We start from the raw sequence: 58,670 nt of genomic DNA, 5'->3' as shown, positions 1-58,670 counted from the left end.
AGAGGGAGTCAGGTACAAGAGCAAAGATTCCATCTTGTTCTTTTAATCAAAATCAGTGTGCTTGGGTTCACTGCCTAAAGATTTTTTTTCAAGTTGAGAACTACACCTACCTCACTATTGAATATTTGTACCTTCTTAACTGGAAAAAAATCTGAAAAATGTACAAAGCTGACTGTATTGATACTTTGCATCTGCAAGCCTTCACATTTGCCTTCACAGGGATACTTGCCTGGTAGACAGAAACTCAGAGAAGCAAGCAGATAAAAAATAGTCTCTTCTCTGGACTGCTCATAGAAAACAAGTCTGACACATTTGGCACTAAACCCAAGAATACCAAGATGCCCACAAAATCTCTCATACTGGTAAAAATGCTGCATTAGCAATCAAAAATACAACCAAACCTTGTTGCAAAAAAACTCGCTAGTACCACACAAATGGTATACAGCTCAAAAAACCAGTTTCAATTCTTGTTATCTAAGACAGAAATTACAAATTAGTGCTAGTAAATTTAAAGCCCTTGATTTAAAATGATGTCATCAAAATCAGGGTGAGGGAACATGTAAAGGAAAATACAGATAAAAGACAACTAAATATCTAAGACAGAAATTACAAATTAGTGCTAGTAAATTTAAAGCCCTTGATTTAAAATGATGTCATTAAAATCAGGATGAGGGAACATGTAAAGGAAAATACAGGATAAAAGACACAACTAAAAACAAAAGCCCAAATTATACAAAGCTCCATAAAATAAAGTGGTTGTGACTTTTTTGTTGTTTTGTGGGGGTTTTTTTGTTTGTTTGTTTGTTTGTTTTACTGAAGAGTGTCCCAGAGACCACTCAGACCACCCAGAGGTTGGTTCTGATTTCCTTATATTTGGAATACCTCCATTATCACTAAGGAGCTGTTTAATTTGTGGCAACACACTTGCAGATTAGAAAATCCCATCAGATTTATGAAGCAGATCTAATCCATGCTTAGGAAAAGCAACAAGGAATGCAACCATAGGAGAAAATCCAAAGATTTGGTGGCAAGACCTGCTGTGGACAATGTTTCCTTTGCATCACCTCAAGGAATTGCTTTACTTAGTATTCAGTATTGACACAGGTTGGCAACTATATTCAGGAAAAAAATAATTTTAGCAAATCAGAAAGCAAAACTCAGTGTATCACTTCAGAAAAGTGGAAGGGTTTACAAAAGAATGATCCTAAAACTGACTGTTCACCTTTTCTTACAAGCGTCCTATGGGATAAGATACATTTCAAGTGGAACCTAAAATAAACTCGACTACATCAGCCTTCAAAGGAAAACATTGTGGTTTCAAAAGGTTTTCACTGTAGCATAAAAAACTGAACGTGGCAAGCAGATTGAGCACACAATGGAGCTGAAATTTAATAAATAGCTTTCCATCAGTCAAGGAACTGTGCAAAACCTTGCTATCAGCACTCACATCAAAGACACTATTGACTCTCCTTTATATCATTTTTCTGTGTCTTCTTCTATTTTTATTTACTCTGGGCAATGATTTAAAGAAAAAAAATCAAAGCTTGCTTACCACCTGTATGTAAGACCTTGCAATCTGCTGCTGAAGGGTCATTTTCACCCTCTTTCACATTGCTGATGTTGTCTTTTTCCAGCAGTCTGTCCACCATGGCAATAACACAGTTTAAACTCTTCCCCACGTTGGCCCACACTCTGTCCTGAAAAGAGCATAATTATCACTGCACATCACTGAAGAAGAAAAAAAGAGACAAGACTAACTTCTTATTAACACCTTGGAGACAGAGATGTGCAAATTACTACAAATACTACTGGAAATTTTAGCTGTCAGACGACTATCAACATTTTTTCATGGAGTTTTATCTTGAAGTGTAAATGACTGAACTGAAACCGTTTTGGTTTTTTAGACCCTGGAAAGCCCATGTGCTTTAAACTCTACATGAAAACACATTCAAAGTTTCAGGTCCATTCCCAATATTGACAATCTCTTTCTGACAGTTTAACATACCCTTTTTTATTACATCAGATATTCTGTTAAAGGAAATGTAAAATTAAAATAATTAGAAAATTGCTGTCATGAGATCTTTCTTAGGTAACACAATTTCAGTTTTGTTCTTCACCTCTCACACAAACTGCATCCATCACACTTAACTGAATTTAGAATAAATATAAGAATTATAGAAGAAACAGAGTAATAGAAGAAATTCTGTACAAGCAGAGAACAAAAGGTATAACGGGGTGTGAAAGAGCTGTTGTGGAACAGAGATGAAGGATCCTTCAGGTGCTGGATGCTGCAGAAGTCAAAGCTCTTGTACCTACTTTTGTAGGGCTGAATAAGAAGAAAGGAGGGAAAAAAGAGCTGTACAAGAAATGAGGATGTATATAAGGCTAGCACCAGACTAAAACCAAAAAATAAACCCACAAAACCCCCTCAGGTGCATGTTTTCATGCTGAGTCATTCTGAAACTCAGGCAGAGCAATTTGAGTTTACTTGAGAGTTAAAAAAGCAACTGCTTTTTTATCTACTTTATGATATAATAGCCTGTTCATGCTGAGTCATTCTGAAACTCAGGCAGAGCAATTTGAGTTTACTTGAGAGTTAAAAAAGCAAGGATAATATCACTGCTTTTCTATCTACTTTATGATAGAATAGCCTGAAGCATTATGTAGACATCAGGCCTTGAGGCATAAAAATGGTGTTGTGAAAGAAAATAAGAGAGAAGGTTAAAGAAAAGTATAAACTCAGAGAAATAGGATAGTTCCATATAAATGGTAACACTTGGACACTGGGTACAGGCAAAGTTCGAACTGCTACTAAGGCAAACATTTAAACTAAGATTTATTTTTCATTACTTGCCACACTTCTTAGGCCATTATTCTGCCTAGAAGGATCTGATCTCTCCCCTCCACGTGAGGGCACATCCTGTGACAAGTGGGCATCCTGCTCTGAGGGACATACATGGGCTTGCAGAGAAAAGATTGTACTTGCTGAATCTAGACAACAACACAGAGCCTCTCCACCAGCTCCCAAACCTGATTCCTGGAAAGGAAATACAGGGCTGCCCTAAGGACAAGTGAGCATCTGGTGTTATAGGTGGGTGTAAAAACTTTATTTTGATCCTCTCCCAAGATAAAACCATGTCTTAACCATGCTATGAAAAAGGTGTGGTTGATTTACAAGAGGCAAAGAGCTGGTTGCTCTCATGCAGAACCTCATTTAATCCACAAATTATTTATTTGTTTTAGTATTGCATTTAAAGTGCACCAAGTGGAAATCTCTGCACCTGTACTCATGAAAAAAAACAAACATTAGACATAGGACTATCTGATATTCACATGCATAGATACAATTTAAAGCCAAAGACAGAGGACAGGTATAGATGCCTTCAAAAGTTTTATCCTCTATGTACTTCCAGCATTCCTAAAAAAAATCTTAGAACATGGGTAAAATGATTAATTTTCATCACTCACAAGTTTTTGGGGAAAAGGATTCTATGAAAGCAATGACATATTGCAAATAGCAGAAATTCTGGCCTCATATAGCTGCAAGTTTTACCAGAGAGTAGCAGGGAACTTCAGACATTCTAGTCACTGAAGTTGCTGAGGTGTATAATGAATTCAAGTTGCCCATTGTGGCTGCAGCAACGTAATTTCCCCTTCCTGCCTCTGCTGAGGGAGTTTAATCTCAATACAAAGAGTCTTAAACTCTTAATGAGCATCTGGAGTTATTGCAAAAGCAACACAAACATGAGCTCTTGTTTCATTTTGGAAAGAACACATTTTTCTTCTCCAACCGACTATAACCCAGCGTTGAGATGTCTATACAATATTCACACAAACACTCCCTGAGGGCTTAGAAGCAAAATTCCAAAAACATCTGTTAACAGAAAGCTTGCTCATTATCCCATATCTGGCTTTTTAACATATGGTCAAAGTGAGAGGGAGCCTGTCCTACAGCTCTTTCTCCACGTAGAAGGTTCCTGGGATTGGAAGCTCTCATTATAGCCAGTCAGAAAAAAATAGATGTCTATCATTTATTGTGACATTATTCTGTCTGCACTAAAGATCACCACATTTTTTCAAGGGAGCTGCTGAAATTCTGCAGTTTGGTCAGATCAGTTCTTGAGCAAAAATACTGTTTCCAATCAATGAAAATTAAGTGACTCCCTGTTCTCCTCTGCGAGAAGAAATCCATCCATTTCACATTCTTTGTTACCTCTTATTGTTCCCATAATGTTGTGCTGGTTTTGGCTCAGATAAAGTTAATTTTTTTCACAGTAGCTTGTATGGAGCTATGTTTTGGATTTCTCCTGAAGAGTGTTAACACAGGGACCTTCTGGTTATTGCTGAGCAGTTGATTGCACAGTCAGGGCCTCTTCTGCCTCTCGCATCACTCCACCTTGGAGCAGGCTGGGGGTGCACAAGAACCTGGAGGGGATGCAGCAGGGACAGCTGACCCCAACTGACCCAAGGGACACCCCACACCATGTGATATCGTGCTCAGCAACAAAAGCTGGAGGAAGGGAGGAGGAAGGGGGAGATGTTTGGAGTGGTGATGTTTGTCTTCCCAAGTAGCCGTTAGGTGAGCAGAGCCTGGCTCTCCTGGGGGTGGCTGAACACCTGCCTGCTGATGGAAGTGGTGAATGAATCCCTTGTTTTGCTTTACCTATTAAACTGGCTTTCTCTCAGCCCCAAAAGTTTCTCATTTCCACCCTTCCAATTCTCTCCCTCATCCCAATGCAGGGGGAGTGAGTAAGTTTAGCCCCACTGAGTGTTTGGCTTCGCAGCCAGCTGAGGTTAAACCATGACAAACTTTTTCCTGTAGCCTAGCAAAATTTCCACCCACCTTTCACCATTTTAAGTGGTCTGTTTTCCATTTGCCTAAGAACTACCTGAGAAGTAATCAGTTTGCAGCATGTGCCAGGTTAAAGGGCTGTCCTGGTATGGGGTAGAACAGAACTAATTCTGTTCAGTGATTTTACTTTTCAGCTAAGTCTCTTCTAAATAACTGCATTTTTCACAGACAGTGTCTGCTTCTAGCAGTGATAATGACCCATGTTTAGAGTTAACACCAAGGGTTGGTGTGCAGAAAGGTTCTTGCTTACACTTGCTCCTATGGAGCATGGTCACTGCTAAATCTTGTGCCCCACAGTGGGAGTGCTGCAAAGAAAGAGGTTGCACATGTGGGGAGGAGCAAACAGGACAGGTGACCCTAAACTGACCAGTGAGGGGTTCCATTCCACATACATCATACTCAGGATCAAGCTGAGGGACCACAAGCATCAAGCTCTCTTTTTCAACGTCCAGCATCTGAGGAGGACTCTGTCCATTCTTCCTTCAGTCCCAAGACATGTTTCTGAATCTGGTTCCTGTCTGCTGCCGAGTCCAGGCTGGGACTTGCACAGTGTCTGCTCCACAGCATCAGTGGTGACAGTGATACAACTGCCACCATGGTGTTGGGTTTGATACCAGTTTTGTATATATTTATATATATTCCATTTTATTATTATCATTGATTTCATTAAATATTTTTCAATTTTCTAATCCATAAATCTCTCTCTCTTATTTCCTATGTCTACAAGTCTTGATACACTGAAGTACTAAGACCCTAGATTCCTAAGCACCATGCTACTCCCCTGATACCAGTTTTTCCCACTAATTGGATGGTTAAGTTTACTACTGCAGTGTGAAAGAACAAGAGAAATAGGATCTTGTGCTCTCTCTCATTACCTCTTCTTTAAGCTCAGAAGTCAAGCCAGTGACAGGAAAGGTGGGAATCTAACAGGGCTTGATCCTGTTGGGACAAGGCAGACTGGGACAAGGCAACAACACATTGACATCTTCTATTTCTCCCAACTTTCAGGAGCCATTTGGGATGTTAAGGAGTCCTGGCACATGTAGCTAGGTGTTGCTCATGGCCATAGTTGCACTTCTCTTGCCACCTCTGCCGTGTCACTGGCAGCCATGGATGCATACTCAGAATGATCTCCATAAAAAGCTGGGTACTTGTCTTAAGACATTAAAAATTAACCTGTAAAATAACTCACTTTTATCAACCCAGGCCATAGTTGCACTTCTCTTGCCCCCTCTGCCGTGTCACGGGCAGCCATGGATGCATACTCAGAATGATCTCCATAATAAGCTGAGCCTTGGCATCACAGAAAGCTGGGCACTTGTCTTAAGACATTAAAAAATTAACCTGTAAAATAACTCACTTTTATCAACCCAGTTCAAAAAATGTAATTTGTTTCCATCTGCTCTCAAAGTATCCTTAAAAGGTAATCCAAGTGTCCCTCATTTCAGAGAACAGGAGTGAAAACTGTTTTCCTGTCCTTGCACCTGACTGGATGTTTTCCTTCTAAACCTGCTGTCCAGTGGAGTCCCTTGGGCTGTCTCTTTGTTTTCAAAGAATTCTCACACCTTCTGAAGTCACTGCAGAGCTCCTCAGTCATCTCTTGCCCTTCCACACACACCACTGCAATTGCATGCTTGACTTGTGCCAAGTATGGCACAGCAACTGCACTCCCCAGTGCTCTGAAGATGCTGTATCTCCTTCATGTGGGTGATCACCTTTTATCACCTTAAGGTCCTTTTGAGGTATGCTCATAAGGGAAGCAATTATCTTATGTGCATGATTAACATCCTCCTGTGATGTGACAGTTCTTTGGGATGGAATATAACACACACAGGTCAGTATTTCAGAGCCATTCCTCAGTACTATGTCAATATTTGTACATAACTTATGACAATTGTCTTTTTATCTGTTCTTTGTAGCTCCGATTACATTAAATAGCCAGAAATGTAAAGAAGAAACAGCTCCAAGTGTCAGTGTGCCCATCTTTTCTTCTATTATACATGACAGCATGTATTGCTCCCATGTGTAGGAAGGTTCTAGGATAGCAGAAGGAACTGGCAAGAGAATATCGACCTAGAGGCAGTCTAGAAGTCTCAGGTTAAATGTTCACCAGGAAAGGGTTAATGTCCACCAGCAATGCTTTCCTGCTGCCCACATCCTCAATCCATACTGCTGGCAGTTCCTCTGGGATGAACGTTTGCAGCTGGCATCAAAGAAGTGAGGGGCAACATGGTATTGGTATTGAGGAGTTGGCTTTTTGGAAAACACTGGTCACTCGGTGAAAGGGCACCCTGCACAGTCAGGAAATTGGAATTTATTCCTTAAAGATATATTTGGATGCCAGGGAAGAGGGTAGATCTGGACAGTTTTTAAACACTGCCCTAAATTTACTGTTGTGATGGCTGTAGGGTAATGAAGTCCTTGGAAGTAGATGTAACAAAGTCAGCTTAAAGAGTTCTTGGATGACACTGATTTAGATTTCAGGCAAAACTAAAATTGAAATTCCAGTTTTAAAATGCAACTCTAGTGCTTAATAATGGGGGAGGTGAAACAACAGAGGAGGATGTAGTACTGTGCACACAGAGCAATGTATCTAAAAGGGTTTTTTCCTTTCTAGTTGACTTTCAGAGTAGATTAAGCCTTTTTTCAAAGTTTAAATGCATTTATTCTTTCTTATTTCATCATGCTAATGGCAATTTGATCATTAAAACTTGCATTATTCATTGCCTCCATTGACAGAAAGAACTGAAAAATAATGGCAACTGGATCTTCCAGATTTAGGAAAAAACAAAATTTCTCTAAGATGTATAGTCTCTCGAGTATGACAGTGACTCTGACTCAGTTTAACTCAGCAAATACTTAAAGAGCCACTTAATTTTTATCAAGTAGGTAATCTTACTAATTCAGCAGAAAAAAAAATAGATACACTTTAAACTAATGTGCTTACATCTTTTAACAGATGAGAATCAAGCCCTTGGCAGAAATAAATTTTTTACAAAATCAATAATGAAATACAGTAAATTTAACTTCTCTGCAGAGGCAGAAGCACTAAATTAAAATACAACTTGCACAAGAATGCCATTCTTACCAACACAAAATTTCTCCCTTTTATCAAACCTATTGTGATATTTATTTTTCCTGAATGTTCCAACAGCTGGAAATAAACATTTCAAGGAATTAAGAACCATTCTGGCCACTCAGGTTGCTGAGAAAACATGAAAAAGTTAATTCATGGCTCTAAAACCAGAAGACAAAAAAAAAGGAATGATTTATTTATTGTTTAAATCTCATGACTACTTAATGCATGGGGTTGGAGATAATTGTCCTTTCTCCAGAAGAAATATATTCCTCTTCCCTTATTTGTGCTATGGATAAAAATTACAGTTCAGGTGTAAGTATTGTAGATCACACAGGTTATTAATTATTTACAATCAAGATTAATATTCTGACATCCTTTGCATTTATGAGAACACAGTGATGAACTGAAAATTTGAGCCTGAACTGAATAAAATAGCTAAAGTTCAGGGTGTATGGAACAAAGAAGCAGATCAGTTATGAACACATGCACCAAAATAATTAATTTAGAAAATCTCAGCCTTATAAATAATACAAAACTTTGAAAGATATGCTAAGAATGTTCAAACCTCAAGTCATTTAATCCTTCTGTGCAATCTCAGACATCTGCTAAGAACTGAGTCGAAGGGAAAACAGCTCTGCTTTGCTGAGGGTTCATTTAATGTGTATTTAAACTATATTCAGTCTTGGGGGGGAAATAAAAGAAATGAAATAAAACACAATGAAATAAAATATAAAATAAAATTTTAGAATATTAAGCAAAATATAAAATAAAATATTTTCCCCCATAATAGCACATGTTCTTCCATTGTCCTTAAACCTGCCTAACTAGCAAAAAGAACCCAAATAAGAGCAAAGGAAAACTACATTCCTGTCTGGGCTAGGAGATACTCCTCATCCTCACTGTTACACACATAACCAAGCAGCCACACAGAAACAGGAAAATTCTTTCAAGGTCGTTTCAAAATATACAATGCATCCAAAAAATATTATTTCAAAGTTCTGCATTCCTCCCTGCCCCCAAATACCACATGATGAGAACACTTAGGGATTGTATTTATGCTGATTTTCAGTGTTTAGAATACCAACCAAGAGTTTCTGAGTACTTACCCACTCTTCCTCATCATACTCTGAATGGTGGGGTATAGAGTCCTGTCTTTTAACCTGGGGAGGGTGCTCCTGATGCTGCACATCACCCCCCTCTTCTGCACTGTTCCTAGGCACAGCTGGTTTCTTAAGGACACAGCCAGGCCGGGCTGTGTATAGTGCTAAAAGGGCACTTCTGACCAGCTGATCCTTAAATGCATGCACAAATAGCTCTGTCTAGGAAGAAAAAAAAGAGAAATAAATGAAAAGGTTCAACCCAAGAACGCAATGCTGCAACATGGTATTATAATGTTGAATTACTCCTGGGCATAATGGATATTTGTTTCAGGTTGGCCTGAGAGGCAGAAAACAAAGGACCAACAATCAGTGAGGAATAATTCAAGAGGTTCAGGGCCATCATCACGTTCTTTATAACGTTGAGTTACTCCTGGGCATAATGGATATTTGTTTCAGGTTGGCCTGAGAGGCAGAAAAAGGACCAACAATAAGTGAGGAATAAATCAAGAGGTTCAGGGCCATCCTCACGTTCTACAACCCCAGTGTTCTAAGGATTAGCACAGAAGTACAGTATCTGTTATAGAGATATCATCTTGTCACGCAATCCTGTTGGATTCCAGTTCCAAATTTTGCCTGCAGAGATGAGCCTCTACAAGCAGCAGCTGCAAGAGTAACCAACCACTGCTCAGTAATTTCAAAGTGTCAGATAAAATGTGATTAACAAACTTGAGGATCTTCTTAAATACAGACTCCTCTACGCTGCTGAGATGTGGTCTCTGCAAAAAGTGTTTCCAGAGGTAAAGTTTTGTACATGTAGGTATCAACCCAGATACCATGGCAGGTGATGACACCTGAATTCTAGCTTTACTTTATTTATCTTTAAAGAAAGAAAACTGTGAAGTAGTTTTTCCAGGCTCTCTGAACATTTCTTCCCATGTAATTTTTCTAAATCATCCTCTCCCCAGTCAGAGGCTTCCATTCACAGATGATATTGTTTTGCATTTCTTTCACAGCAAAATTACCTGAATTTTTTTATCCTGGGTCAGTGGGATACAGTGGGATCCTATTTACCCAGATCAGAGTGGATTGTCCTGTGCAGATTCAGCTGCTGAACTGCCTTTGTGAACACCATCTTAATTAAACAGGCGTGTGGAAAAGCCTGTAGGTAAGAGTCAGAGCACCCTGCCTGAACCAGCAATCACACAAAGCTGCAAATGCTAGAAAAAAAAGGTTGCCCAGCCAAGCTTCATTCAGCCCTTCCATGCTTCTTATGCAAAACCTGGGGAACTAGCAAAAAACCCCAAACCAACAAGTTTCAAGTGTCAGCATCTGTCTTCCTGGAAATCTTTCTCCCAGTTTCTGCACTTCTATTTGTATGACTTGCCTTAGAATTAATACTTGCTCCCTTTTTGTATGCCTCTAACTCCTACTCAACTTATTTTTCTCACTTCCCTGACTCAATACCTCTTCAAAATGTTTGCTGACATTTAGACCATAATGCTCTAAATAATTGATGGTTTCCTTAAAGCTCCAGAGAAGTTTCTTTTTTCTCACATTTTCACCACATTTAGGAAAACAGGTATTTCTGATCCTCAGTGGTTGCACATAGAAAGGCTGAGTATCTGCTGCAAACAAAACTCAAAAGTTTTAAGAACTGTAGGGATAAGGTACCATCTAAGCTAAGTTATGATTTTTTTAAACCAACATCAGGACTTCTGAAAGCTGAGGTTTTGTACCTTCCCTCCCCCTCAAAGACTGCCCGAGATGATTTCAGGTCTTTGCATCAGGCATAGTAGACAAAAAAAACCTTTAAATTTCAGAAAATTGTAAGTATTGGACAAACTGAAGTAAGAAATGTCAACTATGATTGCAATTAGGCAACTATCTGAAAAGTTTCAGTAATTTAAAATAAATATTTTAAAGGGAAAATTCATTTCAAAGAGCAAACTGGTGTGAAAGCAAAGCTTCATTTTTTTTTCCTATAGAGACCAAAATGTTTCTGTAATTAAATTCCTTTCAGGGATTCCATTGGTGTAATAACAATCTACATTCTAACTGCATTTTCTTACAGCTCAGTACAGCTAAATTTGCAGAACATCACTGTTTATAAAATTGTATTGAAATCACAAACCAAGTCTATACAAAGAAGTGAAAACTTTGCAAATTCTTTTAGATACTTGACTGAAGAATATTTCTGCAAACAAAGATAGGCATGGCTGGAAAATGAATTTATCAGGCTTTCTGCAAGCTGCAAATGCTGATAGACTTGTCAACAGCTAAAGGCTTCCTTAATCAATTAACAGGGAGTGTTGATAAAAGGTTAGTCTCAGGAAAACACTACAGTAAATTGCAAATCATATATGGAGAAGTAAAACCATGTTTAATATGAGAAAACAAGCTCAATTTAAGAAGCAGCAGTGGAATTATTTGATGCAATTTTCCACTTTCAATGCATGGAGCCAGTCCTTCCATTTCTAACATAAATACTCAACTGTAATTCACATTATTGATAGCTTAGATACACTCACTGTTATCCAAGGTTTTCAGAAAGAATTATTCTACAGATCAAGTTCAACATTACCTTAAAAGAAAATTATTTGCTTTCTAATAAAGTTGAGAAATTTAATCACCAGGGAAATAATTTTTTGGGACTTCTTCAAACAGCTGATTAATTTCTAAATTTCTATCGAGTCAAAGTGCAAAAGAGTATTTCTTTTTTATATATAAAATGCACACAAAAGGTGGGAGAGCTGAAGCACCTCATATGTCTCAAGAATACCACTAGGCATCACAGAATACTTATTCAGAAGAGCATGTCAGCCTGTCTTAAATACAACCAGGGACTCTCCTCCCTTCTTTCCAAGCAGCTGTCCCTCCACATGAGCTTCCTCAGCAATGGTCCTACCCCCTTTCCCAAGTATCATCCTCTCCACAGAGTAAATTTGGGACTAGACAGGGAAGGAGGTATTCAACCATTCATGCAGCAGTTTTTCAGACAACTGGATTCATCTCTTCCAAGCAAATGGTGGAGGTTAGATAGGAACTATGGGCAGCCATGTAAGGGTGAGACTCCTGCTTCCACTTTGAAATTGTCCATTTCTCCTGCACAGACAGGCAAAGGCAGGAAGAGCAAATGGCTACAGCTAGCAGAAAAACTCCTTAGCAACCAGGTCTTGAATCTCCAAACACCACTTTGCTTGCTTTGCTTTACTTGTGCCTGTGTATTTCTTTGAATTAACCACAGAATCATAGAATCCTTTAGTTGGAAGAGACCTCCAACATCATCAAGTCCAACCATCAAGCACTAACAGAACTGCTCCACTTTTTCTACGTGCAGCTAAAAACGCCCTCCTTCAGCACTACATGGAAAGGTATGCTCTAATTGCCACAAACCCCTACTAAATTCCTCCACTTCATCCCCAGGCAGAATTCTACTTGCCAGTATTACCCCTGACGTTCTCAGCAACTCCAGTATTCTGGGAGTGACTGTGGATTCCCCCATCTGTAACAGAGAGCAGCGTTCATCCCCCCCGTGGCTGCAATGCAGGGATTTCACAGGATGTGCCTGAGCTCAGGACTCAGATTTGAAGCTCTCCCACTGAACGAGGTACTGCTGTGATAATAGTGCTCGACAGACCACAGGGGTTGCCACTTCCCAATAGCTGAAGATATATGGAAATGGTTATTGATAGTGTTATTAAGCCAGATTGAGATCACGCTACAGAAGGTATGGCCCATGAAGCGATGGGAAACTTTTTTCAGTCCCTCTGGTCACAGAGTGCTTAATATTTTGATAGGATAACACATGCTTAAAGAGCTCTTCAGACTTCAGCTAATCTCCAGTATCGCTCCATGAGGCAGGTGGAAAATATTATCTTCCTTAATTTAGAGCTAAAGAAACTAAGATGACGAAGAGCCCTACAGCTACAGAAGAATACCACAGGAGAAAGAGGATTAAAACTTGAGACCTCCTGGTGCAAGCTCCCTAGCTTCTCCTTCCAGACTGCAACACCATTTCTGATCATCCTACTCCTCTCAACCTGGCTTCAACTACCTCCCACAAGAAGCAGCTTGAATATTACAGAAAGAGAAATCAACCAAAATTATTTACAATAATCTATTTTTGATAAACCCCAGTATGTGACCACTAGAGGATAACAGACAGAGGAAATTAAATTAATTAGACTTTCAAATAAAGACAACTTTTACAGATTTCATTAATTTTCTACATGGAAAGCCTACAGAATGCTAAATAATATTCTGTTTCTGATAGCAACATTTTGAAGCTTATTTTAGCAGAGCTTATTTAACATTTCCTGATGCTATAAAAGTCAATTTATGCAGAAAAAAAAAACAACCCAGCAGTTAGAGACTTGGTTATTCCATTTTCCATTGCAGGGAAGATTTGAATCTTACTTTTTCTGAAAGCATCTTTAAAGAATTTTTCAAGCTGTCTGGAGAATGCTGGCTTGCAGAATTAAGCAGCAGGTCTGCATGGCTTGATATGAGAGGTTGTAGGTGATTGATGTTGCTGAGAACTTCTTTTGCCTTGGCTGTGTTTTCAGGGGAATAGTAAATACACTGGTATCCAGTACTGTAATACAGAGAAAGAGTCACATGATGTCAAAATAATTTCTGCTGTTAATAACGATAATTAATAAATCTTACCACAAAAAGATTTGTCTACAATTTTTATTTTATTTCTAAGGAAAAATTTAAAAAAAATAAAATTTTAAAATAAGATTTATTTTTCCAGCTAAACTCTCCATCACACTGTTAACTACCTCACTATGTCTTCCAAAATGAGTCATTAATTAATTGATCAGAGGCACACGCTATGTTTTGATTAGTATCAGTGATGTCCAGGAAGTGCTGACAACCAGAGTGATCTCCAATAAAAAAAAGGTGTCTAATTTGCAAGAAAAGACACAGAAATGGGATGTTGGAGTCAATGACTACAAAAGCACAGAAATTCATCCTGCAAAATTCCTACTTTCCTTTTAACTGTTCACAAACTACTGCAATTCTTCAGCATGACTTCTCTTCCTAACCCTCAATTTCCCCCTAACATTTAATAATATGCAATATCCTTTTATATCAACTGCCTAGCTGGTTCTGTATCTATCTCCCTTCTTCCTTCTTGTGTCTTTTCACCATACATCCTTCAGCCTCTTCTACCTTTTCCCCACTGACTTGATTTCTTTCTTAATTTCACATATCAAGACCTGAATTTTGACACTTAGTGCAATCCTTTGAACTTCAAACACTGCTTTTCATTTCAGTCTTTTTCCAGAGCTCTTCACTTCCCCATTTATCCCCTTTGTGTCTTCTAGTGTCCTTTCCAGTTCCTCCTCATTAGTTCTCTACAAATTAGAAATTAAATTTAATTCAATAAAGGACATAATGCACATTCAGAAGCCCAAGTGAAGTCACTTCCATAAAACCTAAAAAGCTTAAGTCTTTTGGCAAATAAGGATAAATTCAAGCATTCTCAAAATTAAGCCTCTTGCTTAGATACTTCACTGAGTTACAGTCCAAATTCCACAATACCTTGTCCTATTTTTCTGTCTTTTCACCAACGTCTCCATTTTTAGCTACAATTCTTTGGAGAGGCAGTCAGGATGAACAGCATCTGAGTCAGTGAGGCTTTGCCATTATCAGTCATGCTACCAGCCACATCAGAATCACTGTCTCCAATTTGAAGTCCCCTACATGGGCAGCTAGACTGCTGAGTGCAGAGGTCAGAATTCTGAATATTTCAACAAAATGAATTGTATAAGCTGTCTCTCCAATGAATTGGGAGAAAAACCCTCCCTGTCCCTCTGAGAAACGAGGAAACATTGCTACAGCTTTGCCTTCAAGGTGGCGACAGTGAAATGAACTTCCAAAGTTAGATTTGTCTCTACATGCACTGCAACTCTCAAGCCCTTCGACTCAGTAGACAGGGTAGAGAAAAAGAGTAATATTCTGTGCTAACTAGAGCAAAGACAGTCTTAGAAGTCTTGATACTTCACAGTGCTGAATAATCTTCTCTAATTCCCCTTTAGGCTTCCCCCTCTCTTTATCAAACACCCTTTTTTCAGGCTGAATCTGCCTAACACTGTTATCAAGCTCACCATACTCATGCTCCTTTCTGGGATTTCCCCTCAGCCTTTAATTCCCAGATAATTTTCACTGATCTCCCATAGCTCTAAGCTTCACTGAATATTGCAGCAGAAAAGGAACAATGACATAATAAAAGAAAGAAGGAAGAGAGATACTAAACCCATGGGTCGTTCTCATTCTAATCAAGTCAGTCCTTGCTTTTAAATAAAGAAAATAATGAAGAGAGAATGTCTCTCCTCAGAATGGAGTGTTTCTACCAGACCTCATTATTTGGCTAATTTTAACATTTCCTGAATCCCAAAAAGCATGAGAAGACTCAAAATATTCATTTTTTTTTTCAGAATTTGAGGGCAACTTCCCCTGTGCCCTCAAGAATGTGCATAATTATTTTTCAGAAACAGTGTATTTGGGAGCATCTGAGAATTCCAGTTGTTGTGTCTCAACACTGCTGCATCTGAGCCTAGCCTGAGATTTTCTGCTGCCTTACTGTTCATGAAAAAGCATTACTACTTCCAATTCACTGAAATTAGTTTCCTTATAAATAACTACTTTTAGAGCTTGCTGCCACATATAGCTATGGTATATAAGTAGTATTACTTAAAAAAAGAAGCTGCCAATAGAAACTTTTCACACATGTATTAATGCAGAAACCAGATGAAGGGAATTACAAAAAAGAATAAAGTTTTGCACAAGGCCAAAGGCCGCATGGGTAGGTCCAATGTGGGAAATCAGCAGCACTATGAAAACCTACCTTTGGTATGTAAAATACATTATTAGTCCTGTAACTTTTGAAAACCTCTATAATAATGTCTTCTGGGTTCAGTTTCAAAGCTGTCACTGGGCATATAAAATGACACTTAATCATTTCCATATATTAACACCATCATTAACCATGTACATATCTGCCAGTGGTCATTTCAGATTTAAAATTGCTTTAATGACATCGTCACGGAATTTGAATAAAGATTACATTGACTACATCTGCAATTTTAACTCTGAATTAACAAAGTTTTTCCTGGGAAGAAATACTGCAATATGCTAAATGTCTAATTTCTAATGACACCCCGAGTAACTCCACTCCTGCTGTTAACCGAGTAATTTGTGTGACTGAGTTAAATTGTCACCATCTGGGGCTGGCTTAAAAATCTTTCAACAATGAACATTTGACCTCGCATTTTTCACGGTCAGACGTTGACATCAAGAATGCAGTTAAAGCACACACAGCAAGAACATCTACCCCCAGATAACCTCGAGCTTGTGTACATCACTGAAGATATCAATCCAGTGGCTTATTTATGCATCGCATGCATTCTGTCTAAAGTGAGAAGTTATGATCAAAAATAAATAGCTACATAAAAAAAAACCAACAACTTAGGACAATTTACTGCCTCAGGAAATAAAATTAAATTACATATGATCAGTGCTGAGGTTTTGAAAATAGGCTTGAGAGAGATCACAAGTTCAGATTAATTTTTTTAGTTTCCTTAAGATTCCCTTGCCTATGTGGAAATTCCAACTTTGAATCATGAGGAAAAGGAAATTAAGTTATTAGTTCTGTCATCTATCTTTACTCATGAAGTCCAGATGTCCACAAATCCTTATCCTGAAGCAGTGGCTAAGGCCCTATGCACAGAGTTTCATGGATCCACTCTCCTCCTGTCACTCCTGGAGTCCATGGAGATGGAACAGTTTCTTGCTCTCCAAAACACGTGATCCTTTCCAATCTTCACATGCAAAGCCCCCCCAACTCCTCCTTCCCTTCTTTTTTTCCAGCCCCAGCCCCCTTTCTTTTATGCCTGCTTAAGGAAATGCTTCAGGCAATTCTGTCCAGAGAGCCTAGTGGCTGGAAAATACTGTGATGAGATTTTTACATCTCAATGAATAGCACAAACTTTGGCAGCTTTTCAGCCAAAAGAACCAATTTCAACAACCTTAATATACTGATTTTCTGGTCAGTGAAAAAAAAAAAATGCTCATCTCCATGAAGTCTAATCTCTCTTTCTCACACACACATAGATATGCACACAAAAATAAGGGAAAGTGAGCAAAGAATAATGCCTCTGTGAAAAGTGCTGCACGTGAGAGGCTCTGGTTTCCCCTTGAGAATAAAGATTGCAATTTGATCAAACAAATCATTATTTCCACATCTCTGGGATTTTTCCAGGTTCCTCAGAGAATGGAAACACTTGAAGGTTTATACAACTCAATTATAACTGGAACCATGAAGATCTTGGTGTCAATAAAATCTCTGGTAATCATAGTATGTCTGGGCCTCCAAATCTAGGCCTTGTCAAACAAAAAAGGGCCCTTTCAAATGGTTCAAACTGAAAATAAATGATTATGGCATCTCTGGGATTTTTCCAGGTTCCTCAGAGAATGGAAACACTTGAAGGTTTATACAACTCAATTATAACTGGAACCATGAAGATCTTGGTGTCAATAAAATCTCTGGTAATCATAGTATGTCTGGGCCTCCAAATCTAGGCCTTGTCAAACAAAAAAGGGCCCTTTCAAATGGTTCAAATTGAAAATAAATGATTATGCTTTTAAAAAAAACAAACATACAAACAAACCAGAAATAAAATTTCAAAACACAAACAACAGAAAATCCTTTTCAGTACTATTCCAGCCTTAAGCTTGTCCTAACTTAAAGGAGGATTATTTCTAAAAAACTTGCTAGAAATGGTGTACAAAACCACAGTGAAAGGCAGCACCACAAACAACAGAAAATCCTTTTCAGTACAATTCCAGCCTTAAGATTGTCCTAACTTAGAGAAGGATTATTTCCAAAGAACTTGCTAGAAACGGTGTACAAAACCATAGTGCAAGGCAGCACGTGACACAGCTTGTGGGACACCTCTCTTTTTCTTGATAGTCTGGGGCATTAGAAACTTTGTAATCATAAGTCCATATATTTTGGCTAAAACAGAGATCATGAAATTAGAGTTTAAATTTAAAAAAACAGTTGTTGTTGTACTTTCAAAGTGATTTATGAACACTCCAAGCAGTGAGGCATTATGTGTGTATAACTTATGGAATGTCTCCCTTAAACGTTCCTGCACAACTGAGCTCTAAAACTAATAATTTGCTGTGCCATCTAGAGTGATGAGAAGACAAGCCCTTCCATTTGCTGGAACGAGGACTAATCTATACTAGCAAGCCAACAGAAGATTGAATCTGAACAACTGACTGACTTTCTCTTTATCTGGAAATGATGAAGAAAAAAAAAATCAAAAGAATAAACCAATACAGCATTATAAAAAAAAATATTCCAAAATAGAAGTGTCATACATAGATAATTAATATTCTTAGTCTAAGTCTTGCTTTTCATCTGAAAGAAAAACTTTTCTCCCTATTATCTGAGATAATATTTTTAGAAGTGTATCTTTGTTTCCTCTTTTTATACAGCTTGCTTGGTGATAACGAGTGATAAAAAAATCCTGCAAAAATACCAGATTCTTAATATTATTCTATAGAGTTTTCCCTTCTTTTGTCTGCACAAAAAAGTATATTCTATGTAACAGAAAATATCCCAGACCTGCCTTCAGATATACGTTTTCCACATTCTTCCCTTTGATAAACTTTCATGAAACACGTTTCACTCCTGTTTTGGTTTGGCAATTGCAAATGCAATTACTCTTGCCAAGTGGGATATAACCTTGCTACCATTTAACAGTTCCTCTTGTCTGTTAATTCCACAGGCACAGGTTTGAGCAAGGAATATTTTGTGATGTGCTGACACTGCTGAATATTTCAATAAGCTGTTCTAATAACCAGCCTGAAGGTCGAAGGCGTGCAAGGCATTCTGTCATCTGCACTAACAATGTCTGGAAAGCTACTGGGATTGGCTTGAGAAATTATCTATTCCCAGATCTTCCTCTAGGTCTCCAGCTCAGTTAGCCTGGAGGAAACGGCTGCTAAATCTGCATTTTTTCCTGTTCATTTTATATTCTGACTGATATCTCAAGGTGTCACTTCTTCCTTCAACCGAATCTTCAGAAAAGCTGCTCCCATTGTAAAACAGAACATTGAAAATGTAAAAGCTGCCCCTGGAAATGGTATGTGTCCTCAAAGCACCCTCCTGCACTTCAACAAGCAGGTGTGTACAAAATAAAAGTTGTCATGGCCACAGTGAAAGAGATTTCTCCGTGGTAAGAATGGGAAAGGCCCTTTCAGGTAGCTATTTAAAATAGACCCACTCTTGAATATTCAAATCAGTGCGACCATATTCAGATCTTGCTTGTTCCTGTCTTCTGACTCACAAAAATTCTTCTAGCTGAAGGAAAAAAAAACCCCTGAACCACAAATAAATGTGGAGTTTTCTCTGAGAAGCCCTCAAAGATAGAAGGGAAGATGAATTTTGAAGGTTTCCTCTTTTCTACTTCATGGGAATTCAGACACTGACTGTTTCTCCAGGTCTGGCAGGTGATTTGCTAAAAATTGCAGCCCTCTGTTTTCAGTGCTCAAACTTGAGTTTTTTAGCTTGACTCAGGGCTCTTTATTTAGGATGAGTCTGACAGAATAGTAACAGCTACCCTAGTTATACCATCCTAAAGACAGATCTTTGCTCTTCCAGGGGAACAAAGAAACACCAAGGAAACTGCACTGTCAGGGTAAAGGTCGTGTCCCACCCTTGGAAGCCACCAAAATAGAGGTGCTACTGAGGGATGCTAAAAAAGTCTGAGAAGCAGGGCAAATATAACCTGCTCTGCAGGCACTTTGAAATGCCTTGACAAAACCTGCACAAAGCTCTGCCCAGTACTGAACACAATCGTCTGTTAATTCAGAAGGTTGCATGGTTGAGTCAGTGAAATAAGAGTGAGTGAAACTGAGAAGAGGCTGTGCTGCACAGAATGTCCTTTGCCATCCCATCCCTTCTGACCTGTAACATCCCACAGGATCCAAAGAAAGGAGTCTAGCCCATCATCATCTCTTCTATTATGGGCAACTAAGAAACAAGGGTACTGTCTACTAACTCCTGTGAGATACTGCAATATCTGTTCTCCCAGGAAGAACTCAAGAAAGACTAGGTTTCTTCCTTAAAAAGCCTTTTGTTTTTTTCTACAGTGGACAGAAATCACAGATCATTTCAAGTTTGCCTCGCAGCTATCTTCCATTTTGGAAAGTCACCTTCAGCCAATGTGGATATGCCACAGGCCCGTGTGAGTGAGAAATGCTTTGTTTTCAGAAAGCTGAACACTGTGAGGACTGGAGCTGTTCTTTATGTCACCTACAACTTTAATTTTTCCTTATGAAGTATAGTAAAAACCCACTAAATACTATTGCAACTATATTAATCAGATAGGCACCTAACAGAATGGGCACCTACTGTTAACACAAAGTCCATTCAGGGGTCTCATATGACCAATGATGTCTGTGTTTCATTGCCAAATTTTCATAACAGCAGTGGCCAGGAAATTGAAAGATCTTAGAAGATTTAACAGAGCTTTTATGTCATGCAGTGCAAACAGAAAAAAATAATACCACAGTTTTCAAAGTTAATATATCTGCTGTTTTTGGTTGGGTGTTAATATTGATGCCATGCTCCAGTCAACTTAGAAGTCAACAGAAATTTTTTATAATTCCTCCTTTGATTCTGTACTGTACCTATGGAACTTTTTTGAGCATTAAATATGATGGAATTAATTTTCTGTGGAGCACCATGAGGATTTAGATCTGCACACATACAGTATTTCCTGTATTCCCTTTTGAATGCTGTGCCACTGATTGCATGAGGTTGGCACAGTTACTCCAAGCATTGAGCAATCACAACTATAGGTGCTGCCAGTGACAGCTGTAGCTGCTTGAAACTTCTGAACAGCCATAGCAACAAACTGAGTTAGCAAAATATGCAACTAACAGTTCTCTACATGTTCAGTGGTTAACAAAATATTTGAGTCCAGCAATAAAGTGAAGTCCTAGCTTAGGCCTTTTATCTTTGCTTAGTCTCATTTTGGCTTTCTGTAGAATAAGAAAGAGAGTAGTTTCTTGTTTACTTCACAGATGCACTAAAACAAATGTAAAATAAAAGATGTGCTAAAAGATATTTTTTTGCTCACATATGCCCAGGGCTGTCAGAAATGAAGAGGCTACCTTCAGCTGCTGTTTCTTTATTGAAAAATTGTCTAAAGCTACTTTCCAATAAGCACAAGAATCACCAGAGTGATATCTCATTCTGAGCAGCACGTTCCCAAGCACTGATATTCCTCAAGCTTCCTGAAATGCAGCAAGAAAATGTCACAATTTGGGAGTTTGCAATCAAAATAATTCTCGACACCAAAAGTAAACTGTGCTTCAATTTTGCAGTCCAGCAAAGCAGGGAAGAGAAAGGAAATATTTTACGAATGCACCCTTGTCCAGTCCTACTAGATTTTAATATTACATTAATTCAGCAGGGTGAACTGTTTCATTACTGAGTGAGTTGACAATTTCCTAACACAACTCTTATTTTTGAGTATTATCTAGTATTTTCCTAGCTGCTCACAAAAATACTTACTTTCGTCTTTCTGCCTCAAATTTACTCAGCAGTTTTCGGAGACCACCGTTCTTAAATCCTTGGAAGTGTGCTGCTGGGGCTCCCACAGTGATGACATCATAGAGAGCATCTGGAACAGGAACAGACAAGCACAGAGATTTGCATGCACCTACGCCCAAGGGATGGCAACACTCTGATGTCTGCTCCAGGAGACATGAGGATAAGTAGTCTCTATTATTTCCAAGGAAGAACTGAGAATCTGTCTCCCAAGAGCTCTTTCCACACAGCCACCTGAACACCTTAGAAAGTTCATCTGATTTATTGCTACACCTAAATTGTATGCCACAATGCAGAGCAATAACTCTGCAGTTTACAAAGCTGCCAAGTAAATTGGCCTTTTGTGTATTTCACCTTATTACTCCTTCCATTATTTAACTTGTAGTCGTGTTGAGATGCACAGACTCATGCCTTTGGGAGGCCATTGTGATGGAACAGTCTGACTGCCTGGATAATACAGGCTAAAGAACTCCAGCTAATGATGGCTGCATCAAGTTTATGTCTTCTGGTTGAGTGAAGGCATCTTTTATTTTTTTATTTAAAAAAAAAAAGACTTTTAATCTTGATTTAAAGCCCTCAAGTGACAATGCATTCACTGCACGCTCAGAGAAGTTGCTCCAATGATTAATTAATCTGCCTGGTAAAAATCTCCACTTATTTTCTAGTTTGAATTTGTTTAGCTTCCGCTCTCAGACATAATTACCTGTTTAATGCTAAATTGAAGAGCCTCATTCTATGACATATGTTTACTTTTTATATGTTTACAAACACAGAGCAAGTCAATTGTTTTCAGCTGAAAAGCTACCAGAATGGGAAATAAACTAAATTATTGAAATTCTTGCTGAGGCAACAAATGATTGTTGCTCTCTATATACCTGATGTCTTATGAGATACCAGATGAACTTCTTCCATGGATGTACACTTACAGAACTGGAGATAGAACATCAGCCTCTGATTTTGTGCCTGTGATTGACTGTCAGTGCAGAGATGAAGATTTAATTACATCCCAAACCACAATAACTATTCCTTTCAAGTTTTAAATTTGTATTTGCACTGAGCAGTACCTGGTTAGTGCCCGAGCTTAATGGAGGTATAAAAAAATACAGGTCAAAGTGCCTCATTCTTATAATGTATTTCTAGAGGAAACATTGGAGGATTTTTTGTCAACTATTTTATTCATTAAGGAAGCTTGCCATGTAAATTAAAATCTAATTCTCTCCCAAAATAGAACTTTTCTTGCATTCTGATGATAAATATCCCCAGAAGCAAGAACACTGTACAAATGATTCACAGTTAATGAACTATGTTTTACTTCCAGAGCTGAATCTCAAAGCATATTTGCTCAAATGGATTTGAACTCTAATGAACTGGTGACTCTTCAATAAAAGACGTGACAATTTCATTAGCCTAAGATGAGCTTCACAACTCTTATATAGCCTGATTTTGCACATCTTCATATAGATCTATCCGTAACACATAATCTTGGGCTATTAGAGCTCTACCAGGACTTGACAATAAGTAGTTCTATTGCTTAAAACAACAGTGGCTTGAAACCGAAATAGCAGATGAACACACCAGGTTAGCTGAACAACGGCTTCTGAATACGTTTACTCATGAAACTATGAAAAAAAAGCACTTTAAAGACTAAACTCTGTCGGTTTTCTGACTTTATTTTAAAAATAAGCAGTGATCCTGCTTGTAAGAACCTGGAGGGGATTTACTCTGAAGGAAGCTTTCATTCAGCCTGTGGCCTCTTCTCAGCACGGTCAAGGAGCAGCTGTTTGAAACACAAACAAGCCCAGAACATCTGAGCATCTCCTCATGCAAGGAAACACAGGAGAGTGAGGGTAGCAAAGAGCAAAAGGTCTCCAGTCCTGGTGATGGGCTTGGGGCAGCCTTGTTCTTGCTTTCCAGAGACTCAGGAGGAACGTCTTGTGATGTGCTCCACCTCAACATCAATGCAGCTCCTTGTGAAGGACATGCAGTGTCAGCATGAGTGCACTGGTCCAGGAATGCTCCAGCAACTCTCAGCCACCATCCACTCCAAGAACACACTGCTGCTGACAACTCTACACTGGAGGCAAAGTTGAAAGTGCAGCAGCCTCAGAGGAGCTGTATTGTATTGCCAGTGTGCTCCCCTAAAATTATTATAATGTTAAAAAAAATCCCCAACTTTCAGCTCTTCCTTAAATACTTCAGAATCTGAAGGAAGAAAATGCAAAAGAATATAGTGCAAGGAAATTGAGCTTTAAATCAATCATAATTTCATACTCATTACTCAAAGATACACTTACCTCCTACTTATACAAATGAAACGCTACCACCAGTGACACTCTCACCAAAAAAACAATTCCTTCACCATGAAGAAATAAACTAACTGCTCATCACTCTCTCCTGGAAAAAAACCCACAGGGACAGGGGGACAACCACAGCAACCTGGTAGAAGTTCCATTAATATAAGCCTTACCAGACCAATTTAAAGAACTGAGGGATTTTTTTACCCCCTTCTAAGTCTCCTAGTCTATGTTCCAGATGCCCTTTGATATATGCCAAATAAAGCATGAGAAAGACCAACGAGATGTCAAAATGCTGCTTACTCCAGAATGATCAGTAATTGCTACAAACTCTTCACACTGAACATATCTAACACAAGACACAGCTCTTTAGTGCTCATAAAATGAAACTTCAGTGAACTAAACAAAGGGGGCAGTGGCCATCTAATAGATAGAGAAATCATTTACCCAACCAAAGGCCATAAGAACAATCTTCAATTATTTTTTGTTATATTTACACTATAGTGCTACCAAAATATAACATATTGAAAAGCCCATTTTGTATCTAGAGAAATAAAACGAGTTCTCCGTAACTAAGATATCAGTTTTCCAAAAATATGTGTAAGCAGCAATTAACATTTTGACATTTCCAAACTTGCCTCTAACAAGAAAAGGGTACTCATGTCAGTGGAGTGAACGTTGAAGAAAAAAGGGAGAGTTTTATAATTTAATACAAATTTCTAAATTTGGAAGATAATTCTTAACATTTATCGCTTTCTGTACCCTTTTCAATTGTGGATTAACCACATGCCACAAGAGAAGTGGTTTTGGAGAAGAAAGGAGAAAATTCATTAAAAACTAAACAAAACCCAAGTATTGTAAAGGTTGTGAGTGATTAAGTGGCATAATTCACTCCACTTTTTTATTTAGCTAATAAACATACAACTCCCTGTTCGTACTCATGTCAGTGGAGTGAACGCTGAAGAAAAAAGGGAGAGTTTTATAATTTAATACAAATTTCTAAATTTGGAAGATAATTCTTAACATTTATCGCTTTCTGTACCCTTTTCAATTGTGGATTAACCACATGCCACAAGAGAAGTGGTTTTGGAGAAGAAAGGAGAAAATTCATTAAAAACTAAACAAAATCCAAGTAGCGAAAAGGTTGTGATTAAGTGGCATAATTCACTCCATTTTTTTATTTAGCTAATAAACATACAAGTCCCTGTTCCCAGAGGGGTTTTCTTGAAAAGATATAAAATTAAGGTTCTGGCCACCTGTAGTCATTGAAAACCTAAAAATGCTTTTAAGTTAATTAATGAACTCCAAAACATCAGCTAAATTAAAACTCATTCACTCATATTCTTCCACTATAGATCCCCATCTTGATAAAATGCTCAGAGGCACCATTTTTTAGGAAAAGAAATAATGAACTCTTGAATAAACACACAATCTAGCAGACAGTCAGAAGTCCCCACGTTCCAACTTGGATGTGGATGAATAGCAGCAGCACACAGCATAATACTCCTATAATTATTGTTTGCACTCACTGTTTTACAATCTGCTTAGATGCAGAGTGTATTTCTATGGCAAAAGCCTTACAGAGTGTAACTTCTGTGTTTCTACAGTGACAGCAAATTTAATAGATCATAATTTATCAACAAATTACCCACTGTACTGTGATTTGCTTGTATGTATGTATCTATAAATGATTATTCTTTTGTCTGTAAAGGATGCTGCTAAAATTATATGTAAGCAGCAGCAACAGAACTCTGCACTAAACAGAATCACAGATAACATTCCAGAAAATTACCCCCCTTTCCAGAAGGTATTAGAACTTTGCAGTATTTTCATACAACCAGTGAAATATTTTCTCTTAACACTAAGCAAATGCTGACATGGCACAGGGTAGCACTGAATAAGCTGATTTAGGCACAAGCAGGGCTGGGCTCATTAAGGCTTCCTAAGAAACATAATATATTGAGTTTAGAAATAACCCTGTCCTTGGTGGAACCCTGCAACTCTCATCACCTAGGTTGGTGAGTTCATCTTGGCAGCCTCTGGGAGGAAACTTGTGCTCTATCACTATCTCTGGTGGCACAGTGGTGGGGGGGGGAAAAAAAACACAAATCCCTTAGAAACAAGACAGGCAAGATTGGCTTTTACACTACACTGACATCATGGATCCCAATGAAAAGTTAAGGTCCCTAGAAGGACAAGAGTGTCCCTGAACATTGTGCAGCGTGTCAGGAAGGAAACTTGTGCTCTATCACTATCTCTGGTGGCACAGTGGTGGGGGGGGGAAAAAAAACACAAATCCCTTAGAAACAAGACAGGCAAGATTGGCTTTTACACTACACTGACATCATGGATCCCAATGAAAAATTAAGGTGATGCCCTAGAAGGACATGAGTGTCCCTGAACATTGTGCAGTGTGTCAGGATGAATCCTTACAGTATTAGTCCTGCACTGCTACAACACAGTATTTTTAACCATGCATACATTACCAATCTATTCCAGTGAACACACAATTCTGCATTTAACCATGTGTTTGAAGTGTCAGAGAAACAGAACAAACACAACACCCCTGGAATTTATTTTCAAGAAGAACTTTAGGTAACGGCTCCTTAGTTTTCCAAGATCTGCAGCCAGCATCCAAAACTTCCAGCTTTAGAAAATGAGGTAAATAAACTGTTTGCATAGCTTTAACTTTGCACCTAAGTTTTGGCACAGACTCTGGACTCCTCCTCAACCTTAGCTGCAGTATGTTGAGGTGCAGGTTCCAGAATTTGTAGATAAATGTGGAGGGTGGGCAAGCTGGTGACTTCTTTGATCTCATCATTTACCTAAGTGTGGTCCTCTACAGACAGTACATACTCAGCTGCTCTAGAAATATTCCAAACAACATCCAAAATTAAAAGTTTGGGGTTTAGAAGCAGTTGGACAGGCGTGAGAGAATGAAATCAAACCCTTCAGGAAGACAGGCAGGTTCCCAGTGTGTACACAAAACAAAGGCAGGAAATAATCACACAGAAAGTTCCTAGAACCCATTAAACACTATGAAAAATTAAACACTTAATTAAGCCTGTACAGCAGTACAGATTATTAAATCAGGTATTTGGAAGATTGATTTTGATTTTATTAGAAAACCAAAACAATTATCAAACAAACCAAAAAAACCAAGCAACAACCTAATCATACAAGAAAACTTCTCTAAATCCTATTGCATGAATCTCACAAATAAGCTGATGCTGTGCAAACTTCACTGACTGGGAAAACATACACAATATGAAATCAATCTCAGAATTTTCCTCATTAAATGAATCTCAGTTTTTTCCTTAAAAGTCACTGTATTTCTTGTGATTTTTTTTTTTCTCCTTGACATTTTTCCCAATCCCTGTAAGCCTAAAATGCACAAAAATTTACTAATAAAACTTCAAAAAATCAGCTTAATATTATTCCCTTGTTTTTTGTCTGTAGCATCTTTATTTTCTACCTACAGAGTTTAACAAGACTGTTGCCTGTAGCCTACAATTAAGTGAAAAATTCAAAGTGACTAAGATTCATCTCTCTAACAGGATATCTTTCAGCTTCATAGTGGTTTTAAGGTTTCATCTGCAAGCAGGACCACTTAAAGTTCATCCTTGAAACTGGATTTACGTTTTAAAAAGGGCTAAAATGGAAACCACAGCTCTGAGTTGCAAGTTTATTTGTAATTCAAAGCATACTTTGTCACAATTGGGGTATTTCTCCCCAGAAAACACTTTACCTTTCAATCGAGGACTATGGACGTGCATTCTTTGCAGATGAAGATTTATTGGGATGAATTCTAATGTTTTTTCTCCTTTGCTACAGCTTGATTTGAACGAAGAACCTGAAAAATAAAAGTTCAAAGAATCATTAATTTCAGCACCCGGCAGATGTTTTGTCTTCTTTTTAATGCAAGGACAATATTTGCATGTTAGGAGTCTTCTTTAATTCACTTTTAATGTGTAGCTGTATATCAGGAGAAGAATGGTTCACTAAGCATGTCTCAGCATGGATCCATATTGGAAAGAACAACACAGCTTTTAATTCACAGGACATGATAAGTTTTTAGTCTAGGTGCTAGGTATTTCTGCCTCCTATCTGAAACTGGTCTCAGGTTTGCTGGAAACAATGCCACAGTGTATGTGCATTATGTTTATTTTGTGCTAAAAACACAGAGGTACAGAGCTATGATGGTAAGTTTACACCAAATAACATTTTTTGCTTAAAAAAAAAAAAAGTATTACATGGATGAGGTGATGCATTCTTCCTAGAAACTTCAAACACTGAAATATAAACTAGCTTAAGAAAAGCTATTAATCGATTTTCCTCCTAAAAAGTCAGAATCACAAGAAGCACAATGCTCTGGGAAAAAGGAATTAAAAACATCTAGTTGCATACTCCAAAAATATGACGTTATGAGCAACTTTGTGGTGGTAAAAAGGAATATAACTAAAGCCCAACAATATGAAAACATAATTTACCTGAGATATTTGATACAGCATCTGTATACAAGGAGGTGTAGATTAGGAAATAGAAGTGGGTCCTATCTTCTCACTCAGGCAGCCCAGCATTTACTTAGGCCACTTTTTCAGCACTCTTACCATTTTGCCAGCTATTAATCATTTGGACTAAAATTCCTCTGATTCATATTGGATTTAGGAAAAAAAGTAAAAAAGAAAGTTTCCACCTTTTCTTGCAAAAAAACCCCCCAAGAAAATACCTGAAATTCTTCTTTTTGACTTGCTCAATCAATATTTGCTAGAGGTTATCTGTTGAAACTGCCACAGATTCCAACAGGGCTAGTGGCCAGAGGGGACCAATGATGCTCCACACCTCCACAGGCTGCTACCTAAGCTTAGTAACTTAAAATAATAATTCAACAAAGATGAAGAGCAAAGGTAGCAAGAAAAGCAACTGGCAGGAGTCAAAGATTCAGACTTGACAGGAAACCTGGGGATGCAGGCTGAAACCAGGAGTCATTGATTACGAGGGACAGCAGTGGGAAACCATCTGGAAAGTGCAAAAAGACTAAACTAAGGTGAAGTGAAGGGAAGATCATCTCTGAAGCAAGAATCCCTTACTGCCCAGTGCCAGAAACATATGGGATAACAACCACCCACTGCCACCAGTTGTTCTGTTCACTTGGGTATCAGAGAGCCACGCAGTGGAATTAGAATTTCAATGTGTTCACCAGTATCACCCATAAGACAAAACTAATTTTCAATATAGTCTGTTTGCTTGTTTTTAAATAACGTGGTAAGTTGTATTTAAGGACCAAGAAAATAGTTGTTACTGTTGCAAGATTAAAACTCTTCAAAATTAGGAAATACCAGAATATAAATGCAACCTTCACTTGACATCCACCTGAAGAGGAACTGTTAAACAGACTTCAAGGACATACCAGGTACTTTCCCCAGCTCATTGAATGCTTAGGGTCTTTGCTGCTCACTTTAGAAGCAGTGATTCAATACATTGTTTTCAACTTTTACTTCAGTTTCTGGATTCAAATATATTGCTCAAGCCTCCCACAAAGACAGGATTATTAATTTCCTCAAACCTGTCCACTGCATGCACCACTACAGCTTCTAAGGGCTTTAAAAATATTTATGGAATAACTTTAACTGGGCGAATAAAAGGGTTATAATTTTATCCATTCTAATGGCAAAGAATAACTTAAGGTCAAAGCATTTAAGAAATAATGCATCCATGTGAGATACAGAGGATCTCATTCAGCAGGGCATGGGTTATAATGCAACATCACATTCCATTTTGGAAGCACGGCTCCCAGGGAGCTGAATAGCATCCAGTAGTACCAAGTGCTCCTGCAAAACAGGTTTGTGTCTACTGCCAGGCTTCCAGGAAAGAACTCCACACACCAACCACTTCTGAAGCCTGCCTCGCCTAGTGCCACACAGGAGCTTTGTGACAGATGCAGCAACAGTGTCCAGTTCTCCAGAGCAAGAGAAATAAATCAAGGGGGAAAAAAAAATTCAGGTCAAGCCAAAACAAATGAAAAAAACTTCCATTCCCTCCTAAAATCACCAATTCTGTGGTTTAGATTAACCTGAAATGATTTGTTTTGATGTTGCCTAACCCTTTTCCATTCCTGTTACTGTGTTCCCTTGAAACAACTATACTTGATATTCTCTGAAATTCTCCCCCATTTTTGAGGATAAGTGTTTGCCAAAACAACTCAGATTTGAAATACTCTTAAATTCCTTAAACATCCATTTTCAGTAAATATGCTGCTGAGCCCAAATTGCTGTCTAACACTAATGCAGTCTGCTGATACTTTCACTACAACCTCTCAAATTTAAAAGGAAATTAAGTGCTCTGCTAACAACAATTTTCTCCATTAAATTCCACAAATAGCTCAGTTGAGTATGAAGTATGTATTGCTAAGAAAACCCAGCATGTGATGATATAGAAAGAATATGGGAGGGCTTTTGAAAAATTTCATTTGCAGATGCTCTCTCTCTTTCTGTACACTGGTTTTGCAGAGGCAAAAGCACTCCGTGGCTTTCCTAGAGGACCATGGCCAGTTGGCCTTGCCCTAAAATAAGCCTTCCCAAAATAACAACCCAATTCAGGAATTTTGCATCTGAGGCCAGATAACAGAAACTTGACTTAGTTTAGAAAACCAATCTTGTTGAGTTCTTAAGTACTGCTGATCATGAACTACCTGTACAAGGACACTACTCTGCTACACCTACTGGTTTCTGAGTGGATTGGGTTCTCCAGTGCAGATGCTCTGAGAATTCCAGAGCACTGCAATTCTCAAGCTCTTTCAGAATGGAGAGAGCTGCTTCAACCCAAACTCGGGCAATGTGCCAACTAAGATAAAGTAAGAAGCCTACACAGGTTAAACTGTAAAGCAAAATCTTTCCTTGGCATGAATTTTGACAATGGGAAAGTAAAGACTGTGTTTAAATAGGTTGATCTGAAAAGTCTGAATTCAAATTGTACTCACATCTCTAATCACAACGTTTTCTACCTTGTAAGAACTTAAATTTCAGGTCTCTACAATGTTCTCTCAACATCTTTTTTTTTGTGCAACTACAGCATGAAATCAAATATGTGTCTGTCTTTTCTTATCAAAGACTATAATCTTGGTTTTTAAAGTTGTAATGCATACTGTTTACAGAGAAGAACCACCCCAAATGGGAATGGAAGTCAAACTGGGACATCTTAAAGTGTGCAATAAATTTTATCCACATCCACCAGACTCCTTAGAGAAAAAAAGCAGGAGGGACACTTCTGACAGCTGTATGCAGGGAGATTATTCTGTTTCACAGAGAAATGCAATGCTTGTTGCAAATTATCCAGACAGAGAAAAAAGTCTGGTTAAAGACAAGTAATGGGCAGCAGAAGCATGAGAGCATCTGCTCTAGATTTTATTTTACTTTTGTGTAGCCAAATCCTATGTTGCCTATATGATCAAAATGCAGAGTTGAGGTTTTAGCCTAGCTCTGCATAGGGATACACAATACACCCCCTCTCCTCCCTTTATAAATAAAATTAAAACTGTCAGACATCTAGAGAACAACTTTAAAGGGACACTCACTACACCAGGATTTATCATCTAATTTAATTTGTGATTTAATAAGAATAAAAATAATACAGTGGCTATAGTGCAGGGTTAAGAGTAAATATTGACTTAATTAGAAGGACTAGACTATCCTTTGGCTTTAGAACGTGCATGTGTCATGCTTATCACAATCCACGCCAGCAGTAAGGGGCAGAAAGGACTCAGACATGCTACAGACATACAAAAATATTTGTGTGCTTAAAATAGAGTGTTATTCAGGAAAGAATTCCAGTAGTCTCACAGAATAGAAAAGAATTATAAGCTCCTTGAACGATTTGTGAACAAGCAAAGGAAAGGAAATTCAAAAGAATTTTTTTTTTCTGCAGTCTTGTCTTGTTCTTTTAATGAGTAAGAATTACTAGAGGAGGAAAAGACCAGCTGCCTTTTCTACACACTTGTCACTGATGCTGCCTTGTCCACAGGACTCCAGCAGCTACGAATGGAGCGAGCACCTAGTGCACATCAGAACACAATATAACTGCTCTCACGTGCAGAAAAGCAAGGAATCAGATCCTGCTGTTTGGGACTGAGGACAGACAGCCCAGCCCATCTTAATCCTGTGCTTTCCTGCTAAAATACAGGCAATGACAGCTACTAAGGGTACCTACAGCTCAGAGAGATGTTACATTTATGTTTAGAGGATATGATTAACTTGTTGAGTTTCAAGAAAAACTGACAAAACTGTATCTCCAAGGCTGTTTTCCATTGGAAGATGGTAATTAAACCAGTGGATTCTTAACTACTCCAGAACAGAGGAGGTTACTTTCATACCTGTATGCTTGCCAAGCTCTGCAAGAGTATCCTGGTACATAGTCAACATCTGATCACAGTGAGCAATAACACTTCTGCGCATGTTGTCCCAGTGAGGAGCAAGTTCTCCCAGGTCTTTCAGTTCCTGATTCCTGTATCAAAAGGCAAAGGCACTGATTAATTCATCAACATTCATCCAAACTAAACCAATGAAGCCAAAACCACTTTGTTAAAAAAATCAAAACATCAAAAGCATTTCCTAATTGAAATAAAATCTGCTTTCAGGATGCTTTTAAAATCTGCTGATTTCAGCTTTGTTATTCAGCCACGCAATAAAGAATGTCAAATTAATGAATAACACAGTTATTTGTGTTCAAAACTCATCTAGTACAAATGTAATGGTCTGCAAATTGAAATATTATTTTTGTTCTGGAAGTGAGAAGGATTTCAGGCTCCTGAGAGCTGTGTTCACAGCAAGGAAGTTTCTTCTCAGGACACATCAGTGTTATGGTAACCAAACATGCCACTGAAAATCCACAAGGATATCCTTTAGCAAGTTATCAGTTTTCCTGTACCCTCTTGAGAGCTGACCTAAGTAAACACAGATCACTTAAATTTCCTACACCAACAAGCACAGTTGCAGTACACTGGGCTTGGTGTTTTCTCACTTGCAAAGGGAGATCATCCTATGTGCATCCCAAAGCCACTCTGGGGGACCTGCTTTTAGAGAAACTGAAAATGAAAGATCATGAATCTTCAAAACACTGGGAATTGTTCAGGGTGAAACTTGTGCAACATGATCAGCTAGTTTTCCTATTTTCCTCGAAGTACCAAGCATACTGCTCCACTGCAATTCTTGGAAGTCTCAAAAAAAGACTTCCAGAGGACAGCTTTCCATAAAGGAGAATTACTGAAGGACAAGGAAAATCAGAGGGGGACAGAAATGGAGAGAAAACTGATGTGACTGCAGCAGAGGAACACAAAATGACACTTATTACAACAGGTTTGACCAAAAAAAAAAAAAAAAAGCCTTAAAATTAATTCTTAAATAGAAAAGCCCCTTAACTGATGTTTCCCCCATCATTATTACCTTTGTATTTCAGTGAGCAATATTAGAATAAGCTACACAGACATAATTCTATTCCTGGTCAGTACAACCACTAAAATCAAACAGATTGCACTGGAAACAGAATCAAGGCATTTTGTTTGTAAATGTCCTTGAAGTATCAAAATATAAAAACAGAAAGAAAGGTTACAATACATAAACTCATTGGGAATTTACTGATGACAATGTGTGGTTACTTTTCTCCATTTCATTCAACCTGAGGAACAGAAAGAGATTAAAAGTTCAACTTTTCTTCCATTGATACAAACTGGCAATTCTATAGCATAAAAATCATCCTCACTAAGAGGACTAACCCACCGTTTTCAACTGCCACTTTTCTTGCAAGTTTTTAGCAGCTTAAAATGACACATCCCATTCAATGAAAATCTCAGGGCTTCCTCCTAAGTCAAGCTCATAAGTTTTGGCAGGGTATGTGATTTTATTCACTCTCAGTAAAGGTATTTTGGCCCTTAATATTTAATGTTGTCTTATTTAATAGTTTTAGGAAAAATGTTTGGACCTGGCTGAGCTCCAGAACTTGACTGCTCCTCAAATAAATCAAACCCCAAATCTGTTTCAATGAGCTGTCTATAGGTTAACTCCATTGACACCAAGAGCAACAGGAAGGGAAAGCTCAAACCCCACCATACTAATTTTAAAGTGTTTTCAAGAAATGTTAAATTCTGCTCTTATCATCAACAAAGCTTGTATTTATTTAATCTCAGAAACACAGATGCATCACTCACTGATGTCAAAATACAGCCACTAGTATATGTCATGCAAAGACACATCCACAATATTCTAATGAAGTTAAGCATGCAGTTTTATAGTAACCTAGAGCATATGTAGCATGGAAACTTCAAACACTACCTTTGATAAATGGATTTTGATTTAAAAATACAGGAAAATCAAAACCATGAGATAACAGGATTACATGGCATAGACACTATTCTGCCAAAAACAGCCTTCTCACACATTTTATGTCTTCTTTTTTCAAATGCAAATATGTAAGACATAGGATTTAGATACTATCTGTGTAGGATTTGTGCTTACTATTTGCCACTGCTGTTGTTGACTCAGTACAACTGAGTTACAGCTGAAAAAATAATTACCCTTCTGAAATCTAAGCTTCATCAAGAATATTCCATAGTACCAAGCTTTCTTATCACTGTCATGAACAGCTCCTTACAAAAGTGAAGAAACTTAATATTTTTTTCCCATTTGGAAGTTTCTAGCTCATACTAGTAAAACTATAACCTTAAAATGATGTTTTAATAATACTATGATATGTATACCCAAAATCATTTCTCTGAATAACTAACTTTAAAAGCACACTTCAACTAGTAATTGTGTCAGACAACAATGGTGCTACAAAAGAAAATGAATCTTTATAATATATATTGGCTCTACAATTCTGAATAGTTTGTCAACAAAGCAGTAAACTGAGAGGAAACTCAACATTGTTAAACACAGAGCTGTTCACCAGCTTCTTCCCCAACTCCAAATCTCTTCTCAGAATCTTTTCCAGGCAATAGCACTCACTGTGAAAGATCCTGCACCCAGCATCAACTTCAACTCTTACAGCATCACATCCAAGCTTTGTCTGCATCTTGCTGTTCAGCTCCTCAAACTATCTCCTGGAGAGTCTTCTTCTGTCAATGCACAATGGAAAATCCCACCCAGGAGCGTGTCCCAACTTTCATTATCTACTGCTTTGATAACTTCAATAACTCCCTTGGCAGCCTTGACATAATCTTGCCCCGTTAGTATCTAACCAGAATGTGGATGTAAACAGTCTCCTCCACTTCAAACATTAGCTAATTACCTTATTTTTAAGCCTTTCTCAGGTACTTTCTATTTATCACATCAATTCTTTGCTTTAATAGGATAATTTTGGCAGCTTTCACCAAACACTTTCCATTCCGGTTGGAAGAAGTTCCTCATTTAAAAAAAAATAAATCTCCATTTTACCTGTGACCCTTTCTCCAAAACTCTTTTCTGCCATTATGGCAGAAAACTCTAATGTTGGATCCTGATCTGCTGAAAGCAAGTTCAGTCGTTGTGCAAGCTCTTACCCTGTTATGCAGGATGGCTTAGGAGAATCTGCCTGGAATGAGACATCAGTGCTTTTCTTTATCAAGTACATCAAGGCAACCAGAGATCCATAAAAGTTACATGACTAGATAAATTTCTGACATTACTAGCAGGTAAATACTGCTGCCATTAGACTTGAAGTAGAACTACACAGAATTTTTTTTTGTTCTAAGAAAATGTTCAGTGAAGCCCATTATGAACTGACAGTTGAACTCCCAAGGCTCAGATTAATATTCTGCCATTTGATTTATCAACTCATGCTTTTATTTTTAAGAATACCTTAGATGCATGATTATAGTAAACTACTGAGAGTACCTGAAAGAGGCAGAAAGAATTTCTTGTATTATTCATGTTGATAATCTCAAACAGTTCCTGCCTTGTGCTGGGCACTCTAATGACCACAGTGAACAGAAAAAGACTCTTCCTCCTCACTTTGGATATGAGCCTGTAGGAACAGCTTAGAAGTCTAAAGGAAACATATTCAAAGCTGCAAATGCAAAATAGTGAATTCTGTAAGGAGTACTTTAAATGAATTAAAAAATCATTTGAAGGAAGATCTAATACTGAAATCATGTTCCAAGAGAACTTGTTTTTGCAGAACTACCACTACCTTTGACAGTTCAGACACCATTGTGGAAAGCACAGTGAAAACCTGTCGTCAGTGACAATCCCATCAAAATAAAGCAAAAACCATCAGCAAGACACTAAGATGAGCAAGATGAGTCAGAAGGGGGCATTCCTTCAAAGAACACGTTTAGAAGTGATTATTCTGTCTCAGAAAAGGGGACAGCAGGAACAGCTATTTGCATCGTTAAAGACACAGCACAGATCTACACAAACTGAAAGATGGAGTTGAACACATCAGTGTAATTATATGAAGAGGAGATAATTAAAAGGATATTTGATAAAAGCACATAAACCACAAATACCATATGAAGACAAAATAGTAACTTTTGGTTCATTCAGCTTCAAAAAATCCAGTGATGCAATTCCCAGTGAAGCAAACACAAATTCAAAATCAAAAAAAGTGATTTTTTTCCCCCTCACCCAGCATAATTAGCTGCAGAAATCCACTTTCAGAAAACATCAGAAGCAAAGTGCTTAGCGGGATTCAAAACAAGATGAGACATTTCTGCAGATTATATTTGCAAAAGTTTTATAATGTTATCAAGGCAACCAAGTCCTGACTATCTATCAAACAGGAGCTTTGGAGTAAGTACACACCATAAGCTTTGGGGCATGACTCAATCACTCATAAGTAAAGGAAGCTTAGAAGCTTCCTTCTAAGAAAAGAAGCACAGGAATTACTTTTCCTAACAAATTCTCCTTTAACATGTACATGTTTATGGAAAACCATTTCATCTCTTTTTGTAGAATAGAAGCAGATAAAATTACTCTCGTTTTTCTTTACCACAAGTTATGGCCCTGTGACATACAGGCAATAACCCATCAAAATAATACAGCATTCTCTCCAGAAAGAAAAGAATCATAGCCCTTTTTATACACTGTTTCTAAAACAGAAAAATAATTACTACGGAGGATTTAATCCCTTCTACCACAAAAATGAATAAAAGAATATTTTTCTTTATTTCCCAATAGTTTTCATTTAGAAACTCTCGAAAACAATTTCCATTTTTCTTTTCTTACAGCATTTCCCAAACCTGTTTCAGGTTCTGGGAAGCCTGATCTGACAGGTATCTAAAAACTATAATGTAGGTTGTGCCTAACTTTAGCATGCCTTAAACATTTGTTTAAAAAACAAACAAACAAACAAAAAACAACCAACCAAACAAAAAAACACCAACAAATACCAAAGAAACAAAAAAAATTTCCCCAAAATCAAACAAAGCACCCAAAAAAGCCAAGCCACCAAATTAAAATCTTTAACGTTAAAAGATTAAAATCTTTAAAAACCTGTTTCTTCTATGTATTTGTGGAGAATAGGTTGGGAAAAGCTTGAGAACACTTTATACTGTTCCTGAGAGCTGGAGTTTTTAAGTCCCTTTTCATTTCTATCCAGCATCCCCTTTTTATTATCCAAAAGTGCAGCCAATAAACTAAATTAAACCCACTTCTTCCTCCCTGCTTTAAAATTTGATCCTTTCCTTGGATATTTTATTACCTGGGTTTATATCTGAAAGACTCAAGCTCTTCAAACAGCATGATCATTTGAGGTTAATTCTCTGATTTACATTTAATAGGAGAGGATAATTTTCCTGTGTCACGACTGCAAAGAGTCTCAGATTCAGTAATACTCAGAATGGCATCTCTGGAATTTACACTTCAATCCTAAACTATATTTTAGCACCTAGTCATGGGGTAGAGAATTGTTTTAGGTGTTTTTTTTGTTTGGTTGTTTTTAAAATTTTACTGTTTCATCCAGAAACACTGGAAACACCTTCAGACAATGTAGTTTCAGCTCTGTGATATAAACAAAACCATTGTACTCTCATAGTTTATATTTACAACTTAATTTCTTTCTTTCAGCTTGGAATTCTATATGTGGCAAGATGAATCACATTATTGAATTGCATGATTACTCAAGCATTTAAACAGTTTTGTGAGTTTGTTTTCTCTTTTTCCCCAATTTATTAATCAAAGTGCCTCATTCAAAATAAACAGAGGATCTTTATTACACGAGCAACATCATAAAACTGTACAAAGCTTTTTTTAAATCACCTTAATGCTTCTAGTTTATATTCTCTGCACCCTCACTGACACCAACTGACAAAATTACATGCAGCTTAGTGCTTTTAGAACCACAGATAAGTAATGGCAAGTGCAAAATCTCTTGCTAAGGTAAAAATTAAACTGCTTTTTGTCATGAGAGAATTGGAGTGTGTTGAAATAATTATAATCTTGATAAAAAGATTAATTTTTGCTTTGCTTTTGTATTGTCCTTCATTGCAATGTTGGTGGCTCTATTTATTTGCTCAATGTGGACTTTAAGACCAACAAAATAACATCTGGAAATTTTAGCAGCTAGCCTCTAAGAAGCACTGCTGACTGCTACAGAATGATCTTCTGGAGCCTTAAAACCTGGAGCCTTGATTTTGTAGAAAATAACAGAAAACCCTCTCTGACAGGACAGTCTGAATGTAAATTAACATTTTTATAGCTAATAGAACGCTAAATAATGCAATATAGAGGCAACTATCACAAAACAAACCAGGTCATGTTGCCCCATTCCAATGCACTTGAACTTTAAACACCCAGTAACAAAGCCAAGCCCAGCATAATTTATTTCATTAAGTCTGAAAACTCCTTTTAATTCTTCCACAGGGGCTATCTTTCCCAAAATTAGTTATGAACAGTAAAATAAAGAGCTACATTTTACTGACACATTTGGGGATTTTTTTAAGTGTTGAAAAACATATTTCTTTGAACTCTTTTCTTAAGTAGCTACTTGAAGTAAGGTTTAAAAGCCCTTAAGTGGATAGGATATTAACAGTGCCTATTCAGATGTGGTTGGTTCAAACAGCTTCAAAAGCCATGATGAACTTAGAATAAACTTTTCTATGCTGTGACCTCTTATCAATACAATATTTTTTCAGTGGAATTGCTCAAAAATAAGTCGTGTCAAACGTAACATGCAAAGGGGTCCAGAAAAGTCAATACCTCCTCCCAACACATGCCAGTTCTGCCTGGGTCTCCAGCTCTCTATAGGAACTGGAGAAACAAAATACATCTTTCATACAGTCTCAACTGTGTCCTCACTCTGTAATGTTAGAAGAAAAATCAGAAAAGTTCAGCAAGTTATCCTTTAAAAAAAAAAAAGGTTTTTTAGAGGTTTTAACCACAAATGCCACGGGCCAAATTCAGTCACAAGGAGGTAAAATTTCCTTTCAGCCAAAGCCAAGTTTGGTTCCAAGGGACTCAAAAGAGCTTTAGTGGCAAATCTGAAAGACACGTGTACTGCAGCTTCTACTAGAGTTTTCTAATTCTCTTGCTTTGCTGATCTAGTGCAACACAAGTTACATCTACAACTGCAAGCTTAGATTATATGGGTCAATAAACTTTCTGAATTATTTTGTAATCCACAAAGTCTTTTGAATCATTAGGTTCTAAGAACTTCTTGGTTAATCTTTCATGCCAGATGCAAACTATCTGGACAAGACTTGTGTAAATAATATTCAAAAACAGGGGAAAGGACTCACTTGAAAAACTCAAGGAGAAAACAGAATGAATTTCTTAATAAAAAACAGCAAAGCAGACTGTATAAGCCTTATCAGAACAATAAAAATATCTGTATATCTCCTATTAAAACTTCTTCCAGGGAGGTTTGAAGGTCAAAATCTTTAATGCATGCGTATCTTTAAAAACATGATTTCATGCTGAAAAATGAAGTTAAACATCCTTGGAGATTACATACTTCAGAGTATCACAGCAGTAAATGAAAAATATAAAAAAACACATCTTTTTAATAGAAAAAAAAATTTAACATAAAAAATTTATCTCTTGATAAAACCTCAGTGTTCATTGTTACCCAATCTTAAGAGTTACAAGGAAAGGGAATTTAAATTGCAATATGAAATACTGAATGGGATTAACACTTCACTTGGGTGCTTTTTATAGGCAGTTGCTTCAGATATGACTATACTGAAGCCAGAATTGGAATAAAAGTGAAACAAGACTGATGATAACAAGTGGCCACTAAGACAAAAATATTTCTTCTTTTATACCAAATGGAAAAAAAAAAGATGCAGAGAAGAATACTTCAGAAGAGAGTAGCTTTGAGATGCTACAGTGTAATTTTTATATGGGTTCAAGAGCATAACATCCTCCTAATACCATTTTAGTAGTTTACAAATGTAAGGAGTCCACAAGAGGACACATCCTTGTAATGATTTCAAAAAGCAAAGCCCATACAAAGCTGAAGCTCCAAGCTACATGCTTATCCAGTGATAGGTGACACTGATGCCCCCATTCCCACCACTTGCTAGTGTTCTACCACAAGTTATTGCTCCTCTTGGTTGACCTCATCTCCTCCCTCAATCGCTGGTTCTCCATCTCACACCTACACTTTCTACTAGGCTTGAGCAAGTAACCACAGCAGCAGCCAGGAAAATCAGGACCACTTGTCTCAGCCTTTGATCAACATTTAATTCTGGTTCCTTCTCCAAGCTTTACTTTATTTTGATATTGAATAAATATTAAAAAAAAAAACCAAATGATGGTGATTCTTTACTATGACTTTATCCAAGGAGGTGAATGCTATAACATGAAATAACATCAAGCACTATTACTTGCATTGTGCCTTTGGAGAGAATAACATAGCAGTAGTAACTGTGGTTAAAGGAATCCTCTAACATTTAAAAGGCATTTACCCATGGGGCAAATGAAAATCTAGGAAGTGGATGAACTCTGCACGTCAGCATAATCTGGTTTTATTGCTTACTAAAAAACCCTTACACATCAGTATTCTCAAACAAGATCAGGCCATAAATGCCTAAACACAGTATTAAATGAATAAAACAAAGTATTATAACAATTCATATAATTTTTATAAGCCATCATCAACATGCATAAGTATGTATCAGTCCATTGACTTTATTAAAAACAAGATGCTGGTCTCCCACACGCTGTTCTGTTGGCATAAAAAGATCTTACAGAAGCAGCAGATGGGGTGAATAAAAAAAAAAAAAGAAGGTCTCTCCCTGGTTACAAGTCCAAACACAAAAACAGGCTCCAATTGTATATGACTTTGATATCCTTTTATTACACCAACTAATTTACATTAGTTAGAGGAATGTGATTTATATTCTCATTGCACCTTTATTATCTACAAACTTGACATTTTCCATTGCTGGCATAATTTTCATTTGTGATATTGGCACTGCCCAGACACAAAGCCAAACACACTACAAAGTAGTTCACACCCTTGCCATGTGCTGTTTCTTTATAAAATGCTAACATTTTAGAATATGTATATTGTTAACCACGTGTTGATGCTTACACATTGAAAGTTGTGATCACACAGTTCATCGCTCAGAACTTAGAAACTCATTGGCATCCCAAAAATTCTAAGCAATCAATTCAGTTGTTCTGTTACAGCTGTAAATTCTTAGCAGCCAAAAATATCACTCCATACTACAAATAAATATTTTTTTAGGTCATCATTTACATTGTTCTGACTCCCAAAAATAAAATCTAGTATTAATATTGCAACTTTTTCCTTACCTTCTCATATCCTCCTTTATGTGTAGATTGATGAGCTCTTTAGGAACGTGGAAGGAGAGGGTGGTCTCAGCCATCTGCTCCCGGATCCGCATCCACTTGTTGTCAGAAGTGGGGAATCTATACAACTTACAGATTGGGTTTTTTAACACTGCAGGGAGGAAAAATCATATCCTTGCTTTACTGTGCTTATAGGGCTCTTTGAAAATTTATGACAACAATTTCATCCAAAAATAATGCGTTATTTCCACCCTTGCATCCATAATTAATTTTAGAACCATTAAAATTCTATTAAAAACATTAAATTGTTATTTATTATAGCACCATGTGGAGGACAAAGTATTACTAGTACAGTAGATAAATCACATTTTACCCACACAGTAGGTAGCCTGTGAATTCAGCATTTCATTGCAGTGGGAATGGAAATTATGCTCTGCATTTTTACACTTCAGACATGGAATGCACAAATAAACAGTGAACTCACTCACAGTCAGTCCCATCGCTCACCATCTGCTGGAATCACTTACAATGCTAATAAACTGCATGGGACAAGTGGAGCATCTCTGAGTTTAGCTCTGTCTGATGCACCTTCTCCATTATATGCACATAAAGTCATTAATGGATGGTGTGCATCTACATTAAAGGAAACTTGACCAATGACATGGTCAAGAGGACTCCATTTTACAGCCAGCTTGGTCATTGACATGGTCAAGAGTCTGCCACTATATAGGAATAAATATAACACTCCTGTAAATATGTTGCACATAGTGTTCTCAGCTCATTACTGTAACTTAGAATCATAGAATAGAATCACAGAATCCTTTAGGTTGGGAGAGACCTTCAAGATCATCAAGTCCAACCACTAAGCCATTAGGGTTCTACAGTCCTCTGCTAAAACAGATCAGAATCTGTCAGGGTTGGAAGGGACCACAAGGATCCCCCAGTTCCAACCCCTCTGCCATGAGCAGGGACACCTCCCACTAGACCAGGCTGCCCAGAGCCTCCTCCAGCCTGGCCTTAAAGACCCCCAGGGATGGGGCCTCAACCACCTCCCTGGGCAACCCATCCCAGGGTCTCACCACTCTCATGGGGAAGAACTTCTTCCTCACATCCAGCCTGAATCTGCCCACTGCCAGCTTTGCCCCATTCCCCCTAGTCCTGTCATTACCCAATAGCCTAAAAAGTCCCTCCCCAGTTTTCCTGACACAGGAAAATCACGTTACCTGATGCCTTGGAAGGTTATGCTTAAATATCTGACATGTTGGCCACGTTTCCATTCATATCTTACAACAATGCTCTACAATAAAGGTGGGAAGTATCTACTCTCTTTTCTCCTTCCTTTCCCCGACCACCCTCTTAACTAATTTTCCAGAAAGAGTAAATGGAGAAAAAGCTGAGAAAGAAAAGTTTTGACTAGTTTGAAAAGCTTACTTTGAGACAAATGACTGTCATTTAACGCACGCACATCCACCGCTCCCTGGCTCAGAATGACTTTGGACAGCCACCTAAATCCTCCAACAGTACCTTTCTATCAGCCTTTTGGAAAAAAAAAAACCCTGCCTTAGAGCAGGCTCCCATTGATCTGCCACTGAATGGTCTATAACTCAAAGGAATGCATTTCCCTGGTGTGCTGTGAGGAAACTGTTGCTGTCAAAACGACATCTACTAATAGAAATTTCAGCTTCACAACTCACTGCCACCATTATTGCCTATGTAGGCTGATTTATAGCCAATGAAAAACACAGACCAGGTTATTGAAGATACACAAACTGTCTTGTCTATCTAATCAAACTGTTTTTTAACAGAAGCCCTCTAGGAAAGGCCTAAAACAAGACCATAGATTAAAGATGTCTGTAATAAAATGGTTGTTGGCAACACATAAAGAATGCTGTAAATAATGATGCTTAAGTAATTGCAGAGGTATTGTTTTCTATTCCTATCATTACTGAGATCTCTTTAATCATTAGTCTTTGTTGAGAAACTAGAAGCCTTTTTAGAGTAATTTTTCCTTTATTTGTTAGTGATTTTACCTCCAAAAAGTGACTTTCTGTTATGAAATAAGCCTAACAGATACTTGATAGCTATGGCATGTGAATAACAGCATTTTTTCTTTACTATTAACACCCAAAACACCTCAATGTTCAAGAATCTTTACACACATTGTACAGCTTGAGAATCCTCCTCACACAGATTTAACTATTGTCCAATACAAAAAAAAAAACCAACCCAAAACCATCTTCAAGTCCTGCATGTATGATCCATTTACACACAGTGCCTAGGCTCTACTACCTGATTAAAAGATGCTGTAATGGTTTCATATTTTCCTCCTCTTTTGCTGAGATTATTCTAATTAATGGAATCAGCTTTGTGAATAATATGAACAGCCTCTATCAATCCACAAAGTAGATATATGGCACCTATCATCTTCCATTAACGAGACAGAGAATGATAATCTTCAGATGTCAGGGAGAGCACAAGAAAGTAAGAGCTAATTTATGTCTGCCCTTAAACAGAAACCTGCCAAAACACAGGATAATTTCGGGTTGTTTTTTTTTGGCATGAGTTTTCTTGTGTTTCTTTGTTTTGGTTTTTTTTTTTTTTTTTTTTGTAGTGCCACATGTTCACTAGGAACCAGGCTGACCTTTTTCACCAGGACGTTTGAAAATTATGATGCCCCAGACACAAAAGGCTCTTTTCTCTATTTTACCTTTTTACATCTACTTCCTAAGAAGTTATCAAGGGATGTTTTTCCAAGAAGAGCCCTTAAATTTGCACTCAGAATCTATTACCTTTAAAAAATCACATTTGTCTGTGAGAACCTAATGCACATATGTAGCTTCCCAATCTCTTTCCTGCCCATTATCACCACCATCATCATGGGAAAAAAACAAATCCAAAGAAAAAACCCAGCAGGACTCTAGTGTTACAGCAAGGGAGACCAGGAATCACATTGAAAACATGGATCCAAGGTTGACTTTTATCATTGTTAGAATATTAAACTCCTCTAGGCACTGACTCCAAGTCTGAATCTTCAGAGGAGGATAAACTCAAGTTTTTAAAAATGGCCAAAATATTTCTGCATGGGTTTATGATGAAAATTTCACTGGCCAACTCAGAAGAAAGCCTGGAAGTTGCAGTATGGCTAAAGCTTGGTTGTCACTAAGAGCTACACAAGACATTATATCTTGATTATAAACAGGACTGCTGAAGTCACATCATTCCATAAAAGCCTCAGATGTATCTTCCTTTCCAATTACAGCAATAATTGCTTTCTAATTACAAAGTTGTCTATAAAAGAAATCTAGAAGGTGAGTAAAAACCATGCAAAGAGTAAGAATGGCAAGACTAGATTTGGCTTTTATAAAAATCAGTTATTAAAATGAGTGAAAGTTTCATAAAGGTAATCCTTCCTACGTTTTGAACAGTGATTATGAAAGGCACTGAAAAAAAAAACCAAACAGATGAACTGGAGTGGTTAAAAAGAGAAAAAAAAAAAAACACAGGACTGCTGAAGTCACATTCCATAAAAGCCTCAGATGTATCTTCCTTTCCAATTACAGCAATAATTGCTTTCTAATTACAAAGTTGTCTATAAAAGAAATCCAGAAGGTGAGTAAAAACCATGCAAAGAGTAAGAATGGCAAGACTAGATTTGGCTTTTATAAAAATCAGTTATTAAAATGAGTGAAAGTTTCATAAAGGTAATCCTTCCTATATTTTGAACAGTGATTATGAAAGGCACTGAAAAAAAAACCAAACAGATGAACTGGAGTGGTTAAAAAGAGAAAAAAAAACCAAAAACTTTAATAGCTTTTCTCTATAGCATGAAGCCTAAAAGCCAATGCCATATATTTTAACCATCAATATTTTTGGGGCATTCCCATTTTTAAATCTAATGACTAAAGTGCTTTTTATTCCATGCAATATCCCTCATACTGCTTCCCCTGCAATTAACATCTTTTAAAAAAAACCATTGAATACTGTGTTTTCATTTTTGGTCCCTATCAAACACAGATCAAAACATACCACTGCTGTTTACTAATTTACTAACAGTGCTTCTAAATTCCTTGCTAGCATAGGTGTATTATGCACACTCAGGAAGAGTAATTTAAACTCTTAATATTTGTTTAATCTCAAATACTTTTGTTCTCTTTTTTATTGTGGAGTGCAATATTTTTGCAAGCAACCAATTGGCAAAATCTCCAGTGGTATAAAGAACTAAATTTTGAAATATATAAACTCAAACTCTTGAGGTGTAAATGGAATAGTGATAAGTCTCAATGCTAATAGGATACTCATTCCCACTCACTCAATAAGTGTCTCATCACTCACTTGAGGGCTGTGAATTCCTTATATAAAGATTTAAATTTCAAAAGAATGACAATATGCACCAACACCTACAGGCTTAAAGATTCACTTAGGGATATTTTTCTCTTTCATCATTTTGAAGGCCTGATAAACAACAGGAGACAGAGAGAACTACAACTTTACAACAGCATAGACATGTACTAAACACATACATGTATGGAATATATAGTGAACTGTAGATAGCTCTCTACACACACAGCATGGAAAATAGTGCAGACAACATTGATATTATCAGGTTGCCTGTAATATATTTCTACCACATTACTAATCTTGTTCCTTCCACTTCAGTCCCTGTCTTTGATTGCCTCTAATTATGCCACACTGAAACTGGTCTGTTTTGAACTGATTATTTTTGGAAATTCTTCAGTTAAGATGGACCAGTTGCACAGAACAAGACCAGAAATCTGCAATGGAAAGTGGTGTACTTTACAAACTGGAATTCTGACAGTAAATGTTTTACAGAAACGTGCATTTTACCATATCCATGGCAATCCACTCAGATCTGACAACAACAGAAGCCTTGGGGAAAGAAATCTCAGTGTGTGAAAACCCAGAACTTGAACACAGCACTTCATACATGCTCCAATTGTTTACCTTCATTGAACAATCTTGTGTTCTTGCCAGCTCCCAATCTCAACAAACCTGTGCAGATGTCATTTGTACAGAGTGGAAGAATACATTTTTGGGGACAGTTAATGCATGGTACAACACACTTAAGGGCAGTACCCAGGGTCCAGGGAACACAGAGAGCTTTGCTCCACACGAAGCCCCATCATAGAGGCATGCTGGGGAAGAAGTCTGACTGGTTGGGCAAAGAAGCTCAGAATACAAAAGGAGAGCTAAGTTTTTCCAAGAAAAGAGATTTGGAATACAAAAAAATACAGTGGGACTGACAAAACCTGGAACTAGTGCCAGGTGTCAGCAGGGAAGTGGAAGCAATGCTGGGTTGACAAGAGGAAGTAACAAGTACAGGAAACAGACTGAAGAATAACTATTTATTAGAATAAACTTCCTGTGATGGAAAACTCTTTCTAATATCCTGTGTGCTGTCATTTCTTGCATATCCATCTGCAGCTCTTTCAAAAAAACCAAAACGTTTGACGTATACCTTGGAAGTTCCAGCAGTTCCAAAATATATTCATTTCTTGCATATCCATCTGCAGCTCTGCTCTCTCCCCTCAACTCTTTCAAAAAATAAAACGTTTGACGTATACCTTGGAAGTTCCAGCAGTTCCAAAATATATTCCCCAAACTATGGCATTTTCCCATCTAAAAAAGCACTCAACAAAAAAACCCAAACTCATCCAATAGAGGCAGAAAATAAATAAAATAATTAAGAACCTACACACAAATAAACAAAAATAATAACAAACACACACAAAAAAAACCACCAAACCAGATAAAAGCAACAAAACCCCCTAACATTTGTGAATCCCTCTCAATTTCTCTGAGCAGAATTGTCATTTCTTTAAGACCCATTTATCCAGATGACAAACCGAATCAGAATCAAAGAACAGCTACACGGACTCTGACCACATTGTTCAACTGGCTCTGTATCTTGTCTCCAAGAAGAGCCACAAATAAATGCCTAGAGATCCAAGACACTCTCCCTGCCTCCAGCTATTTTCAATTGAGGAATTTCCAGAGCTATTTTCAACTGACGAATTTCCAGAGCTAGATGAAGTTCCCCTGCATTTAGTAATTCTCAGTGAGTATCTTTTCTAGTTTCACATTGAACTAATGAAAAGAAATTGGAGTTCTGAAGAATTTTTTCCCTGCTTCTAATCTAGTCTCAACAAATCACAGAAAAAAAAAAATCACAGCATTCACACACACATGAAAAAACTATTTTTTGGAAATATTTCTAGTGCTTCCCTCAGACTGCAGAGCTAGTTTAATAAGTCTGTCCTATCAGTGAAGCAATATGAAAAGTTTCACTGAAGGTTTTAAAACTTCCTTAATGTTTCTCCTCAAATGCATGCAGCAAATACACAGAATTCTTGACAGCACTGTGGTTTCAGGTGATCCATATAACTTATTTGTGACATTGTTACTGCAGAGTAATGGAGATTCAGAAACTTGGGCTAATAAAAATTTGATGGTGCAGCATATAGGCAAGTAATATTTCTCAGTATAATGGAAGAGAAATAGATCTGGTTCAACACTGTACACCCAAGCCCAGAAATGACCTAGAATTGAGAATGACTTGCAAGAAGCTTCCTTCATTTTAGGACATACAGTTTCCAGATCAAACTGAAACTGCCACTTCATCAGCTTTGAGAGAGATTAATTCTCCAGGGCATTCAGTTACAAATAATTACTTTAACAGAATGTCATGCAATGACATGACAAAAACCTAAGAGGTTAATTTTATGCCTGCTGAAGTCACTAACAGTCTTGAGAAATGACTGAACAGGAAAGAGGTAGGGGTGGGAGATTTCAGCAGTGTTTCAGGAAGCACAACTGCTATACCCCACTGAAAGCTTCCCTCACATCTCTCAGTAAAATCTAACTGTCAAATATGTATAAAGCATCAAACTTAAAAATTTGTCCATCATGTGAAGAAGCTTTTAAGAGCTCTGCCCCAAATCTTTGCGATTTCTTCAGGGTCTGACATAGAGCTGCAAGTCATCTTTTATAGATGTTGGAATACTTACCTGCATTTAAGGAAGGCAAGTTGTCTCTACCACTTATGCCTTCAGTGGCTGTACACTCACGAACCAATGCACACTAGAAAAAGAAATGCAACCACAGATGAAACACATCGAGGTGTTACAAGGAAATTCACACAGTTTATACATGGCAGACTGAAAATCGTGATTGATAATGTAACTTCCAAATTCTTACTTATAATTTGCATTTTTCTCTTTATATTCCTGTTCCAGTAGGTGGTAATGATCAGAATTATAGTAGAGAAAATGGCCAAATATGATCAGCTATTCCATAATAAATCAGAAAGGTTTCCTACCAATACAATGGCAGAAGTTAAAATAATTTTTGACAAGTTCTGTGAATTCAGAGATGTTTGGCAAGCCAGTTTTCACATCTACAATGTCAGAAAGCACTCCATAAATATTTAAACAAGGGAAAAGTAGGAAGCACAAAACAGTCTTTAAAATGTGTTGTGGTCTGTGATTAAAGTCATTTGTTAGGCAAGTGAATTGGAAGATTTCTTTGATATGATTAGCATATAAAGGTATAAAATGTTGATGGAAAAAATCAACCAGTGTAAACCTATGTGAAATGTACTGGGAAGAATACTTTTAATGCTCCTTCTCCTCTCAGTCAGAAAAAAAACAGCCACTAAAGGTGACATGGAGTTCTATTCCCAGTCCTCTCCAGTTTCTAGATGTTCTGCTGCAGAGCTTGGAGCAAAAAGGAAGATGGGATGTACTTTCTACCAGCTGATCTCTCAGACTGAATTTAACCATCACTCTTTTCTACCAGGAGGAACTAATGTTCTAGTAAAACCTAATCCTGACTTTGTTTCTTTGAAGTAATTCAATAACTCTACATTCTCACAGCTGCATCTTCATGGGGAACATATAAACCAAGGCTCCATGATGCAACTAATCCATAAAAACTATGAACTCCCATAAAGGCCACAGAAAATACAGCTGTCACCAGGCTGGTCTTTCTTGACAAGTATTAGAACCCCCTAGAAAGATGCTGTTAAAGCTTTCTGGCTGCCCTAAACTAGACACATCATCAAATAATCACAAGAGGTCTCACTCCATGTTTTGCAAATGAAAAGCAAAATGAAAGACAAGCCTGAAAAAACAGTTCTTGTTGTATATCTCATGGAAGTGTTATAGTATAAAACTAGAAAGATTTCACAGTGTTTGTTGGCTTCTTTGGAACTGGTCTCACTGCTCCATTGTTTTCAAAGGGCATTGAAATCCTTTGAGAAGAATGGTAAAGAAAGATCTTGGTTGTCATCAGCCAGGGACCCAGTTAAAGAGATCTTTTATTAGCTGCAAATCATTCAAACCCTGATTTCCCTGTTTTGAGCAGCAATTTTTGAACTTCTCAGAAGCTCAAGCCTCTTGCCATCCTAGAGAGCCCAACAGTTCCACCACCCCTCCTTTGGTTCTCCATTCCTCTCAAATCCACTCCCTCCTATATCTTCTCCAGCTCCAGTCTCCACTGCTTTTGCCTGCAACAACCTGCCTACCTAAGAGTATTTTGGCTCTTTCTGAGCCCTTCTGTCCTTCCTCTTGTCCCAGACTCAGAATTCCCACATAGACTCTCTGGAGTCTGTGATTTTCCCCACTGCTGTGTGCTCCCCACAAGATACACCTGAGCCTGCCCCTTCCTTTGCAAGGGGATTCACCTCTTCCTTGGCTTGCCTGTCTTTTTCTCTTTCCATGTTTTCAGCATTGTGGGCACAGGTTGCACATAAAAATCCATGTGAACAGGACTTCAAGGGCAGAAAACAGAGGAACTGTCCAAGGGAAAAAGAAATCAGATTTGTGGTGTCTCTATGGACAGGTTTTTTTGATCAGGAGTGATTAATTATGGTCAATTAAGGTCAAAATAAGCTCTCTTCTTTTTTCCCTAAAAAATGGGGGGACCAGGAAACTGAGGACAGAATATTACTCTGTACATTTTAAAGAAAAACTCTTTTTAGTTTAGGGAGATTAAGTGTACCTAGTAGTTTATTCCAGCAATTTTTGATGAAGTCCTTAACCCAATTTGGAATTAGTAATTTAGGTACATCTAATCATCCTAATCCTAATTCACTTTATGCCACGAACTGGGTTTCTACCTTTTGATCCTGGCTGTCAGTTGTAATCTGGTCCGTTTCCCCATCCTCGAGCTCTCCCATCTTTACAAGATTGACTTCAATGGTACCAACTGTCTTTCCACCATCAGAAGTCCTGGGGAAAAAAAAAAAACAACAACATGACACTGGGTCACCTGCAGCATTGTATTCCTTCAGTGAAAATATCATCAGGAAACATTTAGTCCCCTCCCCATTCTGCATAGCTGTAGTCACCTGTATGAACTCGTTATTTACAAGCATAAAGTTAGGAATAAGTTCTACTGTATTTTCTCCAAATTCTTTATAGCAATAGAAGTTTTCACCATGAGACTGAGGATGGGTAAGCACTATAAATGGTTGAAGAATCCATGAACATCACCAGGTTTTCATTCTAGACATTACCCTGTCTGGGGACTGTCAGGAAAGGGCAGTAACGTTGCACCAACCCCCCACTTGAGACCTGCAATCTCACTGCACAGTGCACTGCTTTCTTTCCTAACATAAGCTGTGAAGAAAGGACATGTTTACTGTATTAATAAACCTCCTGCTAAACCAAAACAACAAAACTAATCTGAATATCACTTTTCCTTTTGCAGTCCCTCATGCTGAGTAATTACACAGAATCCACCCCATTTCTTTAATTGTATGGGAGAAGATGATACAGTTCCAGGTGAATTCCTTTATTATCACCTCTGCAAATAGTTTATTTCCAATTAAGCAACAATAGATAGCAATTCAGATGTATATCTCTAAACAAAGAGTACTGCTCACTACGTTTGGCAAGAAAGAAGGGTTTAAACTCCAAATATATACTGAGTGCTTTTTCAGCTTTCACTACCAGCAAAACACCAAGGTCAATGGCACAATCTCCCCTGGCTTCTTCTGAACAGCTGGATTTTTTGAAAGGAAGGAAAGAAGGGTAACAGATCATTTAATAATAATGAGGAAAGTATAACAAGAGTCATCAAGCCAAAACTGGCAAAAGAGAATGACAAGAATAAGTTTAGCAGAATTGCAACAGTGCAGAGAGAAGGAAAAGAAGTGGGATTGGAGCAATGCTGTGTATAACCTCAGAAGGGAACATGAAAAGTGATGAAGCAGAACAAAAGCATACACACAAAGGAGGGACCAAAGGGCTGGCAATAAACCCCAACTTTCAGTAACAGCAGCATGAGGAAAAAATGCTTCTATTAAAGCCTGCCCCACTGCTAAGGCAAACCTTGCTGCAGGAAAACATCACAACCCCCTTCAACACAGACACCCTTCCAGAACTTCAAAAAGAAAAAAGTCCTCATGTTATATTAGTAAAGGAAGGAAAAATCCCCCAAACACCTTTCTCCTCATTTCACCTAGCAGGAGCAAGACCTCAGTCCAAGTGCTGTGATGCCAATGCCAAGCAGCCCTGTGCCAACATGGATCATCCCCCAGCCTTGGCCAGAGTGGGCCCAGCTCAGCTCAGCCTGGCCATGGGCAGGCTTTCCCAGAGTGCCTGCTCATGCCCCAGGCAGGATGACCTTCTTTCTGTGCTGAGCTCCCACAATTTTACATAATCCCTAATTCTACATGCACCATAAGGTCTTAATTCAGTCAGAGCATGCCAGCTCTTTACACTGACTCAGGTTAAGCACATACATTAGTCTATTCAGGCATGGATACTTATTTACCATGCTAAATCACAACTTCCACTTTTCTACAGTGAAGTCACAAAATACAGCGACCCTCAAGCTTCAAATTTAAATAATTATTTTGGCTGTAAATCATTATGCTTTAATATGTGACTCCGTAGAACACACTTATCATGCAACTATACAAATCAAACTTGTTCTTATATCAAACCCTGCAAAACACACATAATTCTTCATATATTGCACATGTCATTACTCCATTTGCTCTAAGCCAAACTCATTGTTGACAATAAAGGAGCAATTAGAAATGAACCAATTCCAGATAGCCTTGCAACTGAAGAAGCCTCCGTTAATTAACAAAATACACAAAAGTAATGAGGAAGAAGGGTTCAACGGCCAAAGGGTGTTTCTGAGCCAAAACAATTTTGAATTCCATGAGAACAACTTGAGTGTCCTCTGAGTGAAGAACATGCCTGAATTGCTGATACTCTGCTTTGAGGGGGAAACGTTGCATTCATTTGACTTCCAGATGTAAAATCCTACTCAGTTTTTTTTTAGCAAACACATTTTTCTAAGGCCAAAGAGACCTGCAAGTGTAAAACTGACCTACCTAAACCAGATCTGATTTCAAATCACATTAGGATAAATTAAGGATATAACCAAATGTTGAGCAAAATGGAGCTCCATTTGCAAATGAGCTGATACAAGACAACGAGGGATGTTGCTCAAGTAAAATAAAAATGGAAATTCCAGTTATGCCTTCTCAGTCCTTGTCTCCTTTTCTTTAGAACACTAAATATTCCCCTTGTTGCTGTTAATATTGCCTCAGTACAGCAGTGAACACTGCACCACTTGCCTGCACAAGCAGCAATATGTATTTGGAAGCTTCCTCCACACATGTTTAAAAAGTATGATAGATCTAATTTCACTTTGTATCATTTTTTTTCATTTTTTTCATATCAAAATTAATCCTCTTGGTCTAATACATATGTAATATTAAAATCTGAAATATGCAGCATCTGCAAGAGAAGCTAATGCAACAGAATAAAACTAAATAGTGGGATGGTTGCTTTGCAGTTGAACTCCTCCTGCCATTTTTCTTATCTTTCCATGTGGAAATATGAAAACACTATTAAAAAAAAACAAAACAAAACAAAACAAAAATGGCAAAGTTTCTTTTGTATGCTCCAGGCACACAAATCAACGAAGAGCTCCAAGAATGTCCAGGGAGAAACTGTCATTAGCTGTGTCAGACACTGAATTTAAAGTACCACTGGTGCATGAGGGTCTTCAAACAGACATGTCATGCATTGAAAACTTTCAAGTAACATAACTAGATTAAAATTTCACTTGAAAGCAAATTAAAAGTGAGAAACAGAAATGAGGCAGTGGGGAAAGAAGCCTAGTGATCACAATAAATAAGATAAATATCTATGTTGTTTTACTTTGCACTGACAAAGAGCATTGTGCACACACACATATAGATGTGTATACACTTCAAGTCATCTGCCTGGACAGATAGAGATAATCTCACACATACACACTGTCCAACAGAGCACCAGGTGAATAATTAATTGATTTTGTTGATTAGGAGCCTGAGATAATGAACCAACTGCCTGTTACCTGTCAGAGCATCTGCATTTGGAATACGAGCAATGAAAAGGTGACAAAGTGTTAGAAGAGTGATTTCTAAACCAGATTTAGAATCCAGTGTCACAGGATGAAGGCTTTGGCAGCAAAGCTGTCAATGTTTCTGTCTATCCCCAACCTGACTGCCTGCTGCAGTGCTCACTCCATCTACCCCAGTTGGCATCCTGTGCCCATCTGCTCTCACCTAAGCTGGAGTCAACAAGGACCTGTCTTCCTGATGAACCTTGCAGAGGTGATTCTGAGTGAAACAGTATGATTTGAACTTGTAAAAAACAAAAAATACTTCCATCAGTGTTAAAAGCAACGTCGCTGGTTTATTCACTGAGCCAAAATCAGAGACTATTGAAACCACAATGAAATCTGCTCAGGTTTAAAGCCACATTTCTAATAATTCATTTAAAGTTTACTATACACATGGATTTCCTTACCATCCCAAGTCCTGAAGGGCCACCAGGTTGCCCCAGATGTGAGGGAAGCAGCTAGCCAGCACCATCATGAGCAGTAGGAATAGGTGAGCACAATAATTCTGGCAATAAAAGTTTGACCCAGGCATCCAGAGACAGAGAAGGTAAGAAGCTAGTGGTGGAAAAGAACTGAGCTAGATGGACTGAGAACAGCAGCCATTTGCCTCCAAAGCTCCACTCATGAAGTTTCACTGCTGCGTGTTGTATATGCAAATTTAGGCTTGCTAATTGGCTCCCATGGCCATACCTTTCTTCCAAAAAAAACCTGGCTCAAGAACACAAAGAAAAAGAGAAGCAGCCCGTGTATTTGCATAGCTACATTAATTATCAATGACAAAGTGAGTGACTGCCTGAAAAGAAGACTGCATGACTTTCAGCCTAGCAGGCAGCCCCTTCCTCCACTGCACAATGCACAATAAAGGTAATTAGTACAGACTAACATACAGAGTGTCCTGAAATCATTTTCCCCACTGCTGCAACGTATTTCAAAATATGCAAGCACAAAAGTATTGTACTTGCATAAAAATGTTTGTTCTGTGAATTCAGAGTGGAGTTTATTGTAATTGATACCATTTTTTAAACAAGTCCACTGGAACATAACATACTGCTGCATTCTAAGGTAAATAAAAAAAGTTCTGTGCTGTTCAATTCCTTCAGAGTTTTCATTATTTCGACTGTTGATCAAGCTTCATGTCAAAACAAGTTCCACCTCAACCCTATGAGAGATCTGTCTAGCTTATAAAGCCAAGCCATTGTTCACCTGCTTCCTGGGGTAGAAGATGTGACATGAAGCAGACAGGAAACAATTTCAGGATGGAAACCAAGTAAAACTAGTTGTGGGAAGACTTGTACTGAATTTTAATAGGACACAGCAGCTCAATAGGTAGCATTTTATAGCCACTGTTTGCTAAGAAAGTTATATATACATAAATAACAGCAAAAATGGGTGTGCTGCTTTCAAATTTTCTCTAGTTAAACACTGTGAATGTAACTACTACTGAAGTACAGTTATGTCTCTTCTTTGCACTGAACTACAATGTGCTTGGAGGATGCTGCTAGCAGGGAAAGGAAGGTGGGGATAAATTCTTTAATAGATTCTTGGAGTTATTTTTTTGACCTTTCCAAAAATAACTATGGTTTATTTTCTTTATTTAAAGGAGCTGCAGTCCTGCCCAAGGTCAATGAAAATCAGACAGCTTAAAAAAGCAGACTGGTAGACAAATAGATATTGTCCAAGGGGTCAAGTGCAGCACATGTTTAAAGAAAGCCTGTAGAGTACATGACTGACAGACACCCACAAACACATTTTCTCAGATAATCTGTATAGCCCATACACTCCATCTTAGTTCTTGGGGTTGTATGGTTAACTCCATCACTATGACCTTCCTGCTTTCAGGGGCCAAAGTATCCAAGTGGTATTGCTATTACCTTAGTTTCATATTGGCTATTACCCTAGTTTCATATTGAAGTAGCCTACTTACACTTTTGATGCTTAGTAGTCAGTAGTACTCTCTACTAAGAGGAGCACCTCAGACAGATGGACCTTATTTTTACAGAGAGCACAAAAGTGCACTGTTATCTTTCTCCTTTTCCAGTAAGTTATATGTAAAAAGCAGCAATCACACAAAAATCACCCAAGCTAGAGAGGACCTTCCTGGAAACTTGGCAAACTATCACCACAAGGGAAGCAGCTCATGGAAGTACCAACTGCTGGCCTTTTACAGAAGGCTGTAGACCTCAACCAAGGCAAAAAAACACATTATGCTTTTCTTCAAAGAAAGATGTGGCAAAAAGATCCTCCAAATGAAATCTGAAATGGAAATCCAACTAAAAAATTAGTCTTAATTACTACAGTAACAATCAGTATACCTCTCTCACTTACAAAGAAAAAAACCCCATGTATGCTTACTTTTTTTGGTTTTTAATTGGATACACTGCAACATATAGTCAATATTAAGACAAGTTCTGCTATTTAATACATTTTTTGTTCTATTCAATAGCCCATTTTATCCTGTTCATCATCACAACCATATGAGAGAGCTGGAAGGAAGCACTGCATTCCCATTGCAAAATAAAACCTTCAAGTCTGTAGAAGGCACTTCAAGTTTTACAAATTTCCTACTGGAAACTTCAATCCTAAGTCTCTAATAACTAAATTCCTCTGCCAACATCTCTTGTGTACATTGTCAGCATTCTATGAATAGACCTGTTCAGGCTTTGATTAGTATTTATAGGTGTACACATCTACAATAAACACTCAGCTATCAGTCAGGGCACCTTTACAGAGAAGAAAGGACAATCAAGATAAAAACTTATTTTTCATAACTTTTCTAACCTCTGTCCCTAATCATTATATTGTGAAAAAGGAAAAAGTAGAGCACAAATTGTTTAACAGTAAGGAATTGTAGACAAAAATATGGCCAGTAACCAAACCAGCCAACTGTACAGTGTTAATTTTTTAAACCACACGCATCAAATGAAACCGAGAACATTATGCTCCTTTCTAAAGGAAAATTTGAAGGAACACCCCCTACTTCAAGTTCCTTGCAATTCTTCCATAGATTATCAGGCAAAAAAAAACCCAACCTAACTTTTTCTAATCTGACAAGCTCCAGCTTAAAGACTTGGCATTTCTTTTGACTTTGTGCATGGTAGAAATAAAAGCACTTCAAACTGACCTCAAATATACTTAAGTAATACAGTTTCAAACACAGTGAAGCAGCAGTCATAGAATCATAAAATCATAGAATCACTTAGGTTGGATCATCAAGTCCAAGTGTTACCCTGACACTGCCAAGTCCACCACAAAACCACGTCCCTAAGTGCCACATCTACTCATCTTTTAAATATGTCAACCACGTCCCTGTGCAGCCTGTTCCAATGTTTGACAACCCTTTGGGTGAAGCAGTTTTCCCCAATACCCAGCCTAAAACTCGTGTGGCACAGCTTGAGGCCATTTCCTCTATCATTTGTTATTTGGGAGAACAGATCAGCCCCCACCTCTGACAGCCTCCTTTCAGGTAGTTGTAGAGAGTGATCAGGTCTCCTCTCAGACTCCTTTCCTCCAGGCTAAACCACCCCAGTCCCCTCAGCTGCTCCTCACAGGAGCTCTTCTTTGGACACAAAATGACATGGGTTATTAATTCAACATAGTTTACAACAGAGGAAAATACTTCAGTCATAGAATCATAAAATCATAGAATCACAAAATCATAGAATCACTTAGGTTGGATCATCAAGTCCAAGTGTTACCCTGACACTGCCAAGTCCACCACTAAACCACGTCCCTAAGTGCCACATCTACTCATCTTTTAAATATGTCAACCACGTCCCTGTGCAGCCTGTTCCAATGTTTGACAGCCCTTTGGGTGAAGCAATTTTCCCCAATACCCAGCCTAAAACTCGTGTGGCACAGCTTGAGGCCATTTCCTCTATCATTTGTTATTTGGGAGAACAGATCAGCCCCCACCTCTCGACAGCCTCCTTTCAGGTAGTTGTAGAGAGTGATCAGGTCTCCTCTCAGCCTCCTTTCCTCCAGGCTAAACCACCCCAGTCCCCTCAGCTGCTCCTCACAGGAGCTCTTCTTTGGACACAAAATGACATGGGTTATTAATTCAACATAGTTTACAACAGAGGAAAATACTTACCTGAGGGTAAGGGTCAACTGTTGCTCCTTTGACTTTATCAGATCTCCTACTCTAAAAGTTGTGCAGCCCAGGAAGCTTCGCTACGAAACAAAGCAGAAAGAAAAGATAAAATCTCCACTAATTTTTGAAGTGTTTATTACTTTTTTGGTCTCAAACTTGGAAATCTTTCTTTGGTACCTAGAAAAACATTACATCCCAAAATACTACACTATCTGCTAGGGATATTTATGTACCTGTAGCATAGTTATCAGCAAATCTTTAAACTCTAGTTTTACAGGCAGGAAGCTCTCTCTTTTTCATTAAAAACAGCCTGACAAAGTAACAGACTGTAAAATGTACAGCCACAGGAAATTTTTCCTTCAGTATAAGCATTTGTATTTTGCATCTTCTACTTTTTTAGTTTCTATGTATTATCTAATATATATTATATATATTATATATATTTTTATATTTGGACTTCTCTGAG

At 37.9% G+C, this 58,670-nt stretch overlaps 1 protein-coding gene across 1 annotated transcript; it reads right to left on the bottom strand.

Moving 5' to 3' along the window:
• Nucleotides 1-1,552: 1,552 nt before the first annotated feature.
• Nucleotides 1,553-58,284, bottom strand: INPP4B (inositol polyphosphate-4-phosphatase, type II, 105kDa; the record flags this gene model as incomplete). Its single annotated transcript, XM_008936446.1, has 10 exons — nucleotides 1,553-1,697; nucleotides 9,038-9,250; nucleotides 13,448-13,625; nucleotides 21,633-21,741; nucleotides 27,711-27,815; nucleotides 32,331-32,461; nucleotides 41,689-41,836; nucleotides 48,711-48,783; nucleotides 50,822-50,933; nucleotides 58,205-58,284. Coding segments are annotated over 10 exons (1,294 nt in total), but the record flags the coding sequence as incomplete, so codon positions are not given.
• Between the last annotated feature and the right edge of the window lie 386 nt (nucleotides 58,285-58,670).

Source organism: Merops nubicus, unplaced genomic scaffold (assembly GCF_000691845.1).
Source record: "Merops nubicus isolate BGI_N331 unplaced genomic scaffold, ASM69184v1 scaffold503, whole genome shotgun sequence".
Classification (NCBI taxonomy): domain Eukaryota; kingdom Metazoa; phylum Chordata; class Aves; order Coraciiformes; family Meropidae; genus Merops; species Merops nubicus.
This window is presented reverse-complemented; position numbering and strand designations above follow the sequence as displayed.